The sequence below is a fragment of the Amphibalanus amphitrite genome, unplaced genomic scaffold (assembly GCF_019059575.1).
Source record: "Amphibalanus amphitrite isolate SeventyFive unplaced genomic scaffold, NRLGWU_Aamphi_draft 000213F_arrow, whole genome shotgun sequence".
Taxonomy (NCBI): Eukaryota; Metazoa; Arthropoda; class Thecostraca; order Balanomorpha; family Balanidae; genus Amphibalanus; species Amphibalanus amphitrite.
Window position 1 is genome coordinate 276748 of NW_024881708.1, and position 72089 is coordinate 348836.

The window sequence follows — 72089 nt, forward strand, 5'->3', positions numbered from 1 at the left end:
GACTTGGAGCGGCGATAACAGGGGACGGAGGAAGACCTGGCGCTGCTGGCCTACCGCCGGACAGGACCAGGTCCTCGGGCTGCACCGGAGGAGGGTGTGCGAGGTCAGGGGTCTCTCCGGAGTCCTCCAGACGTGATCGGCGCCGCGAGAGGTGCTGGTACTTTCCGACACGGCCCCCCGTGGTGTAGCGCCGCACCCCGGGTAGACGAGCGCCTGAGAAGGCCGATGAGGAGCTAAGGAAGGTGATTAGCAGTGCGGCCACCAATGCATAGTGATATAGCGCCACTGGCTGCATTTTTACAGGCTATCGGTTGCTATGAAACGCACGCGTAGTTCCTCACTTGATTGAAACAATCAGGCAGTCACAGGCATCGTCTCAGAGTTCATGAATCAACCGAAACACGTCAATCGTCGATTGTCCTAGAGTCCGTCCACAGAGTCCCTTGTAATCACTAAAAGTTTGTCACAAAGCACAGAGTCCGTCTCGGAATCTCACAACGTCACACCAAAGTCTCACGTCACCAGTATCACCACGCCGGCTCTGTTAGTGTCCTCCTGTCGCACTGTCGGTCGGTGAGTCTAACAGTCCTGCTGCTGGTCCTTCTACTGTCACGTCCTTCGGCCCGTCTGCGGGCACGTGTGTCCTCTCCGCCGGCCGGCGCGTCACTGCTCCTCCGCCGGGTCCTCGCCGTCCTGGGCACCACGTGTCCTCGTTCCTGGCAAAGTTCGGCGCGGCGTGCGACGCCGGGCAGGCTGACCGATCGACTGAGACCTGACGGTCATCTCGACACCCGTGCCGACACCGTTACCGGCGGCGCCGCGCCCCGGCGGGCGTCGAATTCGGCGCAGCTGCCGCGCCGCGCGCCACCGTTACTGCACGCGCCGCCAGCCGCGCCGCATTGCGCCATTATTGTCGGCAGTGGGTTAGCGCGACTGAATGTAGAGCAGTGCCCACAGGGTTAGCCTCAGGCGTAGAATAAGCACTAGGCAGGTTGAGTGATGCAGCGAGCTGGTGGCTGTCTAGACCGGATTCGGTAACAGAATCGGGCACCGGAAGGGGAGATGCGACAATGACGCGCTTCAAGATGACCAGTCGTCGTCCAGCCCCCGCCCATGCAGAGAATCACACTACCCTGTGTACACAACAGTCGTGCTACTTAAGCGGCCCGAGAGCCAGCGGCATGGAACTCTCCCTCGGTTCGTGACTGCACATATTCTCATTCTCACCTGACTCATTACCTCACTGCACTGACCTGATTCCGTGCCGCAGTAACTCAAAACTATTCAGCTTGAGCTCACAGCACCTGCTCAAGTGCGCTCTCAAGATTGATGAAGTTGACTTTAAACAGAGCTCATGATAGAATAAACACCTGCCGGATGAGCCAGCTCTGCGAACGCGTGGGAAAGATGAACACAGCGTGACATTAAATCTCAAAGACTTCTCTCGTACACCGGTTCCAGATAATGGACTCTCAGATCTATCTGGACTCTCCGGACACTCTGCACTCGAAGTATTCGGACGGCTACAATTACCGGTGTTGGTAATTACAGACTGAGACCAATTACAGCCTATGGACGGGCGGAATGACCTGATGACAACGATCTGAGAACTTCAGTGGTGCCTGCTTTATCTCATGGATAACGGATCGCTGATGGGAAAGTTGGATGTGTGGTGCTTTGAGTGAAGTATATGGGCTAGATGTACATGTGCATGTGTACATGCAGATGTCAACGTGGAAGCATCTGCGGGCTTGGTACCTCGATTGTGTTTGAAGGGCGCATCTTCATGCCAAGTATTTTCTGGTGGTGAGAGCTTCACGAAGAGACGATGCTTTTGACTTGCAGAACTGCAGAGGCCCACGGATGACGGATGTCAGTGTCCGAGTTGATATCAAGATTCAAGTGTCGTTATTTTCAAAGGTCCAGTTGAATCAAAGGTAAATAAACAAGACAAACCAACCCTTTACCTTGACCGCCGAAACTCGAGAGCATGGGCGACTGGCGACTGAGGGCTCTGTTGAAAAAAAAATACATAAAAAATAAAAACTTTTTTACTTTAACCCTTTTAGTGGCAGCGGCAGGCTCCTGGCTACCCCAATTAGTGGCAGGGGGGGGGCTGTTCACGACCCCCCCCCCCTGATATCTCGAGATCTAACGGGCCGATTTTCAAAATTCAAACGGCATTCGATTTCGCTCAACGTGATCTACATTTCTAAAAAATAAAAATTAAAAAATGTCAATAGGGGGGGGGGGGTAGAGGGGGGTAGAAACGGGCAAATTGCAGATACATTTTAGATTGTTTATCACGGCCAGGTTTCTTAACCAATCTTAACGCAACTTTTGCCGATCGATAGAGAATGAACCAGGAATTCCCATGGATCCTAAAAATATGCATTTTCAAAAATCATAGGCGGATACAGATCATTGAGATTGGGGGTACACAAAAAGTATAGTAAATAAGGTTTTTGTTGGTACTGTTTCTAAAAAGGGTGGTAATGGTCTTGTTATGTTACAATTTTCTTATGAGAGAACGACTACAATTGTATTGGTCATGCATAGGCGGTGTTAGGGCACCTATGTTGGGAGGTAAAACATAACCCCCCTTTTTGGACGCCTGGATCCGCCTATTATAGCAAAAACGTGTCAAAAGAGGATGCACAATAACTTTGCATATGTTATCACATGATATCTTTCATTCACTGTTCGTAAAACTGGTGCAGCATCGTGATCTTCGCCCAAATGACTCGCTTCACGAATAGGACCCCCAATTCCCAGTGCTCTGGAGCCGCCCCTGGTAAAGTTATGAACTTGAAATTTTCAGGGAATGTGCCCAATTTAGTTTTAGGAAAAGTCAGAAAATTTCAGCATCGTAGCTTCAGCGGTTTCGGAGATATTCCCGAAAAACCTGAGGGGTGGATGAAAACACCCCCCCCCCCCTGCCACTAATAGGGTTAACAGCAGGCGATCTGGTCGTGTGCCTGCTGATGTGGGTGCCGGAGAATTTCGGGTGCGCTGTCGCTCCCAGTCTAGTCGGTGAATGACATCACCGGTGGGTGGTTCATGGATGACCTCACTGGGTGACGTCATGCGTGGGTGCAGGGCCGGCTCCGCGCTGCAGGTCGTCGACGAGGAGTCTGGAGGGACCCGCCTTGACGAGGTGGACTCCGTGGGGGCCTGCCCCCGCCCCCGTCGTGGAGAGCGGCGGGGGGCTACGGAACGGGTCCCAGTCCGCCCTCTCGGGGCTGGACGCCGGTGGCCGACGCGCCACCACGTCGTCGTCTTTCGCGTTTTGTGAAATAAGGGAAGTTCCGAAAATTGACTAACTGATGGCTGTGATAGGTATTGGTTGTGTTATTCGAATGTGTTAACTACATGCTATTGACATGTTCAATGAAAGCATACCAGTTTAGTCTAATTAAATGGACCACTAACGTTTCATTTTTGCAAAGCAAAATTAGTGAATTGCAAAAATTCGACAGCGTCGACGTTTCCATTAAAAGTCCAATTATCTTTTTCAACTTTACCAAATGTTGCATATGAGCTTCTGCAGTCAATACGTGCACATCATATTTTATCCTGAGAAATCATACACCCGCACCCAGCGTCCGGACCTCATCAAACACACACACACACCTCATCAAAACTAAGTCGGTCGGCGGGCCGCGATAACTTGGCCACGGGTGCCAATCCACCCGGAGTCCATTCAGTCCGCGCAGCATATGTCGCGCCTAACGGACTCAGTCTGCCCACATTCACTTCATTAGTGGATGGCGACTATTGAAAGGCGGCCAGCCAGTCGGTGTGTCGGCCGGTCGACTCCGCTCTATTGGAGGCCGTCGGTGTGGCGTTTGACACAGGAGGAGGCGGCGTGGGACCCGCGCGGGCCATATGGCGCCGCTGGAGTCGTGCTGGGTCGGCCTGGGACTGACCCAGTCTCTCGCGATCGGCGCGGTCCTATCCTGAACAGAGGGTGACGCCATAGCTGTCCTATATCTCCGGGAATAGAGCGCCATGCCAGATGTGCCGTGAACAAAAGTGGGTGACGGGTCAACGCGGTACGATGAGAATTATGTGACATGACCTAAAATGAATACATGCGACACATTTCATGGGTGTGTACTTTTTGCGATTCAAGTCTGCCTGAAGGCTAAAAATAAATACGACGATTCCATTTGAAATAAATGCTTGAAGAAAACCATGGCCATTCCCACCTTGTAACATGTTCTATGTAGAGAAGCACAATAAAAAAGATTAATATTTGCTGTTGCAATAAATTATTGACAAAAATCATCTCCTTAGCTTTATAATCTTTTGATAACGTATAACGACTTATCTCACCGGTGGATCCAAAGGGAGGGGGCAATTTGGACACTAGCCCTTCCCACAGTGCCAAATCTTGACGAAACTTTATGTTGTTTTCCCACATAGAAAGAGCGCAGAGTAGCTTTTAACCCTCGCCCGCACATGCCATTTTCCCATCCTAGAACGCACATGGGGGGGGGGGGTTGCCACCCCCCCCCCGCCATTTCGTTCTTGTTGGAGATAGAGCTTAGCGGTAAGGACCAAAAAGATTCTTTGGGAAGAGACGAATCCAATGGTACCCAGTTTTACCTTCTCAGGTCAGTCATTGACCTTCCAGGTCAGGTCAAACTAAAAATATTGCTGTTTTGGGTCACCGTTGATATCAATTGCGCTGCTTATCATATACCGATGACGATGCCGTTTTCTGGTGCCAAGCCAGCTAGAGCCTCTTTGTCACACTACCCGACCAGGTTTTTGCTGCTGAGGTCATTTCAGGTCAAGTTAGGTCAAGGTCAATGATATGTGTTTGTATGTCCGTGTGTGTCTGTGTGTATACTGATGTGTGCAACGGTTGTTTATGTGTCCATATTACATGAAATCATGATCTGAGAAGCTTTTACCAAAAATGCAGCCCAAAAAACTTCACAAAAAGTAAATTCAGCTTGCCTAAAACGCAATTATCTTAGATGACCTAGGTTGACCTTGACCCTGACCTTGACATCTGTACATCGTCGAACAACATGTTCCATGATAGGTGGGAGGTAAGACTGGTAAACAAGGCCGAAATCAGGGTGTCAAAAGCTCACAAGGCCCATAGCCAACGCAAAATGTTGAGAATTGGCCATTTGGGTCATGACATGACCTGAAAAACAAGTTCATATCTCCGAAACCAAAAATCACAGAAACTTGAAATTTTCAGTGGACATCGAGAAAGGATAGAGGAGCAGCTATACGAAAAATCAGCCTTCTAGCTTTAAAAATGTTGAGTGCAGAGCAGAAAGACTACCTGGGGGGGTGGCAACCCCCCCCCCCCATGTGCGGGCGAGGGTTAATAGACTGAAAAGTGGTGTCCAAAACTAAAAAGTCCAATTGTGCGAAGGTCAAATGCAACCAGTCACGTAGTGGTGGTTCAGTTGCATCTACATATGTATTACTAAAGGTGTTACGGGTATGTACCTATGAAACATTGATAAGTCCATTAAAACGTGACGCACGACGGAATTTGATGATATCGGCCTTTGTATGCAATGTATTGAACGTGCTATGGTGTTGAACGATCATAAATAATTACACGTGAATGCTAGCGACCAGCGAAATGTAACAATAAACAAACCTGAAATTGCATCACACAAAGACACAGCTTATGAATTTTTCGGGACAATTGTCGATCAAATGTTTACTTCCGTAGGAGCGACACCGTGCTAGAAAGACAGTGGACACCACACGGCACTTTGTCGTAACTTTGAAAGTCCATCGTCTAGCGAAGTGTTAAAACATCAACCATGTCACGCGAGGACAGCCTTGCAACGACGTGGCGTAATAATACATGGCGCTGGACCTTTTCTATGACGCGGAACACCGGCACACCGTCTCTTTTCCTTCTTAGATTTTCAGAGATTGGTGTACGACTGGTCGCTTCATAACCGGACTCAAGGCCACTACACTATGAGGACATGTAAATCCGTCTTCACTCGTCGCCAAGGATCTCGACAATTCTACGTGCGTCCGGTGTAAGCACGAATTTAGCCTTGAGTCACCGGCTCAATAGGAAAACTCATGCCCCAGCACAAAGTGACTAAGACGTTGTCGTGGGCGACGTGCCTACTGTCTAATGTCTTACGTGGGTTGTAAGCTCGCACCAGCAGTTTCCGTGCCGGATATGTCCGGGCGTTATGCTGGACGGAAACGGCGGCCTTTGGTCTTATGACGTCACTACAGCCGGTCACGCAGAGCAGCCCAGAAGGAACCGGAAGAGGCTCTTGACGTCAATGATCACTGAAGCGAGCTCGCCAGTCTTGCTGGCAGCTATGTGCTTCGGCACGAAAGCCGCAGTGGGTGACTCATGCCGCTGCCGGGAGCGCATCAATTGAATTTTTAACGAAAGCGCTATCTTAAACTTTCGACAAAATACTATATACCTGCTAAGCTGAAGAAAAATGACACACACAAAAATTTATAAGTGAATGACGCGCGTGTTGCACAATGATTTCGCACTTGCTTGATGGTGTGAGAAAAATTTGTAAGCTTCCGTGTTGTTTTGAAATAAATGCGTCACCATAGACCCTACGCAAGAGTTCACTTGGCGTCCGTTACCTGTTGCACTCGGTGCACATAAGGCCATACCGGAGAGTGTGTTTGGCCGCCGTACGTGTACATGTGTTTGACACCGGAATTTAACAGCTCGTTGGCAGTCTGAAATTCGGCACCGCTGTGACCTGTTGACATTTGCCAGCTCTGTGACCGGCCGCCGATCGGCGGACTGCTGCCGACCCTGGTCAGAAGGTGATGTGACCGTTTTTGGTCAGGTGACCGACTTGAGGCGGTATTTGGTCAGATGGGGATGGAATGTGACAGATGTTGGTCAGAAGGTGACCGACTGTGACAGCGTTTAGTCAGAAAGTGATCGACTGTGGTCGTTTTTGGTCAGCCGGTGACGGAAAGTGACGGTCGAATTCAAAAGGTGACTTCTTTGACTGTTATTGGACTTGGTTAACCCTCGCCGGACCTATTGGTTTTCTACATACGCGCCGGCCGAGGGGGGGGGGGCGGGTACGACCCCACCTCGCTGTTTCGCCCCTGGTGGAGCTAGCGCGTCGCGGAAAAAACGAGCGTGTGCGCCGATACCAGACGCAGAGATTGGTACCCGATTTTAAGGTCCTAGGTCAACCGGTGACCTCTGAGGTCAGGTCAAGTGCCCCAAGGCACGGTTCAATTTTTGGTGAATAACTTCGCAAAAAACGTTCGCAGAGCTGCGATTTTGGCAGCATCGTGTTCGCCTTGCTCAGGCGCTTCGAATGATATACTTTTTGTTTTGGTTAGGTCAACTTAGCGTGTTGACCTCAGGTTACGGTCAGGTCATCGCCCCCAGGTCACGAAGTTGGTCGAAAGAGGTCATGTTGCATATTATTCGATTTGACAGGTCTTCCTGAGTCCATTGGTGGCTTTCCCGACTCGCTAGCTCAATGTGGTCGGGAGTTATTGATGAAAAACTAATATGACCTTGATGACGTCATAAATGACGTCACGCAAGGTCAACATTGCAAAAGTGACGCATCTAACCTTGCAAGGAGTGCATCAAATCACGATTTTGTGTGCTTGAGATAGTTGGAGATCGTTCCCGGCGCCAGAATAGCAATTTTCATTTTTCCCCATTGACTTATAATTTGGTGACCTGTCACGAAAATGACCTGACCTCATATGACCTTTAGGAAAAATCCGAGAAATTCAAGTTGTGAGACTCGTAATGGATACTAGATCCTGCAAGTTTCATTTCCCTGTGAAAGCTCCTCTGGCAGTGAGGGCGTTGCGAAGTTGCGACATCTAAAGACCGTGCAGAGGTTCACTTATGACGTCATAGGTCAGTGACCTGACCTGACCTGAAAATGCGGCTGGTTTAAAAAGATTCAGCTTGAATCAAAGGTCAGGTATGCCAAGTTTCAGCTCTCTAGCACCAGCGTGTTCGAAGCTATCGCGAAAAACCCTGTGGGGGGGGGGCGGCACCCGCTCCCCCCTCGGCCGGCGAGGGTTAAAAGATAATTAATAACAGCGGTTGTCGGGCAGAACTTGATGGACTGCGTAAGTTTTTTTTTACAGATGTGAAGAAGTGTGAAGGTTTATTGGTGCGAACGAAGGTCACCGGCTAGGACGGTCTCTGGTCAGAAGGTGATCGGGTATATCACAAGCCGTGGTCAAAATTTGACACAGGGTGTGACGGTTAATGTGACGGAGCGTGACGGACTGACGTTTTATGATGGAAATGTGACGAGGTGTGACGGTTTATGGTGAAAATGGGACAATAACAGCCTCTCTGTTCTGTCGTCAGAGTTTAGTCAACTGTTTTATCGGAGCCTTGACACGTTAGTCAACAGTGACCAACCATGTATAAAACTGCTTTATAGGTATAAATCATTTTTAGAGGGAAAAATCGGAGCGAGATGTGTGTACATGCTCATAAAATACTTATCGCAAAACAAGCATGTTTATAGCATTAATAAAACACAAGTTTAACAAGAACTATTCCTCAGCTCCTTCTTCTTTTCTCCGTTATGATAATGTAGGTGTGTATGTATGCTAGTAAGTATGTATAATATGTATGCATACTAGTTATGTATACTATGTACGTCTCACGACAAAATGTTCTAAGAAGATAGCAAAAGGACTTCAAAATTTTAGAGCATACTCGCAAGTAGCAGGCTCGTCATTTCTCACCATTCTTGTTCCTGGTACGCAATAGTACGGTGAACTGTCCAGGAAAACCGAGGCCGCTATTTTTACTTTTATGTAGACCGGTTTTATACAACTGCAGATGTGCGCGCTGCATGAAAATGGCGTCGCTGGAACCAATCTACATTCTACAACCACTGTGGTGAGTGCTAATAAAGAGTCGTGCTTCATACTGAGTGCGCTGGGCAGCGGCGTATTTAGAAAATCGCGAAGGGGGGGGGGGCAAGGGTTTGGAGGGCGCCACCTCACCCCAGGAGGGCGCCATACGGTCGCGAGATAAAATCCGCTCAGCGGGGGGGTGGGGGGTGGAGGCGTTTTTTTTACAACGCCACCAGTTTTTTTTGCGTGACTTGGTATATAGGTTATGCTGCATTGATTTGGCATCGTGTGTATTTTGTTTTTACTCCAGGTCAAAAAAGGTCAAGTCACCCGCTCAGCTTAAGTGACAATGCTTAAAACTTTTTTAAAGTTAGATCACTTGACATGACCTGATGACCTTGCTTTTATCGACTATGGTTTGCATTTTTAGAGCACGTGTAAGAGCAATGTACCAAAAGGTGTGCCCCTCCCGCTCACCCACTTCCCTCTCTCCCCCAGGAAAAAAAACGGAAGCTCGTAACGTAGTGGCACCTTTTTCGGATCTTTTTAACCGCATGTCTGAAGAAACCTCCTGGCGCGGGTTCATCTCACACGTGACAAAAAGGTTGCAAGTTATTGGCATAGGTACTAAGTTCCTAGTAAAGAAGAGTTTGTGAAATGCTGCGCCGAAGGCGCGCGAAATTTTTGAAAACAACCTTTTCCTCCGCTTTTTAGGCACATCTTTTGCGTGCTCACTGTTCAAAGCTCTTCCCGCTCTTTTACCAAATTTGAAGGTGTAAAAAATACGTAAGGTTTGGTGGGGCCGGTGCCACACAAGCTGTATAGAAAACTTCGCCCATGGGTGACGATGTAGAAAAGTTTATTGGCGGTGGCATACACACCAGATCACCATATCGGATTGATACCGGAGCGCGAGGTGCGTAAACACAAGCGCACAACGAGAAGGCGGCAACAACAGAAAGAGAAACCATAACAGGGCTGTTCCTCATGAGATCGATTACGGATTAGCCTTCTCGGGCTTCTCATCCAAATTACCTCGACCAGCCCTCATGACCTTCTCACAGATGCATACAGTGTTGAGCACCTTCAATCACCGAAACTTGGACGCCAATGGGTAGAAGGGCGGCGATCAAAAGGGGGGCGCCAATAGGTAAGAAGGTTCCGATCAACAATCAACAGGAGGGTGCCACCATGGGTGAGAGGGCGGCAAGGAACAGGAGAGCACCAATAGATAGGAAGGTGGCGATCAACAAGAGGTCGCCAATGGGTAGCAGGGCGGTCATCAACAGGAAGTCGCCAATGAGTGGAAGGTTGACGATTAACAGGAGGGTGGCAATGGTGAGGAGGGCGCCTTTGCCCAAGAGGATGACATTGAACAGGAGGGCGTCTGTGAGGAGGGCGCCGATTTAACCCTCGCCGGACCTATTGGTTTTCTACATACGCGCCGGCCGAGGGGGGGGGGCGGGTACGACCCCCCTCGCCGTTTCGCCCCTGGTGGAGCTAGCGCGTCGCGGAAAAAACGAGCGTGTGCGCCGTTACGAGACGCAGAGATTGGTACCCGATTTTAAGGTCCTAGGTCAACCGGTGACCTCTGAGGTCAGGTCAAGTGCCCCAAGGTACGGTTCAGTTTTTGGTGAATAACTTCGCAAAAAACGGCCGCAGAGCGCCGATTTTGGCAGCATCGTGTTCGCCTCGCTCAGGCGCGTCGAACGATATACTTTTTGTCCGGGTCAGGTCAACTTGGGGTGTTGACCTCAGGTCAAGGTCAGGTCAGCACCCCCAGGTCACGAAGTTTGTCGAAAGAGGTCATGTCGCATATCATTCGATTCGGCAGGTCTTCCTGAGTCCATTGGTGGCTTTTCCGACTCGCTAGCTCAATTTGATCAAGAGTTATTGACGAAAAACTAATATGACCTTGATGACGTCATAAATGACGTCACGCAAGGTCAACATTGCAAAAGTGACGCATCTAACCTTGCAAGGAGTGCATCAAATCACGATTCTGTGTGCTTGAGATAGTTGGAGATCGTTCCCGGCGCCAGAATAGCAGTTTGAATTTTTCCCCATTGACTTATAATGGTGAGGTCACGAAAATGACCTGACCTCATATGACCTTTAGGAAAAATCCGAGATATACAAGTTGTGAGACTCATAATGGATACTAGATCCTGCAAGTTTCATTTCCCTGTGACATCTCCTCTGGCAGTGAGGGCGTTGTGAAGTTGCGACATCTGAAGACCGTGCAGAGGTTCACTTATGACGTCATAGGTCAGTGACCTGACCTGACCCAAAAATGCGGTTGGTGTCAAAAGATCCGGCTTGAATCAAAGGTCAGGTATGCCAAGTTTCAGCTATCTATCGCCAGCGTGCTCGGAGCTATCGCGAAAAAAACCCTATGGGGGGGGGGGCGGCACCCGCCCCCCCCCTCGGCCGGCGAGGGTTAACAGGAAGGTGCCAGTGGATAGGATGGCGGCGATCAACACGAGGGCGCCAATAGGTAGAAGGGCCCCGATTAGCATTCAACAGGAGGGACTAGGAAACCGATAGGTAAGAGGGCGCCAATGGCTAGAAGGGCGGCACTCAACAAGAGGGTGCCAAAAGGGAGGAGGGCGGCCATCAAAATTTCACATGAGGGCGCAATAGATAGGAGGGCGCCAATAATTATGAGGGCGCCGACCAGCAGAAGGGTAGCAATGTGTAGCAGGGTGGCGACCTACAGGAGGGCGCCTTCGGGACTCGGGTGAGAGGGCGCCTATTTACAGGAGAGCACCAATAGGTAGGAGTACACCGATCAAATGAGGGCACCAGTGGGCAGGAAGGCAGCGATCCTATAGGCTTACGTATCCAGTCGCGATTGTTTTTCGATTCGATTCTATCACAATTGCATTTGCGATTGGAGGGCGCCGAAGGGGGGGGAGCATGGCCCAGTGCCCCCCCCCCCTGCCTACGCCCCTGGCGCCGGGTCTCGCACTGACCCGCTGTGTCCTATTTACCGTCCTCTGGTCACGGGCCACTGAGCAGTGTCCTGCGCAGTGTCCGTCACCTCACCTGTCGCATATTTATGTGATTGTAACTACCAGGTGGTGCACCGATGACTAGGCACGTGCACAGGGTCACCATCTGTAACGGCGTGTGAAACAGGACGGCAAAATCACCAATGCGGGTCCAGAGCTGCATAATTTACAACTGACTTGTTTTGTGATTCGGGTCATTTGATAAACATCGATTTAGTTGTTGATACCAGTGTTGAGGAACATTCGACGAACTACGTCATAGCGCACAATTGTGCTTTCATCCATTGCAGGTAGGGCAATGACATTGATTCCGACCCGCATCACATTATATGCGTATCTGATTTTGCACACAATTACCCACATGTGCCACAGCATAATCAGTGACCGTGCCAGTGAAACAAGACCGACAACAAAATACCATGGCAAAGTCGCTGGTAAATACGCAGCGCTTGCCTGGATACCTCGAATGTTCAGTTCAAGCGCAGTGCGCAGCTTCTATAGCCCGACCTCAAGCACCAGCTGGTACTGTTTCTTATGTCTTGAAACTCTGGAAATCGGCACAGGACGGTCTCAAACTACCTTTGACGTAGTACACCTTTGTCCTTTACTGTTCATGGTAGGACAGAGCCGAAGGATCACACGTCAGCTTTGTTATGGTTAGGGGTTGTGTAAAGTTGTTATGATTACCTATAAGTAGTACGGTCAAAGACCTCTCAGGCACGTCAATATTTAGTCGTATCGAGAACGTTTGCCACCTAAGCTTGCTGCTGTGGTGGTTGGCCACCCACTGATCTATATCTTCTTAAGAACATGTCCTTATTGTATTAAGTATTGGTAACAGACGTCAGTACTGTCTACTAGCAGATCTAGAAAGGAGGCAATGATCATTGCAGGGGGTACATACTTCCGTAAATATTTCCCAGATTTCCAATAACTTCACAGATTTGCTTCCTTATTTGTTACTTTGAAGAAATTTGCAGACTTTTTTATGAATCTTTCATTAATCTTTCAATTACATGAACCATTTTCAATTATAAAGTTTATTGTTTCTGAGATACAGTGATGCCTTTAAAAATGTTGTACTAAATACCGTCTGTTTTTTTTTCGGGTTCCCAAACTCATCGACGTCCATATAAGAAGCCCTAAAACTATATTAGGAGCATCCTTATTTATTGACACAAATCACATCGGTATGTGCATACATTCATGTCCTGCAATTATGTAGACATAGTGAATATATGCAATCAAACACACCAATCACAACTTGCGCATTCATGACATGCGGACATTTGTTGTGATATATCAATGTGCATAAAGATAAAGTGATGACGTTAGCTTCAGATCCAGGGCACAGCTTTTCTACTGCACTTAAAAATATAGTGATCCAGATTTGCATGTCGAATTTGAACCAAATATCACCAATGTGGTATTTTCAGTGGAAGATACACACTAGAAATACACAACACTATCTAGCACTTCCTATACGACAAAAATGTACAATATCGTAAAGGCGATTGATGGGATAAACACTCTCTCCTATAGACCGAGTGCTAACCAAAACTCACACACTGTCCCAGGGCACTCAGATCCAACATTGAGATTATCATGCCTGCACTGCGATCAGGTTGTCTGGGCTATGGGTATAAAAGTTTTATCCCTGAGCCAGACCGTCGCTATTTGTCGAAACGGTAATCCCAAATCCCAATGTTATATTCTGTACCCTTCAAAGTTACAAAAAAAAAATATGTTTCGTTATCGTCCGGCTGAATTTTATACCGAAAATCTATCAGGTAACTTTCGGCATCTTTTCAGATCTCTATCAGATCAGATGACATAAAAAATATGTCAAAAAAGAATGCCAGAATTAGAGAAGTAAGGCACGTATAGCATCGGTTAATTGTCTCAGACAGGCTATTGTCTGGAGCCACCGTTAGCACCAGCAAACCACTTTCAAAAGGCACCATCGGCTTCAACAGTTCACTTGTTCACTCCATCGCCCACTGGAAAATAACTTTTAAAACAGTCTAGAAGATTGACTTCATGATCACGCACGCCACGATCATTGACAGTAGCAGGAAGACCGCCACGGCGATCGCGATCGCGCCGAACAGCTTGCTGTTGCCCTTGACGAAGTCCTCGAGCTTTTCGACGCAGCCGTCGTCATAGGAGTTGCTGTCGGCGCTGCAGGCGCCCGGGTTACCCTCGCGGTCCTTGTGACAGCAGGAGCGAGGCACGTTGTCGGGCCCCAGCACGAGCGCCCAGTCGGACGGTCCGTCCACGCCGCAGCACTCAAACTGGAACGGAGCGGGTCAAATGTCAGCACAATGTGGGTCAAATGTCAGCACAACGTGGGTCATATGGCTGTGCAGAGCACGCGTCAAATGCCAGTGCAATGTGAGTGGCATGCCAGTGCATATTGGGTATGATGCCTAATGCCTGTGCTTCCTTGGCTAAGCATTTACCTGATACCGCTGAATAGCGATCTAGCGATGATCGATACTAAGATTAAGCTTTCGTTCTGACTTCTAGGCTTTTTTGGGAGCACTGTCCATTCCAATATCAGTTTCTGGAACCTCGATGCCGATATTACAAACGGTGATTGACATTTTTTGTGAGGTTGTTGCATTGATTGACACCCAAGTTCTAGCATCGATACCCCAAATCCAATGCAATCACTCACGTTCTCCTGAAGGAAGTTCCAGGACTGCTGGACGGAGTCCTTCTCGTTGTAATCGTTCATTGACTTTTGCAGACCAGTTTTAATTTGCTCCAGGATAGAGTCGCTTCCCATCACGAAGCCGGCAATTGCTCCAGCTCCGACCACGATAAACAGAATGAGCACCAGGCAGAAGAAAGTGCCGAGTAGACATTTGCTCTCCTGAAACAAAGAGAAACGGATGGTCAGGTGGGTGCCGCTGAAAAGGGGTAACTAGAGGGCAGCACTGATGTCGATTGCAGGTGGCCTCGAGCAGAACAGGCGCTGTGTCTGAATCGAAAGAGGCGCCAGCCACACAAAGATACAACCTTTGTATGTACATTTGTACCGTTCCGCAAAGTACTTCCGCCAGGCGCTCGTTTGTATTACGAGCCCTCGCATTCCCCAATTTATCCTATCATAAAAAGACAACTCAGCACTGGCATGTTGGAGTGGACTCCATATTCTCTGTGACGTCAGTTGTCCTTGGATTTAACGTTTTCCTCTGTTATCGGCAGCGCGTTATACACGCAACAGGTAAATGGTTTTCATCGCTCGGTGATTGGCACCTGGAAGCCCCAACTGTTCTATACGTGAGCGTAATGGAAGCCCGGTGAGGATGAGGGGGGGGGGGGGGTTGTTTGGCACCAGGCATCACAAAGGATATTATGATTACCCACGGCGCGTGCAGGCTTCAGAATCCATTCGATCCAGTGTTCGACCCGTGTATAAGTAGATTGAGCCCAGCGGCGGCGCAGTGAACGCTAACGGTGTCGCGTTACCGACTGCTGGTCGAGTTTCCTCATGTAACCGGCGCCACATGAGAGTCGAGGCCAGTCTAGCCGCCTCTGCGAGGCCACACAAAGCCACATTCAGGCCTCCATTCGAGCCGCACCGACTCAATCGAGGCCATAGGCGCCCGGGTGAGACCGGGCGAGCGCTCGACCTCGGGCGGGCGCACTGCACTGTGGAAGGCCGCCGCTGCCGGGCCCGCCGAGTGTTTTCGTGGGCCCGCCGAGCCAGTACACGGTGTCCCGGCGATCCGTGAAGGGCACGGACAGCCGGCCGGATGGAAATGGCGGGAAAAATGGCGCCCTTCACACGGTGCAGCCACGCCGCTCGGTGGACTGCTGCTGCAGGTGGTCTGACACTGCCTTTTTTGCCGCCAGCCTTCAGTATGACGAGGAGCGAACTACGTTTCGTTTGCCGACTGGTTTGGGGTACACGGCTTATCTTGTATTATGCTTGTATCTTCTCCCTACGGCGTAGAAAATAAGGTCCCCATAATGTCAAGCTTGCCAACGTGGGTTTTTCAGTGACGTTAGCGGCATTCAGCAACCGGGTCGCGCCAACTGCGCCGCCTTTGTCACATATGAATCAGCTTATTCCCGTCATGCTGACTCATACCAGGATTCGACCCAGCAAGTGACCTTAACGTGACCTTACTGAGACCATTTGAGTAGCCCCAGGGGTACCGGATGCACCCGGTCCCACGATAGCAGATTTCGCCAGCTGGAAGGACAGAGCCTCTGACATGAAGTAGGCTTCCTGGAGGAAGGAAGGACGCTACTTCTATCACGTCTTGCCCCGCAGCTGTGTGGAGGAAGCGGGGCCGCACGTCCTGTCGACGGTGGTGGGCGCGAGAAGAGAGAGAGAGAGAGAGAGAGAGAGAGAGAGAGAGAGAGAGAGAGAGAGAGAGAGAGAGAGAGAGGGAGGGGAGAAAGTGGAGGGTAGAGGGAGAGGGATGGGTGAACACGAGAGGACACGGGAGACCGGGAGAGCAAAACAGAGAGACTGAGCGAGAGGGAGAGAGCGGGAGGGGAGACAGGGAGAGAGAGGGATTGGGGGAGGGGAGAGAGAGGGAGTGACAGAGCAGGGGGCGGGTGCCGGGGGCGGGCGCCGGGGGCGGGGCGGGGGCGCTCTGAGTCTGACACATGTGGTGAGCAGCTGCCAATCCGACCTCGGCGGGCTGCCAGCGTGTGAGCAACACAGCTGTTCCTGTGGCGGCCGGGACCGAGCCAACTGTGGCTGGCCCTGGCCAGATCGGCAGCCTGCGGTCCGCAACACGCCACCTCAAACCAATGCCGAGGGAAGGGGAGAAATCAGGCGGAGGTCTAGCTATGTGACGATGCTAGTTACTGGCATGGGTAATACGTGGCCTCTTCGAAAGACTATAACAGGTTCATTTAGGGTAAGAAACCTAAAAAGGGGCATTAAAATTGTTTATTGTCGCTCGAGACAATTGTTCCGTCTAAAGAAAAGGCAGCTTGTATACGATCAAAAGTTGCTTCGTTTTTCATACATAAGTGAAAGAATTTAGCAAATACTTGAGATGGATTAAGTTTTTGAGACGTTAGCACTGGCAAGGGGCCAGGCCAGTCTTCCTCCTGTGCCAGAGGTCATCGTAGCACAGCCTGAGCCGGCACACCAACAAAGAGTAAAAGGTCAAACTCCAAATCATCTTTTACTTTTGGTTTCTACGTTCATCATCAACGTCATGCACCTAGCACCATGACCAATGACCACGAACCATTGGTCGTTCACAATGCTTTCCTATACATTGACATAGGGACGACAATAATAAAAACTCTTACAAACATAGGCGCGGGAGCCGGGGGGGCAGTGGGGGTAGCTTGCCCCCCCCCCCCCCCAACTCTGGGGCCGTGGGGGCGGTGCCCCCACAGCTTTGAGACGGAATACCACACTTTTTTTGCAAATGTTTTCTTTTTTGTTGAAAAAGCCAAGGGATGAAAAACAAGTGGCCTAAAACCGGTGGGAAAACTAGATTTGGGGGTACCCTAGGTTGATCTCTATTATGGTGTGCCCCCCCCCCCCCAGTCGGAAAGTAGTTCCCGCGCCCCTGCTTACAGATCCAAGTTCCAGTTAAATTTGTGGCGTCAGAGTAAAGCTGATCCTGTTTTACCAGTAGGTATGCATTTAAAAGCCTGCTTATTACTGGCCATTATTGCTCGAAACATGACTACTTCGCCTGTAGTTCAGCAACTGGATGTCACAGAATGCCTTACACATCCCATTCCCTACCAATCATTCCCATTCTCCCCACCCAAACAACACACCAGCGTCTGGCAGCCCTGAAGCATCTGGCAGCGCCACTCCGACCATATAACATCATCAACATCAGCGCTTCCCGCCCTGCAGCAGCGGGTAGCACCTGCCGTCGTTGTTGCTGAAACTCTCGCTCTCTCGCTCTCTCTCTCTCTCTCTCTCTCTCTCTCTCTCTCTCTCTCTCTCCCCTCTCTCTAACTCACCTGGAACGCTCCACAGCAGCCGAGGAAGCTGATAAGCACGATCAGACCGCCGGCCACTGTGATGACGATGGCCACTCCCGTGTACAGGTTGGTGTCCAGAAGCTCGTTCAGCTGGGCACTATCGCCTACCAGCGCTGTGATGCCCACGCCCAGTAGCACACCACCGCAGATGAGAATCACCAGGTTCACAAACCCGAAGGTGTATTTGAGACAATTACTACAACCGTCCGTCATAGCCATCTTGACTGTGTGTGCTGGATCGGCGCTGAGAGAGAACTGCGTCCGTACGCGGCTCAACGCGAGGGAAAGCTGGGAGAAAGTCGCGCGCTGACGAACGCCTACCGAGGTGCGGCCGACCGGCTGGCTGGCTGGTGCTCAACTGTGGCTCGACGGACAGCCCCGGCTGCGGGCAGAGTTGGCAGCGTAAATACGTGCTACGTCACGGCGCCCCCCCCCCCCCTAACGCCCCCCCCCCCCCAGATCCGGCTAGCCTTGGAAGGTGAGGTTTCAATGCGCGTTCCAGGCAGTCCAGGTTCCCAGGGTGAGTCAGGATCAGGTCTCGCACATTCCGGAGGAGGAACGATGAGAGCAACGCATTTCAATCTATCGCATATAAATGGACCCACGGGAATCGTTTCGTTAATCTGCGGTCTGCTGGGGGTCCTGGATTTCCACGCCCTGCTAGGGGAAGGGGTTCCCCCTAATGGCCGCCTCACACTGGACCTCGCATGCGGGTTGCGAATTTACGGGTTTTGAGTTTGCGGGCATAATACTAATTCATAGAGTGATTAGACCGTTCCCTTATGATAACTTCATGAATGAATGCAGTGAAGCCGGTACACCTTCAGAAAAGTACCTACATATAGTCGCAATACCAGCGCAACGAACCAAAATTCGACTTTAACGAAAAACCCGCAAACCTCGCAGAACTCGCAGACCTCGCAGCGAGGAAAATCGAAAGTTTACTCAAAATCAACTTTTGGGATGCGATGCAAGGTCGCTCGCAAGCTAGAAACATGCAGACTCGCTTGTTAGATGGTAGTGTGGGTCACTCAGCTTCGATTGTATTATTTGATTTTGAAGAAACCCGAAAACCTAAAAACTCGCAACCAGCATGCGAGTTCCAGTGTGGGGCGGCCTTAACCCTCGCCCGCACATGGGGGGGGGGGGGTGGTTGGCACCCCCCAGGTAGTTTTTTTGCTCTGCACTCAACATTTTTAGAGATAGAAGCCTGATTTTTCGTATAGCTGCTCCTCCATCCTTTTTTGATGTCCACTGAAAATTTCAAGTTTCTGTGAATTTTGGTTTCGGAGATATGACCTTGTTTTTTCAGGTCATGTCATGACCCAAATGACAAATCCTCAACATCTTGCGTGGGCCTTGTGAGCTTTTGACACCTTGATTTCGGCCTTTTTTGCCAGTCTTACCTCCAACCTATCATGGAACATGTTGTTCGACCATGTACAGAGGTCAAGGTCAGGATCAAGGTCAACCCAGGTCAGCTAAAATAATTGCGTTTTAGGCAAGCTGAATTTACTTTTCGTGAAGTTTTTTGACTGCATTTTTGGTAAAAGCTTCTCAGATCGTGATTTCATGTAATATGGACACATAAACACTTGGTAGGTACACACTACACACATAAGTACGAGTAAACACACAGACACACACAGACATACAAATATCACTGACCTTGAACTAACTTGACCTGAAATGACCTCAGCAGCAAAAATCTGGTCGGGTAGTGTGACAAAGAGGTTCTAGCTGGCTTGGCACCAGAAAACGGCATCGTCATCGGTATATGATAAACAGGCAACAGCGCACTTGATATCCAACGGTGACTCAAAACAGCAACATTTTTTAGTTTGACCTGACCTGGAAGGTCAATGACTGGCCTGAGAAGGTAAAACTGGGTATCATTGGATTCGTCTCTTCCCAAAGAATCTTTTTGGTCTTTACCGCTAAGCTCTATCTCCAACAGGAACGAAATGGCGCGGGGGAGGGGGGGGGGGTGGCAACCACCCCTCCCCCCTTGTGCGTTCTTAGGATGGGAAAATGGCATGTGCGGGCGAGGGTTAACCCTCGCCGGCCGAGGGGGGGGGGGGCGGGTGCCGCCCCCCCCCCATAGGGTTTTTTCGCGATAGCTCCGAACGCGCTGGCGATAGAGAGCTGAAACTTGACATACCTGACCTTTGATCCAAGCCGCATCTTTTGATACCAACCGCATTTTTGGTTCAGGTCAGGTCACTGACCTATGACGTCATAAGTGAACCTCTGCACGGTCTTCAGATGTCGCAACTTCGCAACGCGCTCACTGCCAGAGGCGATGTCACAGGGAAATGAAACTTGCAGGATCTAGTATCCATTATGAGTCTCACAACTTGTATATCTCGGATTTTTCCTAAAGGTCATATGAGGTCAGGTCATTTTCGTGACCTCACCATTATAAGTCAATGGGGAAAAATGAAAACTGCTATTCTGGCGCCGGGAACGATCTCCAACTATCTCAAGCACACAGAATCGTGATTTGGTGCACTCCTTGCAAGGTTAGATGCCTCACTTTTGCAATGTTGACCTTGCGTGACGTCATTTATGACGTCATCAAGGTCATATTAGTTTTTCGTCAATAACTCCCGATCAAATTGAGCTAGCGAGTCGAGAAAGCCACCAATGGACTCGGGAAGACCTGCCGAATCGAATGATATGCAACATGACCTCTTTCTACAAACTTCGTGACCTAGGGGTGCTGACCTGACCTTGACCTGAGGTCAACACCCTAAGTTGACCTGACCCGGACAAAAAGTATATCATTCGACGCGCCTGAGCGAGGCGAACACGATGCTGCCAAAATCGCGGCTCTGCGGCCGTTTTTTGCAAAGTTATTCACCAAAAACTGAACCGTACCTTGGGGCACTTGACCTGACCTCAGAGGTCACCGGTTGACCTAGGACCTTAAAATCGGGTACCAATCTCTGCGTCTCGTAACGGCGCACACGCTCGTTTTTTCCGCGACGCGCTAGCTCCACCAGGGGCGAAACGGAGAGGGGGGGGGTCGTACCCGCCCCCCCCCCTCGGCCGGCGCGTATGTAGAAAACCAATAGGTCCGGCGAGGGTTAAGTCGGCTCCTGAGCCACGTAGCGACACGTGGTACCTAAGCGGCGTTCAAAGAAGCGTCCAAAACAATGACGTAATTACTTTGTTCATTTTTTTAGGGTAGGTCACACTCACAGGTCAAGTCATCAGAGGTCAGTAAAGATCAAATTTCGCCTTTTTCTGACAAGGCGGCGCATAGCTCAGAAACAGATAGAGCCATGTACAGCGCCACGAAAAACAAAAACGAATTCGATGGCTCTATTATCTCTCTTTCTGTACATTGTTCTTAGCTTTGACCTAACGTCAACTGCTTCACTTAGCATCCAGAGGGCAAAAACTGTCAACGTAGACGCTTTTTAAGGAAACGGTTTTTCTGCAATAACTTTTGACACAAAACTTCCTAGAGCTTACTTTTAACGGCATCGTGTTCCTCTCGTCGAAACTCGTCGGGTTAGCTATAATTCACCCTTAACCCTCGCATGTGTGCGGCGTTTGCCAGCTTCTAATGTGTAGGGGGGGGGGGGGTCGGTTGGACCCCCCCCCTTGCCGTTTGGCCCCTGATCGAGCTAGAGCTTCGCGGAAAAAACGAGCGTGTTGCCCGTGACGAGAGGAAGCCGATGATACCCAATTTTAAGGTCCTAGGTCATTGGTTGACCTTCCAGGTCAGGTCAATGACCCAAAGTCGGGAAAATCGGGACCTGTTAGAAAGTCGTAAAGTGTGGCTGTTAAGGGGTTTTTCGGGGTGCTGATCACGAATATCGTGTTAGTTTTGATCACAGATGATGTCTTTAAGCATTTAGACCAGGTCGGGTCAGGTCAGGTCAGGTCAACCAGTAGGCGTCGTGACGGGTATTCGTAGTACGTGTCAACCGCCTCTGACAGCTTCGTAACATGTTACGAAGGCACCAAAACTACTTCGTAAATGTTCAAATGGTTGCTAAATTCGAATTCAGCTCAAAAAACTAGCCTAGAAACATGTACAGCTCGAAAAAGTGAACCGAGGTCACCCGAGGTCACCAAAGGTCAATGACCTGACCTGACCTTCAGGTGACCTTGACACCCACCCTAATGCATGGAAGCAACATCAAATCACATGTTTGAACGTTTGAAACCACGAAAAGCTTGCAAACGCGCGGCTAATGCGAGCCGACATACGCAGAATCGCGATTCCGGCCAAACATGGTCTCGGAAAAGAGGTCACATGTCAAAGGTCATTTGGGTCAGGGTCATGAAATTTTCAGGGTAGGTGTAAAATTGATCAATGTGAGGGTACTGAAAGTTTCGTCGCGATCGGCCGCTTTTTACGCGAGTTATTCGCGAAAAACCATGGGGGGGTCCATCCGACCCCCCCCCCCCCTACACATGCGAGGGTTAACCCGCGCACCGTTGGGGTCTGCCGAACAACGCGCCCTGCTGGGGGGGGGCAATTTGCCCCCCCCCTAAGATCTCGAGAACCACGCAACATAGCGACAAGCGGCAAACGGTGTTGGTTAGCCTCAACAGGGAACTAACTACCTTGTGTCCCAATTTCATTGACCTAGGTCAAACCGATGACGTCACAGGTCAGGTCAAATGTCGAATTTTCACCGTTTACAGGCAAGAAATGCGTTGTAAAATCGAGTGAAATGCATTTCAATGAAAATCATCGATGGGGAAATGTTCGTCAAACACATATTTTGCTATTTGAGGTCACTGATACCAGGTCAGGTCACATAGGTCAGGTCGCTGAGGGTCACAATATGAAAATATCATGTGATGTATGTTTTAAAGCCCATTTTATATGCCAAATGCGATTATGTGGGTCAGGCAGCCTTTGGGGTCAGTCTAGATTATGTTCTGGTGAAGGTCAGGTCAAGGTCAGGTCAAATTAGGTCAAATTTTAAAGTTGATATTTTTCCATAAAATGTGTATCGATTCGATGCAGCTCGTCACGGGGAGTTCTATTGTGGTCTTTGTTTTGCGCTACGTGGTCTAGAATTGCTGAAATTGAGTTCAAAAATTTGACGTCATTAATTTTGAACAGTTTTCTCGCTATAACTTGGTCAACAAATGAGGTATCAATTTCAAATTCGGTATGCATATAGAAGAGCGCAGGGCCTATCACATATACCTATTCGATTCGTTTTTTTTTTAATTCGGAAAAATGGGATTTTTTTACGTTTTTTTTAAATTTTAGTGGGTCTAAATCCCAAAATTTTGAAAATCCGAGATAGCAGTTTTGTAGCGCCGCTTTTTGGCTACATGACCACCATATACCTAAAGAACTTTGAAATTGCTTGGTAACTGTAGCTTTTGTAAGCGTTTCAAGATTTCATGTTTTTTGCTCATTTTTGCTCGAACATGACCTCAGTTTGACCTCAATAACTCCTGACCTAAGGCGAACTAAGACTCGTAATTTTGTGTGAAGCCAGGTGTCAAATTGATGCCCGGGAAGGTACTGAAAATTTGGCGGCGGCCGTTTTCTTGCTATTCAGAAAAAACACGGGGGCCAAATTGCCCCCCCCCCCCAGCGGGGCGAGGGTTGACCCTCTCGGGCCCGGGGCTGTTCCTCCCCCTGGCGAATATAGGCGATAGTTTCCAGCGAAACTTTCAGTACCTTTTCCCCCATCAATTTTACATCATGTTAAGAAAAAATGGGACCTAGCCTGACGGTGACGTCACTGGGTCGATTTTTCTAGACCCCTGGACGACTAACTTCGGCGTCACAGACGTGAACTTCAAATAGCTGCCAAAAATCGAGGTTAATTAATAGATAAACACAAATTATGAGAACGGTTGTGTAACGTTTCACCTAGGGAAAATAGAGAAGTAGGTGACCTGAGGTCAGAGGTCAGGTCAACGACCCCGAGCTGGTTAGTTTTTCGCAAATCAACAAAATATGGTCATAGAGCTACGGCAGTGGTATCAACTCATTCGTCTTGCCAAACCACGTCGAATGACTATATTTTGTTTGGAAAAAAAATCAAGTCTATGTTGACCTCATATGACCTAGAATGATTTGGTTGACCCATAGACCTCTGTACGGTTCTCCAGTAAAAGTCTTGTTGGTTTTGCTTTTTCGGACATATCTGGTCCTATATAATGTTCAAATGCATAAGTATCAACCCGAATTATGTGTATGCACATTTACCACGAGACTGTGAAATTGCATCGTTGTATGCCAAATACTTTCCGAGGTATTCACCAAAAACCTCATTTTCTGCCGTTTGGGGTATTCTGGCCGCAATCTTCCTGGGAGTGGGATCGCCTATGGCATCAGTAGAGCCATCTAACGAGAGGAACGAGGAAACACAGAATCATGAATGAATCGAGCGCGTAGTAAACGGTGTATGAAAGGGAGACTCGGCAGAGGCTATCCGGGTGGCCGGCGCGCGGCGCGCCCTTAGGCATCGGCCGACCCTTCGGACCACGTGGGGTCAAAGGTCGCTCTCGGGAAGTCTCGGCTCTGGGTTTTAGCGCTGTGCAGTCATGAAGGGAGGATAGGATAGCGCTAGCCCGACTGACTAGTATCTCGGCTGATTCGTGTGGGGTGGAAGGGAGCACAGAACGGGATGGCGGTTAGTGGTGGATGGTGGGATGGTGGTTAGGTTAGTGCGTACTGCGTAGAACGTAGCTGAACATGCATTGTTTTTTTTCATGGCAAACAACATGCAGCATAATGTGCGGGATCAGCCAGAACTCATACAAAAAGGAAATAATAATTCGGCCGAGGGAGTGGATGAGTGCCGTGACAAAGCATGACGATGCTGCCAAAATCGGGATGCTTTTTTGCCCCCATTTTTTTTTTACCCCTAACATGCAGCGCTTTATCCGAACTTAGAGGTCCACGACTGTCCTTAGACCTTAAAATCGCACCCGTCCGGTGCGCCACCTTTTCTTCAGGGGCGCTCTTCTTGGCTGTATCTGTTCTTACCAATAACTAAAGCAAATCGAATGTATAACAAAAAAGGCATACCTCAAACACAGTTTTATTCACATCCGCTCATGTGCATACTTTTTTGACCTATACCTTCTCGCATCATAATATATCACTTCAGTGCTTAACCTTCAACGGAATTTTGGGTTTTCTGCATATACCCCGGCCGAGAGGGGGGCGATTACGACCCCTCTCCGTCTTTTTGTCCCTAATTGAGCTAGCGCCTTGCGGATAAAACTGAGCGCGTGCGTCGTATGAGATGCAGCAACTGGTACCCGAGTTGAATGTCTCAGGTCAACTGATAAACTCTGAGGTCAGTATAAGTGCTCCAATTCGCGGGATCGGTTTTTGGTAAGCAACTTCACCATAAGTGGTTACAGAGCCAAGATAATGGCACCATCGAGTTTTGCATGCTCAAGCGCGTCGAATAGTATACGCTTTGTTTTTGTTGAGGCCAATTTAAGGTGTTCACTTCAGGTCATGTCAGGGCAGAGCCACTCAGGCCACGAGGCTGGCTCAAGGAGGTCATATCGCTTATTCGATTCGGTAAGTCCTCACAAGTCCACTGTGGCTTCCCGACACGCCAGCTCAATTTGATCGGGACTTTTTGGTGAAAACTCCTGTGACCTTAGTGACGTCATAAATGAAGTCGCCTAACTTTAAGAATGGAAAAGTGAATGCTGGGGCTTGCAAAGATTGTATGAAGTCGCGAATTAATGCGCTTGAGACAGCTTTAGATGGCTCCCGGCGCCAAAATAACAGCTTTCATATTTCCCAATTGATTAACCCGCGCCCCGTTGGGCTCTGCCGAGCAACGCGCCCCGTTGGGGGGGGGGGCATTTTGCCCCCCCCCCCTAAGATCTCGAGAACCACGCAACCTAGCGACAAGCGGCAAACGGTGTTGGATAGCCCTATCAGGGAACTACCTTGTGACCCAATTTTATTGACCTAGGTCAAACCGATGACGTCACAGGTCAGGTCAAAGGTCCAATTTTCACCGTTTACAGGCATTTCAAGAAATGCGTTGTAAAATCAAGTAAAATGCATTTCATTGAAAATCATCGATGGGGAAATGTTCTTCAAACACATATTTTGCTATTTGAGGTCACTGATACCAGGTCAGGTCACAGAGGTCAGGTCACTGGGGGGTCACAATATGAAAATGTCGTGTGATACATGTTTTATGGCCCATTTTACATGACAAATGCGATTATGTGGGTCAGGCAGCCTTTGGGGCCAGCTTAGGTCACGTTTTGGTCAATGTCAGGTCAAGGTCAGGTCAAGGTCAGGTCAAATTAGGTCAAATTTCAAAGTTAATATTTTTGCATAAAATGGGTATCGAATCGATGCAGCTCGTCACGGGGAATTCAATGGTGGTCTTTGTTTTGCCGTACGTGGTCTAGAATCGCTCAAAATTGAGTTCAAAAATTTGACGTCATCATTTTTGAACAGTTTTTTTCGCTATAACTTGACCAAAAAACGAGATATCGATCTGAAATTTGGTATGTATATAGAAGAGCGCAGGGACTATCACATATATTCCGTTTTTTTCGAAATTCGGAAAAATTTTGGATTTTTTAAAGTTTTTCTAAAAAAATCAATTTTTTGAATTTTTTGGGGTCAAAAACCCAAAATTTTGAAAATCCGAGATAGCAGTTTTGTAGCGCCGCTTTTTGTCTACTAGACCATATAAAGAACTTTGAAATTGCTTGATTACTGTAGATTTGGTGAGCGTTTCAAGGTTGCATGTTTTTTGCTCATTTTTGCTCGAACATGACCTCAGTTTGACCTCAATAACTCCTGACCTAAGGTGACCTAAGACTTGAAATTTGGTGTGAAGGTGTCAAATTGATGCCCGGGAAGGTACTGAAAATTTGGCGGCGCTGCGCGCCGCCGTTTTCTTGCTATTTAGGAAAAACCACAGGGGGGGCAAAATGGCCCCCCCCCCCAACGGGGCGAGGGTTAATAATCATGAGGTTGCGTGACCGACCTGACTTCAGGTGACTCTTAAGAAAAATACGAGATAGCTACATACAATTTGTGAGGCCTCTGGGAGATAGTACTAGATCATATAAGCTTCATTCCCCGTTGAAAAGTCCCCTGGCACGAAGGGTGCTGCGACGTCGCGACATTTTGGGACCTTACAGAGGTTCACTTTTGACGTCATTGGTTAACGGCCTGACCTTAACCTTCGCACTAATGATGTTCGACACTGAGAGGGTGTCGAACAGACCTCCTACCCTCAGTTTTTCGCAAATAACTCTCGCAAAAAGCGGCTGATTACGACGAAACTTTCAGTACCCTCGAGTTAATCAATATTACGCCTACCCTATAATTTGTATGACCTTGACTAAAAAAAAACCTTTGACTTGTGACCTGTTTTCCGAGACCATGTTTGGCCGGAATGGCGTTTTGGAGTATTTTGAGTAGAGCGCTTTTATTGTCTTTTTGTGACTTTAAGCGATCAAACATGTGAAAGGATGTTGATCCCATGGATTCTAGTGGGTATCAAGGTCACGTGAAGGTCAGTCAGGTCACTGACCTTTGATGAACTTCGTTCACTCTTTCGAGTTTTACATGTTTCTAGGGTAGATTTTGGAGTTGATTTCGCATTTAGAAACCGTTTGAACATTTAAGAAGTAGTTTTGGTTCCCTCGTAACATGTGACCTGACCTGACATGACCCGACATGGCCTAAATGCACGAAAACATCATCTGTGATCAAAACTAACTTGAATTTCGTGATCAGCACCCCGCAAAACCCTATAACAGCTTCACTTTACGAAGCTCTAACAGGTCCCGATTCCCCGACTTTTGAGCTATATTGACCTGTCAACCAATGACCTAGGACCTTAAAATTGGGTGTCATCGGCCTCCTCTCGTCACGGGCAACACGCTCTTTTTCCGCGAAGCTCTATAGCTCGATCAGGGCTGAACGGCAAAGGGGTCCAACGGACCCTTCTTCCCCCTTTACGATAGACGCTGGCAAAACACCAATGTGGGCGAGGGTGAAAATACAGCTGCTGTCATAAAAATTCAGCTTGAATCAAAGGTAAGGCTTGCCAAATTTCAGCTCTTGCAGCTATCAACAAAAATAAATATGTGGAGGCGGCACCCGCCTCCCCGCCGCCCCCCCCCCCCCCACCCCCTCTCCTCTCGGCCACTGCCAGCGAGGTTTTAAGCGTATCATACACGTTACAAAGCATCATATCAAGAGGACACGCCCCAGCAGTCATATGCACTGAACACAAACTTATTACCCACGCTAGTGTATCAGCACCATAGCACATGGTCGAGACTGTCGTCAGCCACGGACTCGCACTCAACCAACCTCTGAGCCCGTTGACTGCGGGTGACCTTGACATGTCAAGCCTGATCGGCGGCCGGCCGCTGTCGTGCGGTCGTTACACACGGAGGGGAGGGAGACACAAAGCTCTACGTTATAGCTGACCTCTGACCTTTCCCTGCGCCCTGGCCACTGACCCCGCTCCATGTCGCTGGGCGGTGGCATGGCGGTGGAAACCGTTTCTAGTCTCTACCCATGCCACCATTCTAACCCTCCCCTCCCCACGCTACTACGCGGCGTGGAGTACGCTCGTGCGTAACTGGGCAGAGCAAGGGATCACGCGATACAGGGGCGGAACTGGTTGCCCTCCCGCTCGCCGAGCGACCAACGACTAATACCCTGGGGAACCGTACATATACAGAGGTCTATGGTTGACCTTGACACGTGAAAGGTCGCATATGATAGATTTGTGACAGATGATCACGAATCTGGCATTCTATTTTGCGCTATGAGCATTCGTTTAGAGCCTCAGGATGGCAAAATTGTCTCAACTATTATGACTGACTTGAATCAGTGAAATAGTTTCAAGCAAGGATACTCTTCCGTGACCTTGATCTTGGGCAGCCTTGTATCGTAAGAACCACAAATAGGGCCCTGATAATCCTCAAAACACTTAAAGACATCTGGGAAATTAGTAAACAAGGTATGCGAAAAATTGCAAAGTTTGAGGTCAATTATGTAAATGACCTTGACCTTGACCTTGAATATTGAGCACAGCATCGGAATCCTCACGTTCTCTTCTTTCGTGCAACATCCAATTTAGCCGGTTTTACGCATCCTGCCGTCCTCTAGAACACTTACGCTGAGATCGCTACACATGTGCCGGTTTTTGCCTTTGACCTTGACCTCTGACCTTGAAAATCGACCTGAGGTCAAAAATGTTAGGTGTCTTAGAATAGACCGGGGGCAAAAAACGCCGCCGCCCCCCCCCCCCCCCCCGGGCTGTGGCGGTTAGGATTATCCCCGGGCCCGGCCGGGATATGATTACCTTGATAGAGCAATTTCAAAATTTGAAAAAAAGAAAAGTCATGGCATAAATCAAGAAAGTCACGTTGCATCCAGACCCATGCCACTCCACTTTTGATGGCATCCCAAGAGGGCCTCAGGACAATTGCTCCAGAATTGCGGAGAAAGTCAAACGCACTCTATGTCTATTCATGTTCGCGACCTTTCATATAACATCTTTTTTTATTTTTATCAATCGCAAATGTTCGGAGATGTGACCAAAACAAATGATAACGCTACTTTTGGAACACAGGGTATTCACTTCAGCAGCGTCCGAAGTATGTACAATGTAACTTCTATGTTTGCATGTATGTGTGCATTTACAATCATTAGCGATACACAGCTGGCGTGGCGATAAATGCTCAAAGGGAGACAGCTGGCAGGCAATTTGTTCATACCTCCGCTCCCAGTCACGTGGAAGGGAGCCGCGACCATATAAGTAGGGGGAGGGGGCGTCAGGAGCGGCTGGCGGCCTGGGAACTGGCCTTGTGGCCTGTGAGCGGAAGTCGGCCTGGCCGCGGCAGTGGCGTCTCACGGCCGGCTGCCACGCGTACAGCGTACAGTGCCGGGCGTAACCGATTCAAAGGCGGAAGACCCCCCCCCCCCGTCAACACCGCAGCTGTGGGGTGAAGGCTGTGAGGCGGAGCACCCGAGAGGCCACTTCCTTCCGTATGTCGGCTGGCATGCACAGTGCACAGTACAGTGCCCCTTAGCTGTGCAAGGGGGGTTTTTGGGCGCCCGGACTAAAGTGGTCTTCGGCGTTGCTGTGCAAGGGTGTGGGGTCAATAGACATCTGTTTTCTTATTATTTCTCTGAAAGGGACCGACAGTCAACAAAGTACAGCCCTGACAGCTGATTTGCAAAACCACACAGTTACATCTCAATTGCACTGAAGGCTTCGGCTGACTTGGTGACCTAGCCTGATCTAGTCCAGATTGATTAGGTACTTACTTACCATTGTCATTCAGGGGTGTCAGATTGTTCCTCTGGCCGATAACACCGTGATGGCTACGCTGATTCCCTTGAAGCTTGGCCTAACGATGGCCACTGACCAAGGGCCATTCATCGGGCCATACCTATATTTTTATCAATCCCAGCTGTGGTGCTACGCTACTGCACGTGGGCACGTGCATCTATTCTCATCTCATCTCATCTCAAGGACGGCGGAGCTAAAAAGGAAAACCAGCGCTTGAAATAGGTACGCTGCTATAGAGACCAACTTACTGGGTAAGGTGCTCAACCCACTATTGCGCTCAATCATTTTTCATCCAAAAGCACGTTTCCTTTGTTATTTATTTTTAACCTTCATGGATGCTTGTGCAAGACCTCACTGAAATTATAAAAACGCAACCATGAAAGAAGCATGAGATAATTGCACTCATGGTGGTAGAGTGACAAGATCAAAGTTATGGGGACCGTACCTAACGGTCATATGTATTTGCAAGTAAAGTTGTATGTTACTACATAGTTATGAATTATCCGTTATTGGATCATTTCTCACCTATTTCAACGCCTGGCAAAACAGTAATGTTTCACTGCGTCAAGTAGGTATGATCTCTAGAGTGGCCACCCACCTTGCTGTGTGAAGGGCGCAACGATCGTTTTTTGCTGTGGCTGATGGCTCACCCTGACACCTTGCGAAGGGATGTTTCTTTTTTGTTAACCTTCGCCCCAGTGCAGTGGGGGAGGGCATATGTTACCATCCTGTCGCGTTTTTTTGCGTGCGAATAAAAAACCGCGGCGCTACCCGCTTGGAGTAGCTTTCTGTACATCAATTTTGGACAATGTGTGAAATTTTTACCTCAGGTTATGTCAGGTCAGGTCACCAGGTCAAATTAACTGACCAAGCCTAAAAAAGTTTGCAATCATACCCAGCCTGCAGTGTTTGTCAGAGAGGTTTTAAACTTGGTGGGTTGCATGATGTTATGGGCGCCTATAATTTGTATATCTCGGATTTTTTATATCCGTGACCTAAGGTCAGGCCAGTAGCGTGACCTTTCCCCTATAAGTCAATGGAGAAAAACGAAAATGCCTCTAGATCCGTGTGTACGCGTAGGAACAGTCCAAATATTTCAGAATCACAATGATTTGGACCACCCGTGACCACCAAGGTGTCTTTTTGCTGATAGCCTCTAGAAAGGTCATCCGAGGTCATTGGAGGCTACAATCAGAGAGTTATTTTTGCCAATAACTCTCGATTGGAAAGAGATAGAACGCTGGGGATGGCCTCATTGTGTTTGTCTTGCCGAGACGCATCGACTGATATGCAACATGACCTTTTACGGTGAGGTCATGACCTTGACCTGAGGTCAAATTTTCAAGTTGACCTTTCAAGGTCATATTATAGTTCATTCGACGCGTCTCGGCGAGAGGAACACGATTCTGGCAATAGAAATGTCATGGCTTTCCTAAGTCAAAAGTTATTGTCGAAAAACACTTTTCGTAAAAACAGTTATTTTTTATGTTTTTGCCCTCTGGAGGCTAAACCATTGACCTGAGGTCATTTTTGATGATAACCTTAAAACAAAAGAAGACTTCAAAAGCTATCGATTGCTTTTCTCAGCATTTTTGTAGCTATCATAGTTCCTGAGATAATGGCATGTTTTCTGAAAAATATAATGACAATTCGCAAATTTTGACCTTTGATGACCTCTGGTGACCCCAATATTGCTCTAAGATGAAAAAAATGACAGAAATACTTTCAAACTTACGCATCGAACGCTATCGACTGCTTTTTACTGCGTCTTTTTAGCCCTCTTAGTTTTTGAGTTAGAGGTGGGTGGTAACATATGCCCCCCCCCCCCCCCTCACTAGGGCGAAGTTGGCTGAGACCGCCACTGGTGACTGGGGAGCGGGTTTACCTGCATATGCTCGCATGTTTTTAGTTGAGGTGCTTCGACCTGATAACTAAACAGTGTTGTGCATATATTTACACGGGTTTTTAGGTTGCAAAAGACACCATATGCAAGTGTCGAAAGGCCAACCCTCGCCAGGCCAAGGGGTTGATACAAACCTCCTAAGGTTATAGCGTAAGAACCTAAGGTAAAGATCAAACCTGACCGGAAAAGGTCATGTTGGATGTCAGTCGATTCGAATGGTCGACCTGAACACATCTAAGGTGCTTTCATCGCTCTAGTCTGCCTCTATCAAAAGAGATTACCAAACAACTGCTGAGAACCTTTTATGACCTGAGGTGACCTCAGGGACATGAGAAGGGGTCACGGATCCTTGTTTCCGCTACAGTATGTCATTTTTACTTGTAAGTCGGTGTTGAGAGTGAATTTACAGTGGCGATCGTCCAAAATACACGCCTTTCAATTTTCTCCCAATGACTTATACCTAAAAGAGTGCGTGCAAAATTGGTGTGATGTTAGGTCTCCGATATCAAAATTTCGAGATATACATTTTTTACATACTGTTATACCCTTATCGATCTCTGAAAGTTTCAAAGCGATTGTTCAGCCACTGTAGCTCTGAGTAGCATTCCAACTTTTTTCTGAGTTAAGGTCACTTGACGTGACCTGGTGACCTGACCATAAGCGACCTAGGTCTGAAATTTTCACAACATGTGGGGAAAAGATGTATGAACATATGTGCCACAAACGGCGGTGCTTTTATTGATCTAATGGAGCACAATATTCTCACAAGGATGAGTTATCAGTTATGTTATAACCCTCGCCCCGCTGGGGGGGCCAATTTGGCCCCCTGTGGTTTTTCCTGAATAGCAAGAAAACGGCGGCGCGCAGCGACGCCAATCTTTCAGTACCTTACCGGGCATCAATTTGACACCTCCACACAAAATTTCAAGTCTTAGCTCACATTAGGTCAGGAATTATTGAGGTCAAACTGAGGTCATGTTCGAGCAAAAATGAGCAAAAAACATGAAATTTTGAAACGCTCACCAAAGCTACAGTTAGGTACTTAGCAATTTCAAAGTTTTTTATATGGTCATGTAGAGGAAAGACGGCGCTACAAAACTGCTCTCACGGATTTTCAAATTTTTTGGATTTTGACCCCCAAAAATTCAAAAAGTTGATTAAACGCAAAACAAAATCCAAAAGTTTTTTTGAATTTCTAGAAAAACCGGAATATATGTGACAGTTCCTGCGCTCTTCTATCTACATACCAATTTTTAGATCGATACCTCTTTTTTGGCCCAGTTATAGCGAAAAAAAAACTTCAAAATTGATGACCTCAAATTTTTGAACTCAATTTTTGGCAATTCTAGAGCCCGTAGCGCAAAACAAATACCACCATTGAACTCCCCGTGACGAGCGGCATCGAATCAGTACCCATTTTATGCAAAAATATCAACTTTGAAAATTGACCTAATTTGACCTTACCTTGACCTGACCTTGACCTAACCTTCACCAGAATATATTCTAAACTGACCCCAAAGGCTACCTGACCCACATAATCGCATTTGACATATAAAATGGACCATAAAACATGTATCACATGATATTTTCATATTGTGACCCTCAGTGACCTGACCTCTGTGACCTGACCTGGTATCAGTGACCTCAAATAGCAAAATATGTGTTTGGCGAACAATACCTACCCCATCGATGATTTTCAATGAAATGCATTTTACTCGATTTTACAACGCATTTCTTGAAATGCCTGTAAACGGTGAAAATTCGACATTTGACCTGACCTGTGACGTCATCGGTTTGACCTAGGTCAATGAAATTGGGTCACAAGGTAGTTCCCTGTTGGGGCTATCCAACGCCGTTTGCCGCTTGTCGCTATGTTGCGTGGTTCTCGAGATCTTAGGGGGGCCAAATTGCCCCTCCCTCCCCCCCCCCCAGCAGGGCGCGTTGCTCGGCAGACCCCAACGGGGCGCGAGATAACCTGCAGCTTACGAAATACGTCGTCACCGTTCCGTGCTTCTATCCTCAGGATACTGAAATCCTTCTCCTCCACGCTGCAGCCCCCCTCCGGGCTGGACAGGCAATTTTATCTCATGCGGGCTGCTCCCTTGGAGCGGCACCGCTGCTCCCGAGGGAGCGCACCCCGTAGCCGGGTGCAGTGAGTGCCTTGGGGCTGGATGGCCTGTCCTCTGGACGGGCTCAGCCCCGGCGACTCACTAGGGTGCCTGCCCAGACCAATGTCTCCCCCTACATCCTACCATCCTCCCGGCTCTGAAATGGTCTTACTGGACCGAAAGGGCCTAACCCAACAAAAAAAAACAAAACAAAAAAAAAAAACGTCGTCTCCCGGAGCTGCACGGTCAGGGTGAAATCTGCCATCGGCATCACTACTAGAACTCTGATGACTCCTGCTAGATGTCGCTGCAGTCAGTGCAGAATTGACCGTGGCTCCGCCAGACTGACCCAAGCTTCGGCTAACCACCGCTGTACGGCGCCACTCGTGCCATTTCAGCTCAGCCATTGGTATTTGTTCATGCCGAGGGGTCTTCTTCGGTCTGAAAATGTCATTGCAGGGTTTTGGAATGAGACGATAGAGCGTAACATCGGGCTGGGCGGACCACCGACGACCGACTGAGTTCCTTAGTAGCAGAGACCGTCCCGGCGAGACGGAAGTGTTTCATGGTAAAAATAAAGCATCTGATGATCTGACTAGCGCCATTAACTTCACATCGCTCTATCATTTCCATCCTTGGAATATTCACATTCCTTTCCTCCATGCCCACTGCCCCATATTCCAAGCTGGACCGTTTCCTCGATCCGACATGGCAGGGTCCTCACGGGACCAGGCCATGCGGCTTGTGGGGTGACCGCGAGCGGGGCTGAGCAGCCAGTCCATATATGTAGAGACGGGCTCGGACCCTTCGCCGACTTGACCAATGTCTCCCCTGATTTCTTTCATCCCTCCGGCTCTGCAACGGTCTCGCCAGACCAAAAGAGCCTAAATCAACAAAACTAAGCAAAAATGACTTACCTATAATGCGTAGGTCAAGACATCAATCTGACATTACGTCATCAGTCATCAATAAGAAAAATCGGAGATCCACAGCATGCAGATACTTATTTACTGGTACAAAATGCAAGTTTCTACAGTATCGGCCTTGCACCGTAGTTGCCGAAGAATGGACTGAGACTGATTGTCCAAAACGTATTCTTAGGCTACTAAGACAATATTCGTTGCATACAATATCCTTCAAAGGTCAAGGTCAAGGTCAGGTCAGGTCAGGTCACCAAAAACAAAATATATCTAGAAAAGGACATGTGCGACAGCCGACACATGTTTCATGGGTCATTTTATTCATAGAATTTAATAGGCACACTCAATAAGTGATATGGACCATCTCTGGATAAATTTCAGGTCGAGGTCAGGTTAAGGTCAGGTCAAGTGAGGTCAAATTTTGAGGTTGGTTGTTAAGGCCTAAAAAGGTGTCTTTCTGATGCAGTTTTTCACGGAGAATCGAATGGTGCTATTTTTGTTTCCGTACGAGGTCTAGAACTTCCAAAAAATCATGTTTCAAAAAATGTGTGTGTCGTGACGTCATAAAGTTTTGAATAGCTCCCACATTTTTGAACCGATTCTTCTAAAAATGGGTATGTAGGTGCACATAGACCACTTCTCTGACATTTATTCCGGTTTTTCGATACACTCAAATTTTTGGATTTTATAATTATTATCCCACAAAAAGTTTTTCAGTTTTTTGAAAGAAATGGGCCAAAATCAAAAATTTTCAAAAAACCGAGATAGCCATTTGATAGACAAAGTAGAATCACGTGTAACCTTATTTGTTACGTCTTGATTACTTCAAAAATGAAGATGTTAGCGGCGTTTGAAAGTTTGCCGTTTTTGAGGCGAAAATGGCGAACATGACGTCACTAAAACGTCATTTTCTCACAAATTTCCCGACGGATTTCGCTCAAATTTTCAGGAAACGTCTAAAATTGATGTATGATAAGGTACTGAAAGATTGACGTCGCTGGCGTAACGTAACGCGTTTAGAAGTTATTGGCGAAAAACGGGAGGAGGGCAGATTCTGCCCCCCCCCCCCAGCGGGGCGCGGGATATCCTACAATTTTAAAATGGTTTAGTTATCGACTGTGGTCTGGCACTGTGACAAACATACCTATGCCTATTGGGATACCTATTTTCGGAAGGTAGATCTCATTGATTCACTTTGCTCAACACTCAGAAACAAAAACCCATGTGGTTTTGTTCCAGCGACACAAAGACAAATCACGTGCATTTAGCAAATCCGGGTATTACGTCACTGTTTTAACTGCTCAAAAGTAGCACTGGATCACCACGTGATCTGTTTCTTTGCCGCCGCTCCCTCTTTCGCATGCATAATGGTCGGAGTGGTAGCCGCTGCTTCCGGTGGTCCATCGAGGCCTGTCGCGTCGTTCCATGAATACCGACACGTGTAATGGGCACGAGTGTCAGCGCCGACGGAGGCAGTCATTAATCTGGCGCCGCACGGCCCTCGTGTGACGCGACTGACGGCAGCTGGGCGCGCTGGGCGCCCAGCTGAGGCGTGTGTGTCGTGTCGCACCAGCGCGGTACTTCTCACTCTAATGTAGGGGACCAGTCGGAAGAGGTAGAAAAATGGTAATTGCGATAAATTATACGGCAGATATGATGCAATGCCAAGTAATGTTTTGAGTGTTGAATTACATGTAAATTAGGTGTCATACATTGCATTGCCAAATGTAATCCAAAAAGGAAAATGATAGAGGCTATCTAAAACACCAAACCAGTGAGCTCAGTTGTATCCCAGTCAAGCACAGATTCAGGTACGAAGAGAAACTGCAGTAGTTTCACGAGTTTTGTAGATGATCCGAGCAGTTCATCTAGCCATTATCCGCTTCTCACGATCGAAAACTCTGATCCACATTCTTGAGCCCAGCTTCTGCAAATAGAAGTGGTGAGAGCTGTCTGATCTAGCTGCTGCCTTGATGGATGGTTCCGAACCATGTCGGGTGCGGGGACTCCGCCAGCAGTGGTCGCAGGTAACGTATAACGGTCGGCAAACTGACAGAGCCGACCAGCCCCGTTCCCGGCAGCCGAACCCGCCGTGGCTCGAAGGATAGATATTTTTAATGTCAAACTTCTTAAGATTACTAGCACCGCGGGATCATCCCTCGACAATAAATCACATGATCGCTGCACAGACGTCCAGCAGTAGTGGCAAACAACTTGGATAAGCAGCTTGTACCGGGTGCTCGGGAACTGAGGAGTGGCGTTCTGCCGCAGTAGCTTGCGGTGGCATTCCGGGCCACTTTCTCACAGCCATTTTGCTCCGCGCTGTTTTCCCACAGCCATATTGGTACCATCCATGGACTTCAGATATCAACATTCAACTGGCCAAACAATGCCGTAAAAATGAGTATGCACCAGTCACTGTGTCTCGTGATAGTGCCTACCGTCCTTTTACCACGCAGTTCTAGCACAGGAACGGCATGGTGAGGGGTGGTACGTCCCTCGTCTGCTGGGGCGTGTATTTAAAAGGCTGATCGTTGCGCCAAGGTTTTTGGAATCGATCGATGTTTATCGATCGATCGAGCAATTTAGGAAACGATTCTGTTTTCCAAAATGCTTACATCAGCGCATTAAAAACGGAAATGTCGCCGCTTGCTATTTTAACTCTCATCTGGGTCAGTTAGTGTTTTCCACCCCATGTCAACATAGCAAAATCGCAGCCCCACTTCACATAATCTGAGCGGAGCCAGGAACAGGTTATCACAAGAGCTCTAGCGGTTACAACCACAAGTGGTTACATGAGAAACTACTTCATTAGAGAAGGTACAAAAGATGACGCGCCGTAACAGAGGATTATAATATACAATAAAATTGCAAGTTTTAAGTGTTCAGTTCCAGGATGCTAGGCCCTGGCTTACGCAACTGAAGGACGTTTTAGTGTGCTACACAAGTCTAATGAAAATTGCACACAGTTTTATTCTTACAAAAACAAATCCTTGAATCCTTGAGAAATATCATTTGAGAAATTCAAGGAACAAATATAGCCTTTTACAAAACTGTAATGCTGTCTATTTCATGTATTTCTTATTTCTAAGATGTAGTGTCCGTATGATTCTTCTAGCTTTTGCTTAACTCGTATACTTACAGAGGAAGGTTGGATGGACCCCTATTGGTTGTTTTCAACTACCGCGAGTAAAAAAAAAACTAAAAAAGCAGCGGATTACAACGAAAAGTTAAGCTAGGGTATTTAGAACATAGTCAGCCCTTAGTGTCTTCCAGTTATTCAATTTTACAACTACGCTGAAAATTTCATGACCCTGATTCAAATGAACTTTGACCTGTAACCTTTTTTCTCCAGACCATGTCAGGCCAGAGTCAAATGGCTTTTCGTTTCATGTACGTATGTTGGCTTACATTATACATACGTGCATTTCCAGACAATTTGTGATGAGAAACATGAGAATATGAAATGCTGTTTGTTTGATGTAAGGCTAGGTCAACCATCAGACGATCCGCACATTTTGGTATTTTGATATTTTGGTAACCTCAATCATGTTCCATGAAATAAGACAAATAATGTTTTTGTTCTGTTCGAATGCAATTTGTAGTTAAATTTTTCGACCTTGCGCGACAAAAATAAAACTTATTGAAGAGGGCATTCAATGAAAGCATCATTTTATTGATTTAGGATCACCGGGGGTGGGTGGCCCGAACCTTCCGGTTAAGACGCCAGAATGCGCGAAGAATCTCAGCTCATAATCTTGCAAGAAAATAGAGGTGTCAATCGGATACCAACTTTTTGGTATACCGATACCAAACCGATACCAACTTGGTATTTGGTATTTCAAGGCGAACGCATTTGGTATTTTGTTGGTTTTATGAATCCTCTCTAATGTAAAAGAGGCTGAGAATTTGGTAAAAAGTTGGTATTTCCCTCATATTACCAAGTCGGTTCGGTTTCGGTATTTTTCCATGGGTATTGTTGGTATTTGGTTTGGTATCGGTATCACGATTTTCCGTAATTAACATCACTACAAGAAAACTTCAAATTATCTATCCAGTCTTAACCCGCGACCGCCTGGGGTGTCGGATCCGACCCGCCTCCGTTTTTCTTTAAAAACTCATGAACTGCTTACGCTATCAACTTGAAGCTTGGCATACCTTCTTCCCTATCACTTTGGCGTCTCCTGTGTAATCTTTAAGAAAATGTGTCAAAAACTTTTTGAGATATATCGGTTTTAGTGATGTAACTACATGGCGTTTTCAGTCAAAAAGTGGCAAATGTTTAAAAAATCGCCAAAAATCAAAGTTTGAAGCAAATTGCAAATTAAGGACATGAAAAGACGCAGCTCAACGAGTTCTTTAAAATGGCTATCTCGGATTTTCCATAAAATGCGTTTTTTATCCTAAAAATTCCAAAAACTATATTTCTTGAAAAACAGCTAATAAAATCCAAAATTTTGAGAATTTACAAAAAAAAAACGGAATTATAATATAGAGCTCTATTAGAACATTAGATGTCTTGAATTTCAACTTTCTATCTTGGTTTTTGACCCCCAAATTGTAAAAAATAGTTCCAACATGCATAGGGCATGGTGACGTCATAAGCATTTTCGTGAATTAGAGGCACTTCTGAACATCGCATGTGAAAACAAATGGCACCACTAGATTCCTGGGACAACGCTCGTCTAGAAAATGCATTTTTATGTCAAAAATAAAAAGTAGAAAAATTGACTTTTTCATAGCCCTCGTTTAGTTATGTATGGTACAAACGATTTTTTATGCTTTCAATGCACACTTATCACCAGCACAGTGACTTGGGGTCACATATAACCATTACCATCGGATTCGGTGTGAAAAATAAGCCATAAAACATGTGTCGCACGCCCATGTAGCAGAAAGTGAAAACCGTGACCTTTCGTGACCTGACCTGACCTTGACCCGTACTTAGTATGACTCCTATACGCACATGGTACCTTCACTCGGTCTTTGAGGTCATTTTTGGTGAGTTTCGAGCAGCAGCTATCGATTCCGCTGTCTGTAAGCCTAATCATGCAAAACCCCAGAATTTGACCTTTGAACTGACCTTGACCCGAAAGTTGACCTCAATCTTAAAATCTTAAGAGTGCTTTGGGAAGGTCTCGTAGAGATCTTTCGAACACCGCCTCGCGAGGCTCGATACGACCATTGGTTCTCGAATGTTAGCGATGTCTGACATAATAAAACGAGCCTGGTTCAAATTTATCACGAATTTTCTGAATGTACCGTATTTTACTCGAAGAGGCAAAAACGCTTTATCACCGCTCATTGCCAAAGAAGACTGAGGAAGATTTTGGAAATCACGTGGATTGTGTAAAGAAATGGCTGTTACCAGTTTACGCGGTAAAATGTGTAAAAATGCGCAACACTTCTTCAAAACTGCGATGGCCCATACCTCCCGGGGGCCCATACCTCCCGGGTCTCCCCTACTCCTTTCTCGTCTCTGCCCTGGACGAAAACTACCAAGTGAGCCCGGCGGTGATTCGACCCTCACTCAGAGCAAAGGTCACCTCGCAAGGTCAGGGCACTCCTGAGTTGAGAACTGATACCACAGGCACGTATTCATCTAATTATCCCGCTTCTTGTACGTCAGCAAATAGCTGTGCTGACAGATACGGCAAAAAAAGGATCATATAATTTCATTGCACCCTGTAAATTTATGATGATTAAAATTAATTATATCAAACCATGTAAGAAAACTAAAAAGAGTGTGTTGTCTTTGTAGAAAACCGAGCCACCTCTCACACGCTGTATTCCTTACGTCATCGTGTCGCGGCGCCAACTGCCGCCGCGCGCCCGAGCCCGGCCGGCGGTCCACAGTGCACACACAGCTGTGCGCCATAAAACTAGCGCCGCAGGCGCAGGAAATGCGGCCCGCCGGTCCCACGGTCTCGGCGCACCCACACAAACACGGTCATAAGCACACACGCACAATACACACACGAGGCACGCTACATTCTACTAATTCACAACACAATTCTATTACACTCCCCCCTGATTTATAAATCACCATACTGCGTCAGCGTAGCGGGACGCCGCTCCCGCGTGCTCCTGCGAGCAGCTGCCGACTCCTCGCCATCGTGCGAGGCCCCCTCCGACTCGCCTCGAGCCGCGGCGTCGGGAGTGACACACGGCTCATAAAAGATAATTGGGGCGCCCTCGTCGTCACTCTCACAGATCGGCGGACTCCCGCCCTCACGCTGCTGTGGGAGAACGGCCAGCCTCAGGTCTCGCACATGGCGCGGCACTCCATCCACCTCAACACACTGTACAGACACAATACGGCTCACCGTCCCAAGTGAGCTGGCCACGTCACAGCGGCGGCTCGGGTCCCTGACCCAAACCTTGTCCCCGACCGTAAAGCGGCTGATATCGGCATCAGCTGGCGTGTCTACATCTGGGACTTTCACGCGGTAATTAAACAGCGTTTCCATGGGGCTGGAGCTCTGATCCTCCGCGCGTGGCATCACGTTATAGCGATACACCGCCTCCACCACCGAACACTTTTTTCTGGCCGCTAGCGTTTTGATGGAGCGGTGGTTGCGCTCCGAGATGCCGTTACCGGACGGGACATGAGCTGCTCGGTATCGAACGGAGACTCCCCACCGACTGACGAACTCATTGAACACGGCACTTCGAAACGATGGATAGTTATCCGTCAGCAGCTCAGTGGGAGCGCCTCGCTCCAGGAAGATTGACTCGAGCTGCGCGATGACACTTTCAGCGTCCTGTCGCTTTAGGTGCCTCCAGATCGCGTAGCGAGACGGCCCACAATCCACTAGGGTCAGGTAGAGTTGATTGTCGGCGTGGCAGACGTCCATGCTCACTCTTTCCCAGCACTCGTTCACCCCTAGCGTGCCGCGCACCCAGCGCTGCGGCGCAGGGTCGACCGATTGGCACGCCTGACACTGGCGGATCACGGCACGCACCTGAGCTCTGGTGACGTCAGAGCTCTGCCTCCTGCATAGTCTCAGGGTTCGTGTGATGCCAGGATGGCCGCTGGTGTGGTGAATCCGTGCGATGTCGGGCTCTGTGACGACGGCACCGCACACCATCGACGCGCCCTGCGGGGTCAGCCACTTTTTTGGCACTCTCGTGAGCGCGTCGGCCCGGTTCTCAGCCGATGGGACGAATTTCACGCACAGTTGCATGGCATATTCTTCGCCCAGCTTCTTCACTGTCTCAAGACGCCTCCGAATTAGCATCTCGCTCGCTGCCTTGGTTTTTACACGGGCTCTGCCAGACAGGACGTCGGACAGCCAGTGATAGACGGTTCGCGAGTCGGTCATGATCGTCACATTCTTCAAATTCCAGGACAGTGCCAGATTGAGCCCTCGTATCACAGCATCTAGCTCTGCGAGATTGATGTGGGTGTCCGAGCTCTTCCGCAGCCAGCAGGCGTCTTCAACGACGCAGTCGTTGATCTCCAGCACGGCCCCGATGGCGAGGGAGCTGGCATCGACCCACACCACACCTGCACCGTCTCCAGAGACATCCCACCGGCCCCGCGCGGGGTCAGATGTGTTCACACGCTCCACCATCTCAATGACCATTGCACAGAGCTCCGGGTCAGTGACCTCGTCATCCCATCCACTGGACACAGCGGTGACACGCCTCTTCAGATATGACGCGGCCACGCGGAGCCAGCCGGCCACAGGAACAAGACTGGTGAGTCGTCCGCACAGAGAGAAGACTGCCCGTCTCGTCAGTTTAGGGGGCGGGCTGATGTCGGTTCTGTCGCGCCTCCAGAACAGCCCGTCTCGCTCCCCCCAGACCCTTAGGCCAAGCACACGGGCACCATCGATCACACTTTCTGGCGCTTTGCAGTCCAAGCCATGGTTCTCGAGATGGGCCTTCACTTCTGCTGCGGTGGCGACCTCCTCATTCACAAATATGTCATCGACGTAGGAGGATGTCGCGCTGTCTATTCTCTGGTCCAGCCCGAGAGCCATGCTGAGCACTTTTTTCATCACCAGCGGCGCACAGCCGATTCCAAACCCTAGTCTCGTCAGACACCACCTTTTGCCCTGAAACACGACAGTCTGGTAGGGCCACAGAGACTCGCTCACATGCACCTGCAGGTAGGCGTCTTTGAGATCCAGAAGCGACACGTTCCGTCCGAACCGGCGCCACTCGCGAATTTTCTCGCTACACACGTCTGCGGCAGCCGTATGCGAGTCCAAATACTCATTCAGCTCTCTGAAGTCCATGACCGGGCGCACTTTGTCTTTGTTCGGCTGAATCACCGCCATCAGCGGTATTGTGCCCTTTGCCTGTCCGTGGACACGCTCGTCATAGGGAACAAGCCATCCGTTTGTCACCCACTTTGTGAGCTGTCGCTCATACTCCTGCCTGGCCTCTGATGGTATTGAGTACTCCTCCGCTTTGTTGAACAACTGTCCTGGCTCATCCCCACACCATTTCAATTGCACAGACCACTTTTTCTGGCTCTCATCGTAGCTCACAATAAAGTCCTTCTCCTCCTCGCGCCATATACCCGCCGCCGCCTCCGGCGCCGCCATTGCCCGCGTCTCGGTCACTGTCAGGGCCCAAATTGCCGCCGACCCAGATTCCGCCGCCTCGGTGGGTGCAGTCGACTCGGCCAGTGCCGCCGTCTCAGCTGCCGCCGGCGCCGCCTCAGGCACCCGTCTCTCAGCCGCCGGCGCCGTCTCGGGCGCCCGTCTCTCGGCCACCGCCGCCGTCCCTGCTGCCGCCGGCGCCGTTTCGGGCGCCCGTCTCTCGGCCACCGCCGCCGTCCCTGCTGCCGCCGGCGCCGTCTCGGGCGCCCGTCTCTCGGCCACCGCCGCCGTCCCTGCTGCCGCCGGCGCCGTTTCGGGCGCCCGTCTCTCGGCCACCGCCGCCACCCCGGTCGTTTCAGCTCCGAACCTCACATGGTTCTCCGCACTCACCGTCACGCCACCCAGTGCACTCACGCCGTTCATCCCCAGGATAAACTCAAAGCCCAGCGGCTTCCGTGACACCACAAGCACGCGCACTGATACCGAGTCGCCAGATTGCGATCGCACCTCCACGACACCCGTTCCTTCGCACCAGTATCGGTCACCGCTCACCGTCATCACGCTCACTGCGTCTCGACTCCAATTTCGACAAACCGACACGTGCGCTACACACAAGCTGCATCCCGTGTCCAGCAGGGCGTCACAGGTGGCGCCGTCCACCGATAATCGCACAACGGGCAGCGCCCCGCTCACTGGAGACCGGGAGAGGAGGCTGGCGCCGAGCCCTCCTCTCCGCCGTCGTTTTCCGGACAGGACGAGGCGATATGACCGGGCCGGTTGCAGCGGAAGCAGCGCACACTGCGCCGACCGCCGCGGGCCCCGCCGCGCTCCCGCTGACCGCGAGCAGCGAGACAATCCCGCGACAGGTGGTTGGGCTGTCCGCATGAGTGACAGGTCACGCGGGATGGCGCCGCCGACGTCCGCGCTGCTGCTCCCGTCGCTGCTGCCATGGCAGTCTCTTCTTCATCGGCGAGCACAGCTCGGGCCCGGCTGATTAGCTCGCTCAGCGTCATGCTTTCGACGCGGCTTCCTGCACGAAGCACACGGCGGGTGGTCTCCGGCAGTTTTGCCACGAACGCGCAGGCTAGGCCGCCGTCTGACATACCGCCAAACAGGCTGGACAGGCGACGCAGCTCTGCGACGAAAACATCCACCGGCTCACCTCGACGGAGCTTCATCTTCTCAAACCGGTCATAGGCGTCAAACTTATCCTCTGCGAAAGCCGAAATCAGGCCATTTTTGATGGTCTCGTAGCCAGCCTTGTCCTGCTCGTCCAGCTGCTGATAGACAGCGAACGCCCCGCCAGTTAGGCGGAGGGGAACGACGACGTGCAGCGCGTCGATGCCACGTAGACGGCACACCAGCTCCACCTTCTCCAGCCACTCTGTGACAGGCTGAGTCGCTCCGTCAAACTCAGGTATGAGTCGGAGATCGGCTGCAGCGTCCGCCGTACTCGCCGGCTTCACTCCACTCTCAGGCGCACTTTTCTCGTCCTTCATGGCTCTTACTCTCTGTCTCTCACACAATGCCGAAATAGCTTGTAGAAAACCGAGCCACCTCTCACACGCTGTATTCCTTACGTCATCGTGTCGCGGCGCCAACTGCCGCCGCGCGCCCGAGCCCGGCCGGCGGTCCACAGTGCACACACAGCTGTGCGCCATAAAACTAGCGCCGCAGGCGCAGGAAATGCGGCCCGCCGGTCCCACGGTCTCGGCGCACCCACACAAACACGGTCATAAGCACACACGCACGATACACACACGAGGCACGCTACATTCTACTAATTCACAACACAATTCTATTACAGTCTTTTTAGTTTCACAATGTGTAAGGCGTTGGCCGTTGGATTTGGACTTTAGGTATGCTTTAAAATTACTTCCTTTGATCTTCTTTTTAAAAGGTTTGGTACCGGTAAGCAGAGAAAGCATTTTTATTTTTACGCTACTTGCTGTGTTTTGCTGATCACGTCACATATTCAATCTACAGAGTTCCTGTCATGTCAACCACGTCTCACAGGGTCCCGAATTCTGGCTATGGCTGGCTGCGCAACAGGGTCTCTGGCACCAGCTCCAGATTTAAACGTGTTCGCACGTGCGCCACATGACTCCATGTCCCTCTCCCTGCCTTCGCCCTCAGCCACCCCCTCAGCCACCACGGCATTCCGTCCGTATTTAGCCCCTTGGCCAGAAATAAACTCGATTAGTGCGGTGTGGATGACTAACACACATTTCAGCCGAGACGGAATATCTCGGCGACGGGCTATACTTACGCAGACCGAGTCGCGTGGTTATAGCGCCGATAACTAATGAACTATCGTCGCTCCGTACGTGTTTCCAACCGAAATAGAAGCCAGAGACCGGTGACCCGGATTTAAATAGTTGTCAACGAGAGTTCCTTGCATTTCTGACGCCTTTGCGCAGATTGCCCTTTTCGTTTTTGACAGCGGAATGCGACGGTTCTAAAACGGGCCAGCCTGGGGCACGGGACTTGTCATGAGCTCATCGTCGTAATATTCGGGATTAGACGCTTTCAATATCATACGTTATTTCGAGGTTAGAGACTATTTGAAAGAAAATCTTTACATGAACGATTGAGATAAAAATGATTAAACGTATTTTACCGATATTCAAACTCGTTCCTGACAAGCTCTAGAAAGATTTTGTATCTTGCCTGTCTAAGAGCGCACTCCGGGCGGTCGCAGCGGCGATTCGGTCGGCCATCTCTCCGTCTCGGCGGTCGGGGGGCGGAGCTGCTCTCCGGATTATCACCTGCGGCCTCCGGTCCGCCACCTCTGCGCCCAGTAATTTGAGCCGGCCCCATCAGTCGCTGAAGCTGCCGGGCACACCATGGGTCGCCTGCGGACCGCCGGCGGTGCTCTTCTGGTGATGGTGGTCGTGGGGTGTCCGCCGGTCGCCGACACGGCGCCGCGGGTCACATCAGCCGTCGACACCGACGTGGGATCGTCGGGAGCGTCGGGCAATGTCGTTATCGACGTCAGAAGTTCCAGCAAGGACGAGAGCGTCTGCTGCCGGCGCGAGAGCCACTTTGAGCGCGTTGGGGTCGGTGAGTAAGAAATCTTGAGTCGCTGGCTACCACTACAACACAAAATTGTATAGATAACTTCTTTCCCAATAGGAGAAGAACATCAACGAAACAGTACGGTGCATGGCGTATTCTACCAATGCATGTAGCAAAGTTTTCAAAATGACAAAGATAAATTGCAAGTTGTTTAACATCATTTTGATAATTGAGGCCAGCTGATGCAGCCTCTGAATTATTTCCTCTGCAGGAAATAATTCTCTCGAAATGCAATCTCGAGGAAAAAATGCACCTCGCTGCTGTTAGTCATTTCTAATTGCTAAGTCTTGCATTAATTTCACTGCGCGCTTCATATAATAATATTGCTTTATAATAATGCTGACAGATTTACCACGCGATGCTGATTTCGTACTTTACTTCCTTCAGTTTTTGTGATGTGATTCTCTTCTCCAACACCTTCAGTGAGCCACTGGACATGCAGAAGATGGTCTTCACATGGTATCTAGAAAGATATGAGGACACCATCTTCACCCTTGCTGCGAGTTTGTCTTTGATGCTACAGCATGCATCGCTGGTGCACTCCTCAGCTACGCCACATAAGCAGTGGTTCATAAGATTGCAGTCGTTAGAGTTCAGGGCTAAATTCTCGGCCCGGTGAGGTTGAAGAAGTTTTACAAAGGCGACGTTTCATTCTTCTCGGAGGGGAAGACAGGCGGCAAGTGCCGTTGGTAGGCGAACCGATGTCCATTATGGCTAGTCTCTCCAATCATGGCCTCACTGTCGCGCTGGACAGCCTCACATAGCCACATGAGGGCAGCTGAAGGCCTCCATTGAAGTTGTGGACGGCAATCGTCGTACCGTCTCCTACAAGCCAAAGCGTCCATTTTCATAAAGCAACTCTTTAATTTCACTCTAGTGGTCCTACCAGCGTTCACAGAGCCTTTATCAGCGGGCAAACATGAACACCGGCGCGGTTCATCATGATGAACGTCACTGCTTTCCGAGATTGTTGTAGGTTCCAGTTAACCCGCGCCCTGCTGGGGGTGTTTGAACACCCGCCTTGTGTTTTTTCGCGAATATCTCAAAAACGGCGGCGCGGAGCGCCGCCGTTTTTGGTACACCTTATTATACATCAATTCTACACATGTTGTGAAAATTTCAGACCAAGGTCATTCAAGGTCAGGTCACCAGGTCACTTGAAGTGACCTCACCTCATAAAAAGTTTCAATGTCTGTCATAGCTACACCGAGTGACCGATCGCTTTGAAACTTTCAGCGATTGCTAAGAACTATAGCATGTACAAAATGTATATCTCAGAATTTTGATATCGATGACCTAAGGTCAGGTCAATTTTGCGACCTCCCCATTATAAGTCAATGGGAGAAAATTGAAATGCGCCTCTTTTGGACAAAAGACATTATAAACACTCCCAAACACCGAGTTACAAGTGGTTTAGACAAACTGAACATGAAAATGGTGTCCATGACCCTTGTTTATGCCGTGAGGTCATCTTAGGTCACGAATGGTATCTAACAGTTTTTCGCAAATAACTTTTGATAGAGGCATGCTAGAGCGATGAAAACGCCTTAGATGTGTTCAGCTCGACGATACGGATCGACTGATATGCAACATGACCCTTTCCGGTCAGGTCATGACCTTGACCTGAGGTCAAATTTTCAAGTTGACCTTTCAAGGTCAACTTATAGTTCATTCGATGCGTCTTGACGAGAGGAACACAATGCCGGTAAAAGTAAGCTCGTACAAGGCTTGGATCAAAAGTTATTGCAGAAAAACTGTTTCCGAAAAAATCAGCTATTTTTGCAGTTTTTGCCCCCTGCAGGCAAAACCGTTGACGTTAGGTCAAATCTGAGAGAATTACTCAGAAAGGGCTTTAATAGGGCTATCGAATGCGCTTTTCCGCGGCGCTGTAGCTCTATTGGTTCTCGAGTTATGCGTTGGCTTCTTGGAAATTTTTGACATTCGACCTGGAAATCGGCGAAATTTTGCCTTCAATGACCTCTGGTGACCTGACCTTTGACCTGACCAAAACATTGACCGAAGTGATTTCGTCATTATTTTTAACGATCTATCGAACGCCGCCTTCCACGTATCGCTACGTGGCCCAGGAGCCGAGTTACAAGGGGGGGTGTTCAAACACCCCCCCCCCCCCCAGCAGGGCGTGGAAATCCAGGACCCCCAGCCGGGCGCGGGTTAACCAATCTCAACAACCTTTTCACCATTAATAATGGGGGGGGGGCAATTTGCCCCCCTCCCTAAGATCTCGAGAACCACGCAACATAGCGACAAGCGGTAAAAGCCCCAACAGGGAACTATCTTGTGACCCAATTTCATTGACCTAGGTCAAACCGATGACGTCACAGGTCAGGTCAAATGTCGAATTTTCACCGTTTACAAGCATTTCAAGAAATGCGTTGTAAAATCGAGTAAAATGCATTTCATTGAAAATCATCGATGGGGTATTGTTCGACAAACACATAGTTTGCTATTTGAGGTAACTGATACCAGGTCAGGTCACAGAGGTCAGGTCACTGAGGGTCACAATATGAAAATATCATGTGATACATGCTTATGGTCCATTTTATATGTCAAATGCAATTATGTGGGTCAGGCAGCCTTTGCGGTCAGTTATGATTATGTTCTGGTGAAGGTCAGGTCAAGGTCAGGTCAAGGTCAGGTCAAATCAGGTCAAATTTCAAAGTTGATATTTTTGCATAAAATGGGTATCGATTCGATGCAGCTCGTCACGGGGAGTTCAATGGTTGTCTTTGGTTTGCGCTAGGTGCTCTAGAATTGCCAAAAATTGAGTTCAAAAATTTGACGTCATCAATTTTGAACAGTTTTTTTCGCTATAACTTGGCCAAAAATAGAGGTATCGATCTTAAAATTGGTATGTTGATAGAAGAGCATAGGACCTATCACATATATTCCGGTTATTTCGAAATTCAAAAAACTTTAGGAATTTTTTGCGTCTTTCTAGAAAAATCATTTTTTGAATTTTTGGGGGTCAAAATCCAAAAATTTTGCAAATTCGAGATAACAGTTTTGTAGCGCCGTTTTTTCTCTACATGACTGTATAAAGAACTTTGAAATTGTTAAGTAACTGTAGCTTTGGTGAGTGTTTCAAGATTTCATATCTTTTGCTCATTTTTGCTCGAACATATGACCTCAGTTTGACCTCAATAACTCCTGACATAAGGTGACCTAAGACTTGAAATTTTGTGTGGAGGTGTCAAATTGACGCATGGTAAGGTACTGGAAATTTGGCGGCGCTGCGCGCCGCCGTTTTCTTGCTATTTAGGAAAAACCACAGGGAGGGCCAAATTGCCCCCCCAACGGGGCGAGGGTTAACAAACAACGAACTATGCTTACCTTCTATTGCACTTTGCAGATAAAAAATATTGCAACTGGTTTTGAAATGATAGAGGAATGAAAAACTGTCAAATTTATTCCGAACACCCTGTATAAGCAAAAGTATTTCTTTCACTTAAAAGTTATAAGCAGGTAACGTGACTGGCTGATAAGAGAACACCCGGTGTAAGAAAATCAGATATGGTAGCACGGGCTACGCAAGTAGGTATGTATGTAGCTTGCCTGGCAAACTTTTAGTTGTACTTACATGATGGCAAGCCTTACCATACAAGTAAGAGTACCAACGAAGTTTGTGCTGCTTAAGATCTTCTTTAGCCGTTTCGCTCCGAATTAAGCTAGAGTTTCGCAAAAAAAAAAAAACGTACGCCGTTAAAAGACACAGCGCACTGTCGCTAATTTTGAGGTCTCAAGCCAACTGGTGACCTCTGAGGTCAGGTTTAACTTCCCAAGGTAGTGGTTTGGTTTTTGGTGAAAAAAAACTTTACCACAAGTTGGGTTAGATCCGTGATGTTCGCACCATTGTGCTCGGCATGGTCACGCGCGTCGAATGATATAATTTTTGTTGGGTGAGGCCAAGTCAGGCTAGTGACTTGAAGTCAAGGTCAGGTCAAAGAAACTCAGATCACAAATTTGGTCGGATGAAGTAATGATGCATATCTTTCGATTCGGCAAGTCTTTCTAAGTGTATCGGTGGCGTCCGTGACTCGCTAGCTCTATTGCATCAGGAGTTATTAGCCAAAATTTTGATTGCATCAACTAGCCTTGGTGACGTCCATATGACGTCATTCAAGGTGAAAAAGACCAGAGTTAAGGCCTGGCTACACTATGCGTTTTCTGCGTGCGTTTTTTGCGGGTTGGCGGGTTTTGCGTGATATCGTTCTAGAAGAATAAACGTTATTACGTTTTTGTGATGTTTTTTATCTTAAATCTTTGTTAAAATAAGAATTAAAATAACTTAAGTTTGTAAAAAATGTAAAGCTTGTATTTTTTATAACTTTTTATTAGAACGATATGACGCAAAAAACGCAAACCCGCAAAAAACGCACGCAGCAAACGCATAGTGTAGCCAGGTCTTTAAGCTAAGAACTTGCAAGAAGCGTCAAAAACACGATTCGAGTTGCTTGAGATAAAATTAGTGCATTCTGCACATCTAGAATAGGCCTGCAACCGTGTATGTCCTAAAATACTGGTGTGTATATTGGAGTAACTACGCGAAGGATATAAGAAATGATGACTCGTGAAAGTTCATGAACATTCATGAACTGTTAATGAACAGATGACCTTGAATGAAGAAACTGGCAAGCTATCAAATAAACGAACAAACAAACGTTGCTCACGAACTGCTCATGGACAAATATGTAAACAGCAGACCCTGAAAGAATGAATGTGACAAGCAGATGACTACCAGTGCGCACATATCGGAGAAAAATTGTTTGCTATTTTTACCATAATAAAGAACTTGTAAGAATTGTAGGTGCTCTGCGATGAAGAAGCATTATCATCACCGCATGCTAGTCTGTCGTGCAGAAAAGTGTTCAAAGTAACTCAGCCCGCTCCTTCGTCCCTCGCAGGTCCGTGCGACGCCGGACAGGTATATGGTTGCGGTTGGTGGCAGGCCGTAGCCAGGCAAAGTCAGTGAGGGGACCGGCCGTGCGCTGCTATGTACGCACGTTAAACTTTGGACTCTAAATTCTGCCATAGAACCGGAATTGCGCGATCGGAGGGTAGAGGGCAGGGTCAACGCAACAAGCTTCGCTTAGCGGGGGCTCTGTCCTTGTGAATCCTTCCAATCAAAAAGCTCGGACAAAAAAAGTCAAGATCAGGTCAGGTTGTGGTGCCTAGAGACTAGGGAGACAATCACTTCCTACAAGTTTCATCTTCCTATGAAATCCCTGACACCGAGGGTGTTGCAAGGTTGCACCCATTTTTGATCTTGCAGTAGGAATTCTACTGAAAGGTCATAGGTCAGTGGCCTGACCTGACATGACCTGGAAATTATGCTAGTAGTTGGTATCACAAGATTTGCGTGAATCATAGGTCAGGGTAGGTATGCAAACTTTTAGTTCTCTAATGCTAAGAGGTTTGACAAATCACAAAATATAGTCGAGTTGGCAATAACCTCCCCTCCTAATGGCGGGGAGGGTGAGCATGAGTTTAGGGCTTAATTAAATTGAATTAAGGTGGCACAACGCAAATAACGCATGTTTAAAATGATGCTCTCTAGAAAAGAATGAAGTACTTATATGATAAAGGAAAAGCCATGCTCGATCTTTGAAAAAAGTATGCGCGAAAATTACCTCCCATTTCATCATGAGTACCTCATCATTCATCATTGCTGTGTTTCCAAGCACAGATAATTTTCAGATGTCCTTTTCCAAAAAGTCATGATTTATACAGCAGCGAGGTGAGCCTGTAATTCGGAGCTGCACCCACTGAACGTGCAGGAATCTGCACTGAAAGGACCGCCGTAGATGTCGGCGCTTCCGCTTTTCCAATAACTATACCGAACAAGATGAAGACCAGACAAAACAAACATGTCTGTCTACAACTTCGCGGTAACCGATGAACTTAAAAATAACGACTGATACCATGTCCGGAGTGATAAAGGGAAGCCGCCTTCCCAGTAACACTGGCTGATCGTAAAATGTTCCGAGATATTGGCCAATATCTGATAGCTTCTTTGTGTCCCCTGTTGCAGTTTTTCTTTCTATTGTCAACATAAGCTCAATAAATGATAGAACTAGTGAGTTGTGTTGTGTACGATGCACCTGTTCGATGCCAAGTACATGAAATCGATAGCAGCCAGACACCGGGCGAACGATTGTTAGGTGTGGCGGATTGTCGACATGTTTTGGTTCTTTACCCGACTCTGTAATCTTTGCAGAACTTGAGCTTATCAAATCTATTTGTGTGTGTTTTTCATCAAGATGAGGCAGATGCTGCTGCCTTAATGAGGCAGATGTACGTCAGTAGCAGTGTTGAATTCATTTCAATTATCGCACTGACAGAGCCGGAGCTTACGCTAAGCAGAGCTTACTGTTCGTGCGCGCACCCCTTCCGTACGATCAGGCTGTGTCGATAGTCGAGGCAAATTAACTAAATTTACCCGTACTTGTATGGCATATTTTAGCGTGCTCATGAAAGCTACATTTACACATTCGTTCAGAGCCAATCACACTCGACTGACTTCAATCAGTCGCGGCTGTGCCACCAACCACAGACCACCCCCGTCAGGAGTTTTATTTATCGAACGCCGGAGTGACTCTAACCCGGGCTTTTGACACCGTGTGTTCAACACTCTGCGAACTGAGATACAGAACGAACAAATGTCAATAAATAGCATAATATTCGGTATCTATCACCAGTGTAGCTGATTTAACTAGTGCACGCCACGGCTTGGTTTTCAACCCTCAAGCAGTGACAAAAGCCATCGCCGGGTCCAGGATGTGGGATCGAGGGGAGAGAGGGGGCTGCAGGCTGGTGATGACATATCCTGGTGTTAGCTGGGGTTCATGCGGAGGCGGAACATAGAGCAGGCCCGCAGTTTGGGCTACCGCAACATGAAAAATACGCATTAATGTAGAGAAAATGTAGGTGTCGCTGGTCACCAAAATGCAGAGTGACTTTCTTACTTCTTTGTTTTAATGACAGCATCGTCCAAGGATTGGTCCGTCATTGCGGAAGAATAGGGTGTGAGGCTTGTTTTCGAAATTTTTCTGGCTCATATTTTTTTAATGAGGCTGCGCGAAATGCAAAATTAAGGCAGGTATCATTACATACTTATAAAATGAATAAAAAATATCAACATTAAGCGTCCTAAAATACCATAGGGTGTCAATTGCCAGCCCTGATTTGCTAAACTAAAAATGTCTATCTAAAATCTATCTAAAAATGTAGACCCAGGTGGCCCGGCAGAATGACGCGCCGCTGCGTCCGGAACTGTTCCGAGACAGGTCGACAGGGCAGACAGTTGTGGATGACGTGGGACGGTCACGGACGTTTGAACGGTTTCCGAAGGAGGATATCCTGCTGCGGGTGACCTCGGCGGTTGATGACCTGCATGCACTGAGGTGCGCTTTGATATCTCATCAGCACACGAGATGACCTCAGGAACGAGCTGACCTGCACATGGGTGGCGTGGGGCGACTGTTCCAACAGAGCTCCAACAGAGAAGCTTGTTTGGATGATGTTGGATTGGTCTGAAAGCTAAAATCAAAAAGCACGGATAATGATGATGATGATGATTGGGTTTTGTGGCGTCTCCAACCTCTGAGGGTTATATGACGCCAAAAAAGCACGGATAAAGAACCTGACTTGCTTGGATTTGTTCTGTAGGGCAAACCCTCGCCGGCCGGGAAGAGGGGAGGGGGGGGGGGCGGGTGCCGTCTCCTCTCCTGATGCCCTTTTCCTTCTTCATCGCTCGGAACGCGCTGGTGCTAGATAGTTGAATGTTAATGCACCTATTTTTTATTCAAGTTGAGTCTTATGACATCAACCACATGTTCAGGTCAGGCCAGTTCACTGACCTATGACGTCATAAGAAAACCTCAGCACAGTCCAAAAATGTCACAACTTCGCGACGTCGTCAGTGCCAGAGGATCTCACAGGTTGGCGAGCTGGGCGAAATGTGTCCAACAGATGGCGCTACGCTCGCTCTCATCCAGCGTGGTTTAGCAGCCAGTGCTGAGTGCTTTGTGAGAGCCACTGCTGCTCCCGCTAAAGATGTCGCTTCAATGGTGACCATCCGCCGCTCTGGACCTTCACGCGTGGGGCTGAGCCGAACAGACAGAACTTTAGCAGAGGACAGAATGATTTTTATCATAAAGGCAAAAAGTCAAAAATTTGGTAAAAGATTGTTAGAAGATTATGTCTAAAAATATGGTCAATGATTTGCAACTACCATTACAGGCGTGTGATGGCAATACACCGTCTCGCGGTAATAATTGTTAATGAATCACCAGGGATTATTGTCTCAAAAGTTATGTTTGGGGGGTCCAACACAGATCATTGTTGTTGACTCGTCTCTAGATCCTATACGATCACAGATCCAGGATATATATATCCCTCGCATGTGTAGGGGGGGTCGGATGGACCCCCCATGGTTTTTCGCGAATAACTCGCGCAAAAAGCGGCCGATTGCGACGAAACTTTCAGTACCCCCGAGTTGATCAATTTTACACCTCCTCTGAAAATTTCATGACCCTGACCCAAGTGACCTTTGACGGCTGTTACCTATTTCTCGAGGCCATGTTTGGCCGGAATCGCGATTCGGCGTATGCCGGCTCGCATTTGCCGCGCGTTTGCAAGCTTCTCGTGGTTTCAAACGCTCAAACATGAGATTTGATGTTGCTCCCATGCATTTGGGTGGATGTCAAGGTCACCCGAAGGTCAGGTCAGGTCATTGACCTTTGGTGACCCCGGTTCACTTTTTCGAGCTGTACATGTTTCTAGGCTAGTTTTTGGAGCTGAATTCGAATTTAGCAACCATTTGAACATTTACGAAGTAGTTTTGGTGCCTTCGTAACATGTTACGAAGCTGTTAGAGGCGGTTGACACGTAATACGAATACCCGTCACAACCCCTACCGGTTGACCTTACCTGACCTGACCCAACCTGGTCTAAATGCTTAAAGACATCATCTCTGATCAAAACTAACACGATATTCGTTATCAGCACCCCGGAAAACCACATAGCAGCTCCACACTTTACGACTTTCTAACAGGTCCCGATTTTTCCGGTTTTCGGGTCATTGACCTGACTTGGAAGGTCACCCGATGACCGAGGACCTTAAAATTGGGTATCATCGGCTTCCTCTCGTGACGGGCAACACGCTCGTTTTTTCCGCGAAGCTCTAGCTCGATCAGGGGCCAAACGGCAAGGGGGGTCCAACCGACCCCCCCCCCCCTACACATTAGAAGCTGGCAAACGCTGCACACATGCGAGGGATATCTTACATGAGCTACAAGGTTCCTTGGACCTTGATCCTAGCCTGATTTTTTATTGAAACCCACCGAGATCTCAGACCCAGCTTTCGGATTTGGTACACTGCACATGGCTATGTGAAGTGGAATATAAGCTGATTTTCTCAAAATAAATTTGAATCATAGATAAAACTCACGATTCTTATTTCTATATGATCTGGTAATTATTTTTCTGTACCATATGAAAAGACTTGAAATTCAGGAAGTGCTGATTTACCGACAGAAGTAAACCATTAAATCTTCACAATAATATCTCAGATTTTCATAAGGGTCACCTGAGGTCAGGTCGGTCACGTGAATTGACCAATACTCGTATAGTAAGGAAGCAGAGCAACTATAGAAACTGTATTTCGGCGCCTGAATAAATTCAACACTATCTGAAGCAAATGTTTTTGTAATTTTGTAAAGCTTTTGCATGATCCTGTATGCTTAGAATTTGTACTGTGGACCACGCTTAACGTTATGTAGAGGTCATTATTCGCGTTAGGTCATAGGAATTGTTCGTCAACTGTCAAGAAGTCATGAACAAATTTGATTTTTGAATCGAAAAAGCGCACTAATATGTACATTCAGAATGAGCTGTGAACTCGAATGATATGCTGAAAAAAAAAAATACCTCGATCAACTTCGTAACCTGAACGACTTTGAACTTACCTTGACATGAGGACGACAGCTTGTTGATCTTCCTCAAGTAATCCGTAAATCACTTACATATCATTCGACGCAGCTAAGTTTAAACAACTCAATGGCTGAAGAAATATGAACTTTTGGATCTTTTGGGGGCAAAATTCATTCAACAAAAACGGAGGTCCTATCTTGGGGCGATTGAACCGAGCTCAGAGGTCACCGGTTTACTTGAGATCTTGAGTCAAGTACTTACCAGTCACTGCGTTTTGTAACGGCATACACTCATTTCTTTACCGCGAAACACTTTGTAGCTTAATTTTGGGCAAAGTGTTTAACCCGCGCACCGACGGGGGGGGCGGATATCCGCCCCCCCTGAGGTTTTTCGCGGATAGCGGGAAAACCGCGGCGCGTAGCGCCGCGAAATTTGGTATGACTATTCTCTCATCAATTTTACACATGGTGTGCAAGTTTGAACCTCCTAACTTTTAAGGTCAGGTCACCAGGTCACATTGAATGACCCAACCTCAAGTCACTTTTTTGCAACTTTGTCACCGTGCCAGAGCTACAGTAGATGTCGGAGGCCTTTGAAAGTCGCAGGATGTTATTAGGTCATTAGTAGCTACAATTTGTATATCTCGGAATTTTGATGTCGGTGACCTAAGGTCAGGTCAATTTCGCGACTTCCCCATTATAAGTCAATGGGGGAAAAATCAACTCCCTGTTTTTACCACTAAAACGGGTCGGAATGGCCCCATATACCATACATGACTTCACATACGATCAACCTTCACTACCTTGAGGTCTGTTTTGCTGTTGGGCAGCTGTAAGGTCATGTGACGTCATCAAAGGTCACCAAAGGTTTTTTGCCAATAACTCCTTACAGGAACAAGATACAGCCGCGCGGATGGTCTCATTGTGTTCAGCTCGTCAAGACGCATCGAATGATATACATGATGACCTCGAGGTCACGTGACCTGAGGTCAACCTTTGACCTTGACCTTTCGAGGTCAACATATATATCATTCGATGCGGATTGACGAGAGGATCACGATGATGCCCTTAGTTTGTTCCTATCTTGACTACTTCGAAAGTTATTCGAGAAAAACCCTCTCCATATCTAGCGCCGCCATTTTGACTTTTTCGACCCCTGTGACGTCATCTTTGACCTGACCTGAAAATGACCTTTGTAAAAATTGTAGACCTTGTCCGTGCGTATCCGATGCCGTTTACCGCTTGTCGCTATCTTGCTTCGTTCTCGAGATCTCAGGGGGGGGCGGTCATCCGCCCCCCCCCCCCGTCGGTACTAAGTTGGCGCAGACCCCCGTCGGTGCGCGGGTTAAGAGGGTCGAACCCGCCTCCCTCTTAGCTAAAGCAAAATAGATGGCAAAGCGAAAGGTCTGGTGAGGTTTAAAACTAATTGGAGTTAAGCTTGGTAGTTGATAAGTCACATCCGCCATTGCGTTGATTTGTAGCTAATTGCTACTTTGCTACTAAGAAAAAATATCTTAAATTGTTTCTTAGATTATAGTAAAACCTCGTTCTAATCTACGGACTATCTTCAATGATAGCATCTTTGTTCCGGCTTGATAGCGATAGTTGTACGTTTGTAATGTTGTTCAATCAACAGTGCTGATCATTATGTTCTTTTTCAGACATGTCTGGCGAGTCATTGATGGTTGATGTCGGCAAATGTCGTCATCACTGCCATCATTCGAGCGGCATTTCCAAGAAGGATTTCCTAGAGCTACTGTCAGACTATGAGGACATCGATCCAGTGGAGGTTCGTCCGCCCCCCGGGATTTCCACAGAGTCCGCCCACGTCCAAAACCGGCCGGCCAATGGGGCCGATATTTGCGTGTAGCTGCACACTGGCGCCGCGGTCCATGGGTGCCCTTGGGGAATGGCAGCGGTGGCGCGACAGGCATTGGTCGCAGCCGGACTTTACCCGCACCGACAGTGATCTCATGTGACCGGAAACACCAATAATGAACGGTTTTATGGTCTGTTATTTCCAATTCTGAATTTCAAACGACGAAGCTGGGCCCCGTTCGCGGCTTTAAAATGACAGTAATGATTTACCTATACCTTGATTCGTGTCCAATCAGTGATGGTCTTCGGGAAAGCTTGTAGGTACACCAAAAATTTCGTTCTTTCCAGTGGAATAGAACAAGACATGCACGAGTGGTGTTCTTGTTTCTTGAAATGTATCGGGGAATTTCTTTATACCTCCGGCTCGTGATATCCGGGGGAACATCAACACAATTCCCAGACATCTAATCCAATCGATCCTTCCAGCAATAAGCATTGCGATATTTTTTTCAGGCAGTCACTGCCTTAGGACGGTTGCATGTATACAGTGCTGCCTAGAGCAGTTGTTGAGTAAATACAATGGTGAAATATTGCCAAATGTCATCATGTCCACAATAGTGAAAACAACATTAATTAGCTGCCATCAAACAAATAGAGACAAAAGATATTCACTGGAAATTAGTTGGGTCGCTTTTAGGATTGTCCAACAATTTGTAGTTTGAAAGCCGTATTCTCTAATTATTGACCTTAATTAAAAGATTGTTGGTTATGTCGGTGCTTAATTTACTCAAACGTTGCCAAGTCTTGAGATCTAAAATGCATACAACGCATTTAGTAAAAAGCATGAATCTCATAAACAAGTGGATAAACAGATTCCTGAGACGATTGATTTTTCTGTCACATTTGTTTCGTTATTCTCTCCCTTCATGCCCGATGTCTTTAACCGTTACTATATATTTTGTTGCCCACATTCTACAGGTATTTCTGCGTCAGAGAGAGCGTCACGCCTCCTGCCGCGCCCCGAGCCGGTGTCAGCCCACTGAGGTCGTCCGGGAGCGTCACTACACTCCCGGCGGGCCGGTGACCCGCGAGGTGACCCGACACTGCGGCTGCCGGCGCGCCCCGGCCACCTGCACCCGCCTGCCGCGACACGTCACCTTTCACCCGGGCACCCCGCACCAGCAGATACTGGACATCGGCCGCTGCGCCGGACCCTGCGCTCAGAAAGGTCAGTGCTGCGTCGGGACAGCAGCTGAAGTGATGTTATTAACCACAAAAACAGTGAATAAACATGCGCTGCTTCATGCTTGTTAGTTCATTTGTTCGAGCATTCTGTGAACAGAACGGTTCAGCCACCTGTCGTTGTTAGCATAGAGATCTTATATACATAGAGATGACATGCACTTAAAATCGTGGCGATTCAGTGGGTCTTTTTAAGCAACTTATTTTCAGCCAGTAGCGTGCCAATATGGCTGAGGCATTGTTAGTCTGAAGAAATTATTACGTATCGAGCGAAGCAAGCGTAGTCTTTCGTAGATTAACGGAAATTTCTGAGTATGAGCCGCCGGCCGGCCGTGGTTACGATTTTGCGAGGCTTATATCTCAGCAACCACTTGACCGATTTACATTCGATGATTTTTCTAGGGTAGCTTCATTCCTTCTACCAAGTATTGGACTATTCTCGATGCATGTGGGTGACCGCTTATGCACGTGCCACGTGCAAAACGAAGAGGTGTCAGTTTTGCATTTGTTGCAATATCTTTGTAACTACTTGGCCGATTGCGCTGAAAGTTTGTATGTAGGTAGGCACCCACTAGGCAATGCATATCCATGTGCCACAGTTGGGGTGCTGCTGCACGTGCGCACGTGCAGGGGTCGATTCCAGATCTCGAGAACGGCTGAACCGATTGTGCTGAAATTTGGTACATGGTTAGGGACCAGTTAGTAGGGTGCCGTGCAAAAGTCAGTTGTGACCCATTTTGCACGTGTGCACGTGCAGGGTGCCGCTTCCAGATCTCGAGAACGGCTAGGCCGATTGCGCTCAAATTTGACATATCGCTAGGGACCGGTTAGTAGGGTGCAGTGCACAAGTTAGTTGGAGGTGTCCCTTGCAAATTCGCTTGTCCAAGGCCCACCCTCTCGCTCGCTCCGTTGGTCGCCCCAAAAGGCGTTTTACTGGTTAAAAATATTGCTGTTCTTTCCTGGCTGATTTCATTCCTGAGGTAAGCAATGAAATTTGTAGCATGATTTCATTTTGTGTTCTTATTGAATTCCTTAACCCGCGCACCGACGGGGGGGGGCGGATATCCGCCCCCCCTGAGGTTTTTCGCGAATAGCGGGAAAACCGCGGCGCGTAGCGCCGCGAAATTTGGTATGACTATAACCTCATCAATTTTACACATGGTGTGCAAGTTTGAACCTCCTACCTTTTAAGGTCAGGTCACCAGGTCACTTTGAATGACCCAACCTCAAGTCACTTTTTTGCAACTTTGTCACCGTGCCAGAGCTACAGTAGATGTCGGAGGCCTTTGAAAGTCGCAGGATATTATAAGGTCATTAGTAGCTACAATTTTTTTCATCTCGGAATTTTGATATCGGTGACCTAAGGTCAGGTCAATTTCGCGACCTCCCCATTATAAGTCAATGGGGGAAAAATCAACTCCCTGTTTTTACCACTAAAACGGGTCGGAATGGCCCCATATACCATACATGACTTCATATACGATCAACCTTCACTACCTTGAGGTCTGTTTTGCTGTTGGGCAGCTGTGAGGTCATGTGACGTCATCAAAGGTCACCAAAGGTTTTTGGCCAATAACTCCGTACAGGAACAAGATACAGACGCGTGGATGGTCTCATTGTGTTCAGCTCGTCAAGACGCATCGAATGATATACATGATGACCTCGAGGTCACGTGACCTGAGGTCAACCTTTGACCTTGACCTTTCGAGGTCAACATATATATCATTCGATGCGGATTGACGAGAGGATCACGATGATGCCCTTAGTTTGTTCCTATCTTGACTAATTCGAAAGTTATTCGAGAAAAACTCTCCATATCTAGCGCCGCCATTTTGACTTTTTCGACCCCTGTGACGTCATCTTTGACCTGACCTGAAAATGACCTTTGTAAAAATTGTAGATCTTGGCCGTGCGTATCCGATGCCGTTTACCGCTTGTCGCTATCTTGCTTTGTTCTCGAGATCTCAGGGGGGGCGGTCATCCGCCCCCCCCCCCGTCGGTGCGAAGTTGGCGCAGACCCCCGTCGGTGCGCGGGTTAAAAGCTCGCCTAAAAACATTCTCTCTTATTCAGGCTCTCATCAACCCGGCAGGCGGTAGACCTCCCGGCCACCTTCCGCGCGGGGGGGGCATTTTTTTGCCCCCCCCCCCTCCCGTATCTCCGAAACTACTGGACGGATCCGTAACATTCAAACGATGTTGGATAGCCCTGTTAAATTTGTCGACGGAACTCCAATTTCATTTTCCTCGGGGGCACCGATGACGTCACAGGTCAGGTCAAAGATAAAATGTTTCGCGTACGTTAAAAATAGGGCGTACGTTGCCTAGTATATATGTTGCTATTAGAGGTCACTGATAATACCATGTCAGGTCACCAAGGGTCAGCACATGAACCAACTTTACTATTTACTAGGGTTGTGCGATGCATGTTTTATGCCCCCCCCCCCTGACATGGTCCCCCCCAAAAAGGTTACAGGTCTAAGGTCTTTTGGGTCAGGTTCATGGAATTTTCAGGGTAGGTTCCTTGAGATTTGGTCAAGTTTGGCGCTTTCGGCCAACCGTCGTGAAAACGGCTGTTCTGAACCTTTCTGAGCACGGTGCAAGCTCAAATATACATATGTTGCATGTTCCCATTCAATGATACATTAACCCTCGCCGGACCTATTGGTTTTCTACATACGCGCCGGCCGGGGGGGGGGGGGGATTGGTACGATTTCCCTCGCCGTTTCGCCCCTGATGAAGCTAGAACGTCGCGGAAAAAACAAGCGTGTGCGCCGTTACAAGACGCAGGGACTGGTACCCGATTTTAAGGTCTCATGAGGTCAGGTCAAGTGACCAAGGGCCAGGGTTCAGTTTTTCATAACTTCGCAAAAAAAACGGTCGGAGAGCCGCGATTTTGGCATCATCGTGTTCGCCTCGCTCAGGCGCGTCGAATGGTATACTTTTTGTTCGGGTGAGGTCAACCAGAGGTGTCGACCTCGGGTCAAGGGCAGGTCAGCTCCCCCAGATCACGAAGCTGGTTGAAAGAGGTCATGTTGCATATTACTCGAATCGGCAGGTCTTCCTGAGTTTATTGGTGGCTTTCCCCACTCGCTAACTCAATTTAATGGGGAGTTATTGATGAAAAACTCTAATGACCCAAGTATATAACTGCAATGAAAACCGGAAGCCTCATGCTAATAATTATATTCAAAATAGGGCCAAGAAAATAAGACATGTTGGCCAAACTGACAAACTGACTTTTGTCAAACCGTCTTACGGTTTTCATTGCAGTTATGTATGTAATCATGAGCCTCAAAACCGCGCTTTCTTTAATCAATGACCCAAGTGACCATAAATGACGCCACACAATGTCAACAATGCAAAAGTGAAGCATCGGACCTTGCAAGGCGTGCAAGAAATCACGATTCCATGTGCTGGAGACAGTTTGAGATAGTTCTCGGCGCTAACATAGCAGTTTTCATTTTTCCCCATTGAATTATACCTAATGGTGAGGTCACGTGGCCGACCTGACCTCATGTGATTTTTAGGGAAAATCCGAGATATATGTACAAGTTGTGAGACCTCTGGATGATACTACATCCTGTAAGTTTCATCTCCCTGTGAAAGTTCCTCTGGCACTGACGGCGTTGCGAAGTTGCGACATCTGAGGACTGTGCAGAGGTTCACTTATGACGTCACAGGTCAGTGACCTGACCTGACCTGAAAATGCGGTTGGTGTCACAAGATGCGGCTTGGATCAAAGGTCAGGTATGCCAAGTTTCAGCTCTCTATCGCCTGCGTGTTCGGAGCTATCGTGAAAAACCCTATAGGGAGGCGGCACCCGCCCACCCCCCCCCCCCCCGTCGGACGGCGAGGGTTAATGATACATGCAGTACCTGATACGAGCATAAGGTTAAAACATGCCTAATTTCATTTCAATAATAACGCTCGAGAGCGTCACAGCTAGACAAAAAAGAAAAACTGAGGTCTCTTGCACCAAACTACCTAGCTAGGTAAAATCGAAAAACCTGTTTCATAATAAGCTAATCTAACGGTGGTAAATTTGTTTGCAGTAGCCCAATACCTAGTCCTACATGTGCTTGCTAAATTTTGCACGCAAATTGCTACATTTGAGACTTGGGCTGGGTATACGATGCAAAATAATCCAAGCATTGGTGCAAGAGGATTTTGGTGCAAGAGGCCTCTGTACTTAAAAATAAGCGGATGTGAACACAATCTCCTTGACCGAATCCTTACAAAATGCAAGTCACGGGCCATGGCACCCCAGAAAACCTTGCTTAAAAAGACCCACTGAATCGCCACGAAATCAAGTGCTTTAACATAGGCGTGTCATCTCTATGTATATAAGATCTCTATGGTTGTTAGCAACTGGGAAATCCAACTATAACTTAGCGTGCAAACTTGGACATGATGTAAACGATGTCTATGTATCTGTTAACAATGCATCTGTTTCATTGCTTACGTGCATCCATTCGGCTGATGACCTTTCAACAGAAAATACGGGTTAGTTTTGAGGTGCATTAAAAGAAGTTGCATCCCAATGATGAAAAGTGAGCACAAAACGAATGAGTCCTTACCTTTTTCCTTTTTTCGCATCATAGTAGGTTTAAAGCATTGCATAAACTCTTTTTCAGATGACAGCTGCCTTCCGCTGAAAAATAGGACAGTTTCGATCGATGGACCCAATGGTAAGTTTTACTGGGGTTTATGAAGCTCTCTGTTGTTCCTTTATGTATGTACTGACTTTGGAAGAACATTTTTTTTTTTGTCATAGAGCATAGCGTATACCCTTATTACAAAAACCTCATGTACTTTTCATAATATCGCTTGTGTACTTTCTTATAAGATTAGACCGTTCCAACTGTCTGGAGCACAGTTGGTCATGTTGGTGCGATTAAGTCCAATTGGATTGATAGTCAATTTTTACTAGTTTTCCAAATTAGGCTGCTTTTACACCTTATTTATTAAATAATCAGACATTATATTCGGTTAAAACATGGATAAATGTTCATAATGTGAAGATCTTTACTGTAAAATTTTTTAGTTAGAATGGTCAAGTTTGGTGTATTCACGACATATGTCGTCGTGAGACGACTCAGAGCATGCCAAATCCAAAGACTGAAATTTTGTATCTAACGTCTCATTTACAGGAGCTGAGGTCGTTCCCATCATCGAGGAATGCGTGTGCTCGCACGGCTGCTACAGGATGGTATTGCTGGAGGAGGTTTATGACTACTCGGAGCCAAACACGCCCAAAATAAAAGTACGTTTATGTACATACGAGCAATATAAAGGTGTTTACGAGCGAGCGAGCGCAGCGACCGAAGCGAAGTCTTTTCAATATAACGGAAAAATCTCAGTATGAGCGGCCCGGCCCGGCCCGGCCTGTAACGCTTTTGAGAGGCTTATATCTCAGCAACCGCTGGACCGATTGGCCTGCGGTCTTTTTTGCTGGGTAGTCCCATCCCCGTAATTGAGTACCTACTTTTGATACATCTCAGTGACCGTCGTGGCACGTGCCACGTGAAAAGTCAAGGGTGTTCAGGCTGTTTTGCAAATGTAGTGATTTTGAGAGGCTCATATCTCAGCAGCCGCTAGGGCGATTGTCTCGCGGTAATTTTTGTAGGGTAGCTGCATCCCTTCTACCAAAGGTCAGATACTCTTGATCTATGTGAGGCACCCCCACTGCACGTGCAAAATACAAAAAGAAGAGGTGCAAAATTTGTTCCCATTTCAATAACTCGGTAATTACTGGGGCGATTTCGCTGAAACTTGGCATACAGTTAGGCACCCACCAGGCAATGCATTCCCATATGTTGCGGTTAGGGTGCTACTGCACGTGCGCACGTGCAGGGGACGCTTCCAGATCTCGAGAACGGCTGGGCCGATTGCGCTAAAATTTGGTACATGGTTGGGGACCGGTTAGTAGGGTGCCGTGCAAAAGTCAGTTTGGACCCCGTTTGCACATGCGCACGTGCAGAATGCCGCTTCCAGATCTCAGGAACGGCTGGGCCGATCGCGTTCAAATTTGGCACACCGCTAGCGATCGGCTAGAAGGGTGCTTTGCATAAGCCCGTTGGAAGTACCCTCTCGCCCTTCCGCACGTGCAGGGCTCACTATCTTGCTCGCTTGGTCTTCGCCCAAAAGGCGTTTTATTGGTTATAATGCTGCTTATTCTGCATGCCGTCGGTTGCTGGTTCTCATATTTTTCGCAGGTTTTGATGATCCATAAAGTAGCGCGAATGGTGCTTACAAACATAACTCCAGCGCAATTAAGCTCATGAAATCCTTGAGAATTTACAAGCGCATGCTATCACTCGATCACTTTCGGTTTATAATCAAACTACGCCGTTCGGCATATTTCGAGCACGTAAAACTTCACGGTGACACGTACCGACAATGAGGCTCAGCAGACTAATGGTTTTTCTCCGTGCTATCGTCTCTCTTTCCTGAACTGGGCAGTCGGTCGCGGCGCCGGTGCCCGATCGTCTGCAGATAGCAGATGTGTATGTCGGTCGTTTCCAGCCGCAGAACAATGATCGACCAATGTGGCGCGCGCGGCGCCGGGTCTGTCGCCACCGCCGCCGCCGCCGCCGCCGTCGCCGGTAGTGGCGGCGACGGCGGTCGTCAGGCGCCAGCCGAGACTATGTGCGTCCCGGCGGCGCCAGACGACTCTGTCAACATTCGATACTGTTCGTTTCAGACGATTGACGTCGGCCAATGCGTGGGAGCGTGCACCAAAGACCAGCACGACCGGGACTGCGTCTACAGGTCAGTCGGCGCCGCGGAGCGGGGGAGGGGGCGGCGGCGCGGCGCCGCGACGGCGCGGCTCCCGGGGAACGCACAAGGGCCCACAAGGTCGCGGTCACCCGTGGTGTCTTAGACGCGTAAATGCCGGCGGAACGGTGTCACATACTCCTCGGCGCCAGCGCCACCTCAGCAGCCCCCCCCCCCCCCCACCGCCGCCACCGCGCCGGAACGGGCTGGCAAGTTTGGTGTTAGCTTGTAGTGCAGCGGCGCAGTCTCCCAGGCTCCGGGATACTGTGCTATCCTGCGTTGCAGTTCCTCTCATTTGTTTTTGTTTCGGCTAAGCACTCGATGTGTTTCTGGCGACCTTTGACCGAGGAAATTCATCATGGCACTGCCTTTGTGTTTCCGGTTGTCACAAATGTTTGCTGAACAACTAGGAGTGGCCCATTATGACAATTACACAGTAAATGGCAGACGGAAGTTTCATAGGTGCGGCGGAGGTGCGGGCCCCTGACATCGAATGGCTAAGCGGCGACTCGTGTCATTAGGAGAACGTCGAGTGACTTCCCCCCGACAGACCTCACAGGAACGTCTCGTGACAGTTAAAAATATTGTTACTAATAATAATTTCATCCTTCAGGTATTTTGGATCATAACAGTGCTTATATAAATAAATTTATCAGAGCAAAGAGCGAGGAAGCTTCGAAACACAACATTTTGCTTGTAGGTATTTCATTAGCGTTCTAAGTAAATGCCTACAATGAGCTCTTGCCACACTTCTCTGCCTAGGGAGAGTTGGCCGTGCAGCTCGTAATTAGGAACCCCGTGTCCATTTTCGGTGACGTCAACTGGGGCTGAGTCACCGGGTCTTGGCCACCGGGAACGCGGCCTTTTTTGGCGGTGATCCAGAAACGGAGCCGACCCAGAGCCTCTTATAGGCACCGGAGCCGATCACACAATAGCTCTATTTGAGCCACCCGAGGGCGACGCACTTGTAGCGGTCGTCAGGAGAGTGGTAGCATGGCGACACTCTGATTGCATTGTAGAGAAATGACGAGAAGTCACATATGATTTTGGCTTATTCTACTTACATCCATTCAAAAGTAAAAAATAAAGAGATATGTGAACTTCTGAAATCATTAACAGTAAAATAAATAAATACATAGTAAGCTGATTAATATGAGCTGGTCGCCTTCATGTTTGCTTACATCTTTTTCTTTTCTTTTTCAGTGATCAGTCATCTCCCAAGTGTCTGATGTCGTTGATGTTTCAAGTCCGCGGCTGCGTCGCCTCTGCAAGTGAGCAGCATTTCTACCGATCAGAGGATGGGACCGCTAAGTCCCTCGCCAGCACTACTGAATGTTCCTGTCATTAAACTCTTGTCTTTATATGCGCTTCTCAGCTACGTTTGATATCTGCGCCACATAATTACATGGAGTTTGTAGGAAGACAGGTTTGATTTTTGAGCAAATTTTAAGATGTGCATAATGAAGATAGTGACTTGTATTAATTGGTATGCGTAGATATGTTGCTAGACCCAAGTTAATGTACCATTCTTATTTTGTGGTGATGGAGTCATAAATGCTGTACGGTGCTTTCCTTGTGTAACAGAGCAAATATTTTTGTCTCGCCTTTTGTTCGTACCACTTCTTCTTCTTCGTGGATTAGGGCGCGTAGCCGTCAGGCTCAAGCGTCCAACATTGTTCGTACCACGCATACCTTCCGTCCATAAAGTAAGACATAGTTCTATTGGTTTCAGTCCATTTTTGCGTGCTATAGATATGAATCTGATATAAGTATATGTACCGCTTGATCGGTTTTGTGCAAAATAAATATTCACCAATTTCTTTGACTTATTATTCTTAAATTTTTGCGTCCAATGATTATCGAAATATGCACAAATACTGCAACATTTAGTAGGTATGTGTATGTAGCGCATAGTTAACCACTCACGAAGTAGTTAGGATCTTTTAAAACAGAATGTGCGTCAAGGTGATACAAAATTTACATGATAAAACGCGACTTTCGGGCATGTCTAGCGGAGAGCACCGAGCTTAAAAGCATGATATGTGAAAATAGCTGCTTGGATCGCGATTTTACGTTGCATCAAAATGAGTGTAATCAATAAGCATACAAATAACTAGGTACGCTTGACTTTAAGTAGTAGAAATTAAGACTTAACTTGCAAGATACCTGCAAAAAATGCAGCTGCATCGAATCATCTTGAAACAGCTCGAACTTTAAAACGTAAGAGAAGCAGAATTAGCGCATGATATCAAAACCACAAATTGTCCGAGAAACAATTCACATTCCACAAGAATGTAGGGCCTCCTCACTAGTTCCTGAAGCACATGCCACAACAGACATAACTCTAACGAGCTACTACAGGGTATTGTAGCAGGATTTAAAACGCCCGGTTCCGCGGCATTCACTTTATTGAGCTTCAAGGATACATCCCACACCAAACTAACCAGTACTTCTCCACAAAATGTGTATTTTATGTGCCTCCTGGAATCCAGCACATGCTACCGGTATTCCAAGAATTTCGGCTAAAATTTGGAAGGTACCCACGGGAGATAACGTACCAAAACAGGACTGAGCATGGGGACGCAATGAGTCACCGATCGCCACCGATAGGCTCCGATCTCCGAGGGATGAATCATCGTCGCACTCCGCAGGTCGACACGTATACGTCACTGGTGTGCGTTCAGTCCAGATATGGCAGCAGATTGTGGCATATGTGAATGGGAAGAGAGGCGAAGAATGGTGCGGTTTTACGCCACTGACGTCACTGGAAACTAAAGACGAAACGAGCGGACATTATCGGTGTGGTTACGGAGCGAGCGAAGCGAGCGGAGTCTTTCCTTAGATTAACGGAAATTTCTGAGTATGAGCGGCCGGCCGGCCGGTCGGCCGTGCGGACGCTTTTGCGAGACTTATATCTCAGCAACCACTTGACCGATTTACATGCGGTAGTTTTTGTAGGGTAGCTTCATTCCTTCTACCAAGTATTGGACTATTCCCGATGCATGTGGGTGACCCCTTATGCACGTGCCACGTGCAAAACGAAGCGGTGTCAGTTTTGTAATTGTTGCAATATCTCGGTTACTACTTGGCCGATTGCGCTGAAAGTTGGCATGTAGGTAGGCACCCACTAGGCACTGCATGTCCATGTGTCAGAGTTGGGGTGCTGCTGCACGTGCGCACGTGCAGGGGTCGATTCCAGATCTCGAGAACGGCTGGACCGATCGCGCTCAAATTTGGTACGCGGTTAGGGACCGGTTAGTAGGGTGCCGTGCAAAAGTCAGTTGGGACCCATGTTGCACGTGCGCACGTGCAGGATGCCGCTTCCAGATCTCGATAGCGGCTGGGCCGATTGTGCTCAAATTTGGCATATCGCTAGAGACCGGTTAGTAGGGTGCAGTGCACAAGCCAGTTAGAGGTACCTCCTCGAAATTTCGCACGTGCAAGGCTCACCTCGCTCGCTCCGTTAGTCGCCCCAAAAGGCGTTATACTGGTTTAGTAAAATCGCTGAAAAAGGAATGAAGCGAAATGCATATACATTCGGTTTGGCAGTAAATCTTTGATTATGTAACTACTGCAGTGCAATAGGAACTTATTGCATAATGTACCGCATATAACATCCGCAAGAGAAAGGATCTGTATTAGGGTGGCACTAAAACGGGGCTAAAATTTCGTTTTGAGAATTTTCAGCGGGACGGGCAGCCAATCTGTTCTACCACCCGAGAAAACGTTGTGTGTAAAATATTTTTGGAAAATATGTTTATTTAGAGGTAGCTCAACCAGGTCAAAGTTCGCATTTTTGTGAAAAACACAACTTTGCCGAAATTTTAATTTTCACGTGTATTTCTGATGTTCACAATGACATTGGACGTTGCCAAGACTTAACTGAAACGTTTCAGCACCTAAAGCTCAGATATATAGGTACATATGAGGTACATAATTCTTTTGAAGGTATGCATAACTTACTGCATAGCTCCATGAAAAGAGAAAGCGGTATCATCCGTAATCAGCCAACACTTGTACACATCATTCTATGGCTAGTCTTGCCTACTTAGAAGTTACGATCGCCTTGCGTATGTCAGAATGCTTGCGTCTTGCTCCTCGACGACCTACAAGAGGAGCTGCTGTTAGTCTTTATCCTTCGTGGGGGTCAGATCGATTTCCTGGCCATCAACAAAATGCCTCGTTCCGCGAAGTCGTAGAGGCGTGAAGAGACCTCATGTAGCGCATGGCGGCGTTGTAGATTGGCTTGACCTTCCTAAGAATCGGATCCTTCAAGAGGAAGTCGGTGTCCATACCGAGGATGCTGAAGAAGCTTGTGAAGCCAGTTGTGATATGACGAAGTCTGCCGTGGACTTGCTAGAGACTGAAGCTATAGTAGATTCAACCATGGGCTCGACGGGGGGGGGGGTACTCGGCCCTCTCCTCTCGTAACGATGCAGCCATCTCACGTTTAGTGGCAGAGATCGTAATCTCCTCCATTAGAAGTTGAGGGCGACCAGCCTCTCATTTAGATACCAGAGGTGACGGCTGAAGGCAATGGCTGTCGCCTTGGACACCAATTCGAACACCAATTCGTCCAATTCGTACTCCAGGAGGGACTTGAGGAAGTCGAGATCTTGCGCTGGTGCAGACGCCAGAAGCGGTGCATTGAATCGAGCCGAAAACTACGTTGTTACCACAAAGGTCACGATTCGCTGGCGGCTGGACGCTCTTCTTCTTAGTCGTAGTGAGCCGGGATTGTGCTCGGAAGATGTAAAGCTTCATAGCGTAAATGGCATTGGTCAACCAGCACACACGGAGCATATCGGGGCGAGCGATCTTCATACCTCGTTTCGGAGCACCACCGAGGACAGTGATGGCCAGCTCCAGCATCTCACGGTTGTCGGGCGAGTGCTCGCGGTCAAGGATATACGACCGAACTGTGCAAGAGCATCACGCGGGTTGTGGAGGTGGGACATGTCACAGTTTTTGAAGGTTTATGGCTTCGTAGTTCGTTCCATCTAGACGCCCACTTTTTATGGAAGCGCTTAAACAAAACAACGTCCGGGCCGCTGGACGGGCCGAGGCAGGCTGAAAATGTCTTTATAGAACAAACTCGTAAATGTCGTGGCAAGTCAGGTGGAACAAGTCCTGCTCGAGCCGCTGCCCGCTGCTCCTGCTCGACAATGCAGGAGCTACCTCTGCAGGCTCCTGCATTGAGGCCGGTGTTCGATGCACTTGTGTCAAAACTGAGCGCTTTCACTCAATCCTTCAACTCTCACTCATCGAGAAATTATAGAACAGCGTTTGCTGCGGCCTGTCAGTTTGAGCCTGGCTAGCGAAAAATGTTCTGCAATGGCTAAGCAAAGCACAACTTATCTTTTTCACGTGCACGTCTTCTCCCTGACATCACGAAGACACGGAGACCTGCCCTGTGGCCGTACACTGGCAGTGTCCCCCTGCGCATCAGTGACCGGGGATACATGAGCAGAGTAAATGCGTATTACAAACGGTTCACAATATTCAGCGAAGAAAAACCATTCCTGATACGCATTTATTTGCTCATGTAACCCCGGTAAGTGCTAGCAGTCTCGTGACCCTTCCC

The 72089-nt window shown here is 48.1% G+C and overlaps 2 protein-coding genes across 2 annotated transcripts; both read right to left on the reverse strand.

Moving 5' to 3' along the window:
• Positions 1-12985: 12985 nt before the first annotated feature.
• Positions 12986-18208, reverse strand: LOC122385281 (tetraspanin-18-like). The gene is made up of 3 exons (XM_043373426.1): positions 17823-18208; positions 14539-14736; positions 12986-14152 (listed from the first exon to the last, which is right to left on the reverse strand). The coding sequence occupies exons 1-3, from the start codon at positions 18060-18062 to the stop codon at positions 13883-13885; spliced, it is 708 nt and encodes a 235-aa protein (XP_043229361.1). The 5' UTR covers positions 18063-18208; the 3' UTR covers positions 12986-13882.
• A 22912-nt stretch (positions 18209-41120) lies between these two features.
• LOC122385264 lies at positions 41121-43643 on the reverse strand. The gene has a single exon (XM_043373405.1). The coding sequence runs from the start codon at positions 43641-43643 to the stop codon at positions 41121-41123; it is 2523 nt and encodes an 840-aa protein (XP_043229340.1).
• Positions 43644-72089: the final 28446 nt, after the last annotated feature.

What these genes read in the sequence shown, in the direction of transcription:
- LOC122385264 (XM_043373405.1), bottom strand. Translation starts at nt 43,643, where the DNA reads ATGGCGGCGCCGGAGGCGGCGGCGGGTATATGGCGCGAGGAGGAGAAG.
- LOC122385281 (XM_043373426.1), bottom strand. Translation starts at nt 18,062, where the DNA reads ATGGCTATGACGGACGGTTGTAGTAATTGTCTCAAATACACCTTCGGG. An exon ending in GCTGCTGTGGAGCGTTCCAG is followed by an intron (nt 14,737 to 17,822) that starts GTGAGTTAGAGA and finishes TCTTTGTTTCAG; the next exon opens with GAGAGCAAATGTCTACTCGG. An exon ending in GGAACTTCCTTCAGGAGAAC is followed by an intron (nt 14,153 to 14,538) that starts GTGAGTGATTGC and finishes GCTCCGTTCCAG; the next exon opens with TTTGAGTGCTGCGGCGTGGA.